Here is a 72,089-nt window from a genome sequence, read left to right on the forward strand (position 1 = left end):
TAGGTATTCTAAGATGTTCTTTGTCTTGAAAGTGTGCGAGTGAGCACAAATATGTACATTTGAGGGCATTTCTAAGCTATCTGTCTCCGTCCCCTTTCTGCCCTGGAAGAGTTCTAAATATACTTCAGCAGAGGATTAGCATAACTCTGTTCCAAGGTGGGAAAGGGAAGAGCTAATTTCCAGATTTGGTGACGGTCTTAGTGAAGGACATTTTTAACAGGGGAAAATAAAGGGGATCCTAGTCCCCCATGAGAAGATTTATTGTTATGGAGAACTCCACACAGTGGAAAAAGAATCCCATAGGAAGTGTCTATTGACCTGACTGTCTCAGGAGTGTGCCTGGAAACTTACACCTGGCTTAATATTCCAGGAATAATCCTGGTAATGTTGGTGAATGGAAGAAAGTAGGAAATGTGTGTTAAGGCCTAGGCAGAGATATCTACTGTATGGTTTATACTTTTGCATGAAGCACGCCCTGTGGAGTGTGTAGGGGTGTCGATTTATTTCTAGGGTAAGTGAGGATGGGAGACACTTAGGCCCATATTTATTTATTTTTCAGCGCTGCATTTGCGCCACTTTTTGATGCAAAAGTGGTGCAAACTTACAAAATATAATTGTATTTTGTACGTTTGCGCCGCTGTTGCATAAAAAAATGACGCAAATACGGTGCTAAAAAAGCATAAATATGGGCCTTAGGGCCTCATTATGACTTCGGTGGATGGAAAAGCCTGTCTGCTGAAGTTCCGATGGGTAGGTTGCCGCTAGTGTTGCAGCCTCCCCACCTAGCCCATTATGAGTTTCCTGCTGGGATAACGGGCAGAACCTCGGTTTCTGCCCGATAGCCCAGCGGAAAACGGCCTACAGCAATGTTTAAATATGTCCTAGATGTATTTAAAAATTGCAGTTAAGTACTGTTACCTTTTTTTGTTTTCACTAGCATTATTTGCAAGATTATATGAAATTGAAAACCCCAAAACAGGATTTAAACAAGATTTAAGCAGTTCACAATTCAAGTTTGTAACGCAGAATATCCTTATCACTACAATAATTTCACCCATCAAAGCTCCATGATTTATACAGTGCACAATAGCGGGCGATACGCTCTTAAAACTGCTTTCCTTTAACTTGAAAAGTTTTAGAGCCAACACTATTTCATTTGTCCTACGAATACAAATCAGAGCTCTTCTGTAAAAGGTCTCCATTTGCGCCCATGGACGAATACTGTCGGCTTTCAAACTCAGACATGAGGAGCAAGTGATAATGAATCCATAATGATGTGGCGCCATGTGACACTTCAATGAGCTTTGAAGTTTTGGGATGGAGGTAGAAGTACCCTTTCTTTTATGTTTGTTTTTCTGGAACAAGCATTGTTTTTTAAAACATTAGCTTTACTATTGTATGACAACACCGGAGCTTGAGCTATTTGCACTTCAGCAGATCACAAGAGTTACATTATTTTGATCAGATGAAGAGAGTAAGGTAAGAGCACCCCAGAGGCCTCGCTCTGAATACGAGTCATGGACAACCAACTTAGAAGTGAACAAACATGGAAAGTTCAGCTTTCACATTTTTATTTTCAAACAATAAATCAAAGAATGTCTCAAAAGCAAACCCTATTAGAGTGGGGAAGTGGGAAGGTCCTATAGCTTTTTTTTTTTTTACTGACTGTCACAACCAGGAATATACTTGAAATGGGGATCTGTAATAATTTTTTAAAAAATGACTATTACTACCGTGGGAATCAGCCACGTTATGGGGTTTACATGAAAGAAAACTATATTCTTTGGCAGACTATAAGAGTATACACATATTTATACATTCTTTGCAAATTCTTATAATATAAACGGTTCTTTGCTTAATGTGTTTGCTGAATTCATGCCCTAGGTAATTTATCTGTCACACAATGTTTTTCCATTTGTCTATTCTTTTTTCTGCAGTAATGACTAAAACTGTGTGAAGGTCTTACAGCTAAAAAGGGGGAGTCTCATTCTGATGCAGCCATTTTTACCTGAAAATGTTTTAAATATACATCGACGATGAAAAGAAAAAAACAACTAATTTTCGTTATGGCCTCCAAGAATTAAAAAAACAGCTGGTACAATGTTAACGTAACATCCTTGCATGAACTAAAAAAAGAATTATAGGTGACTATGGGAGTCATTATGACCCCTGCGGTCAGTGTTATAGTTGAGGTATCACCGCCAACAGGCTGGCGGTACCTCCCTCCATTATTATGACATTGGCAACACACCGACCGCCACGGCGGTAACGACTGCCGGGCTGGAGACTACTGTCTCCAGCATGGCGGCCGTCACTAGGATGCCCATTGTGTTTTGACCCTGCCCACCGCCATGCTTTCCATGGTTTCTGTACTGCCACGGAAACCATGGCGGTAGGCACTTTCAGTGCCAGGGAATTCCTCCTCCACCCTCCCCTCCCCCTCTCACTCCTCCAACATACACACACCTACATGCACATACATACACACTCATACACACACGCATATACACATTCACCCACGCATGCATACATACATACATACCCACTGCAAAACTCCCAAACATACATCCAGGCACACATGCAAGCAGATGACACAACATGCATGTACACACACACTCACTCAGGTACACACGCATTACACACGCATGTACCCATTCACACACAGTCACACACACCCGCAAACACGCACACAACACCCCCGCACAATTCTCCTGTCAGAGGACCCGACTTACCTGCGTGCAGGGGGTCCTCCGACAGGAGACGGGATGCGGCGCTGCTGCTAGCAGCAGCGTGCGCCAGAAAAAAACCGCCAGGCCGTATCATGGAACATGATACGGTAGGCAGTGTTTTGCTGGTGTGGCGCTGCTGCTGGCTGCAGCGCCACCTTACTGCCGTCCGCTACCATGACCGCCGCCGGAATTCTGCCAGTCTTCTGATGGAATTCTGGTTACGGTCATAATGGCATGGATGGTCGGTAGCCACAGCAACGGTATGTTGGCGGCCGTCGCGGTAGGCGGCATTTGCCACCAATCTCATAATGAGGACCTATGTGTTATCTTATTACCAGTTGTAACACAACTTGGACTAGTGAAAAGATGCCTTGCACTGTTGATCCAAAAATTACATGAGTGAAGGGAAATTAAGCAGTTACTGTCAAAGCCAATACTCCTTTATTTAATGTAGTAATCATGCACGCACAACTATACATGAATAATGCTTCCACATGATAGCACATTAAAGTTAGACCTATTGGATTACCCAATGCATGTACTGAAATAAACTGCAGTAATAAAGTGTCTATACATTAAGATTTACTACACCCTGCTTTACGGTTATAGTGCATTACTTAGCATCAAACATTTCAAACATGTGGTATGAAACTGTGGAACTTTCCACAACTTAAATCAGAATTTAAACGAGACTTAGACAAATGTTCCACTACATTGCTGGTATATTAGCACCACATAAGAGATCTGGCCATCCTTTTACACTAATGTGAATTAAAGAGGAAGCAATTTCCCTGCTATGACCCTCTCAAAATAATGATTACAGGCAGAATGCACTGCAAATTAATATTCAAGTTGTACCAGCATTTTAATATCATTAAAACTTTGAAGAGTTGAGCAGTAGGAAAGTATTTACAATCTTCATTGAAGCAAATGTCAGTGGAATCAGCAAGTAGAGCACCTGGCAGGTCTCTTAGTACGGATGTCTGACACGTTGAGTGAGTAAGCAACTACAACATGTGAATGTAGATAATTCAGTAATGCGATCAGTGTGTGAGCACAGTCGCGACGATCAACTTCAACTGTTGCATTCCAACTGTTAAACTACTAAACATTCCAAAAAAACATAGAGTCTCCCAGCCTTCCATGCACAGTGGAGGAAAAAAAGAGACAAGAAATAAATGAACATTAAATGAACATTATGTAAATTCCTCGTCACGAAATAAAAGCATAACACGCCAAAGAAAATACAAAAGAAAAAAAAGAATTGCAAGCCCCACAGTGGCAGTGTAAAAGAATAATGCCACTGGAAGGGAATAAATGAAGATCTTAAGGGCTTGATGTACTGACATAAGGAATTGAGATTTTCAAATTGTGATTCTTACCGAAACGCAATAGGGAAATCACACTTCCGAATGTATTAAAGTGTTAAATATAATTAGTGATTCACAGTGGGTCACAAATTGATCAACCTCATGAATATTAATTAAGTAGGTTGCAATTTGCTGCAGACAAGACATGTGCTGCATTTGGGTGTGTCGGTGGTTGTGGTGAGTGCGGATGTGGTGAGTGGGGTGGATGTCTGAGGGTCTGATATTGTGGTGACTGTGGGTAAGATGGTACTGGTGGCTGGATCTGCAAATGATGATGTGCTGCCTGCAGGAGTATGAGGTGTAGTGTCTGCGATGGAGGGGTTGGTGGGGAAATCTGTGCAGGGAGTGGATGTTGTTGTGTCTGCAGGTGGGTGCTGTCTGTGTGCATGCTGGTGGTGGGTCTTGTGGTGCGTGTGTTTGTCAGTGCCTACCGCGTCTGTTGAGGTGGATGCATGCCTCTGTGAATGTGTGCTCTGGATGGGTGTGGAGAGAGGGGTTTGGGAAGAAGTAGGTGGAGGTGGATGGTAGACAAAGGGACACTGGCTGCCGCCAGTGAGGAGGCCAGAGGCTGAAAGGATCTCTGGAGGCCAGCCAGGACACCGTGAATGCCTTCCAGCATTGCACTGTTGGGAATGATCTGCCAGTCCCTGGATGGCGTTCACGATGGTCAACTGACCCACAGAGATGGACCCCAGGAGGTCAATAGCCTCCTCACCGTGGGCATCAGGGCTGACTGGTACAGGGGCAGACGTGCCTGCGGAGAAGGAGATGCCCACCCTCCTGGGTGAGAGGTCGGGAGCTAAAGGGAGGGCAGTGCTAGTAAGGGAGGTGGCAGACAATAATGGTGCAGGGGTGCTCCCAGATGGGTCCGCAACTGCCTGAGAGTGTCCATCAGAGGAAGATTCCGAAGATGAGCTGGTAGATCCAGACTCCCCCTTCACACTCCCCTCACCCTCTGTCCCACTGGGTGCCTCAGCCTCACTAGTACCAGCATCCTCGTCCCGTGGGCTGCTGCTTTCCCTCTCCACTCACAGACCACACAGCATCTAGCTGTCATATTATCTGCCTGCCCGCTCAGTGAAGTGATGACAAAATGGAGTACTACTTGGATCCTGCAAAAAGAAGTCACACACCCAAGCAGTTCAAATCTGAGGTGTACCATGTGAATCTTTGGCATACCCATTTCACCAGTCAGACCCTATCACATAGTCAGAGCAGCTGACCCCCAAAACATCCATTACTACTCAGCATGCCGCTCACTGCATCAACCATGGGCCATGTGCCACATATCACACTTCCACTGGGTGGAGTGTGGCAACATATGCACAGCATGTGTACCCCTGGAACACACACACCTCATCATGGGCCAATTCCAATGCCACCACACATGCACGAACAGTAGTTGGACTACGCACCATGACAACTACAGCCACACACGAACACCATTCGGTAAATGGCAAACCCAGTCACTGAGCCCAGACAACATACATCTTAGAGGGCAATAATGTGTTTCATGTGACACATGAACAAATACCACAGCTTGTACTACAACTACACATCCCACTACCATATAAGACAGCCTGAGGAGCCTGGATTGGAAATGATCATCACATGAACACACAATGGGGGTCATTCTGACCTCGGCGGTAAAAGCCGCTTACCGCCGGTCAGAAGGCCGCCACAATACCGCTGCGGCCGCGGTCAGCCGCCACGGACATTCTGACCCACAACTGCAAAACCTCTGAAAATCCGCCCTCCACTGCAGTCCGCCACATCAGCGGCCAGCGGTAAACTGGAGAAGACCAAACCTCCACCGCCACGCCAACAGAAATACGCCCATCCCATTATGACCCGCAAATCCACGCGGCGGTCATTCAACCGCGGTATTCCATTGGCGGTAGACCCCACCGCGGTCAAAATACACACACCTTTACAAACCCCTACCACATTGGACAATTTGAAAGGCACACACCTGAAACCCATACACACACCACTCCCACACATCCAATACCATATAAAACACACACCCACATCACCCACAAACCCCTACCAACAAAAACCAGAGACGAAGGAGAGAGAGACACACATCAGAGAATAGATAGCCAGACACACAGAGGCACACCGCAACATCACACACACCACATAGAAGCACAAAGCACCACACACCAACACACACATCATCACATACACCACCCCACACCTCATACACCCCACCCCATGGCACCATAAAGGCACCCACACTTTTCGGACCAAGAACTCCGGGTCATGGTGGAGGAGATCATAAGAGTGGAACCCCAGCTCTTCGGCTCACAGGTCCAGCACACCACCATAGCGAGGAAGGCGGAGCTCTGGCAGCGGATCGTGGACAGGGTCAACGCGGTGGGACAGCATCCCAGAAATAGAGAGGACATCCGCAAACGATGGAACGACCTACGGGGGAAGGTGCGCTCGATGGTCTCGCGACACAACATCGCAGTGCAGAAGACTGGCGGGGGACCCCCACCCACTCCACCCGAATTCACAACATGGGAGCAGGAGGTACTCAACATCCTGCATCCTGATGGCCTCGCTGGAGTACACGGAGGAATGGACTCTGGTAAGTACAAGGCCAACCACTTCACCCCACCCCCAGCATGCTAACCACCACCCTCACCGCCAACCCCCCAGCACACATCCTCCCTGAGAATGTCTCCCCAGCACAACCCACCCAACACCAACCCCTGCATGCCACCCCCAAACTATGGACACCCATCACCTAAGCATGACCACTGCACATACCCATCACCCCCCCCCCCACAAAACACCCTCACAACACCTCCCCCAAGGGAATGCCAGCACTGGGGGACAAGGGCACCTATAAAACACAAGCTAATGCACACACAGAAACAATAACCATACCCTCTTACCCCATGCAGGACCCGAACGACAACACACCGGTCAGGAGGGACCAGAAATGTCCATCCCACCCCCGGAACAGGCCACTAGTGATGACAGCAGCTCTGTCGACCTGGAACCTGACGACCAGCCCGGACCATCGGGGACCTCTGAGCAGTCGGTTCCCCTCACCCAGACACAGGCCACTGCAGACCCAACCCCCTCTGGGAACAACCGCACAGCTCCCACCCAGCGGGCCCATGCCTCTGTCTCTAGGACAGGTCAAGCAGCGGTGTGTCTACCACTACAGGGCCCCCAGGGTAACCCACCAACCCAACAACAAGAGGGACCTGGGGGCAGTGGGAGTGGGCACACCATCCAGGGGACAGAGGCCCAGGGAAACAGGGCAACTCGGAGGGCTGCTGTGCAACAGGGGGGGAGGAGAGGCCCAGGGAATCCACTATCCAAGAGGCCCTCACCACCATCATGGCTGCCTACCACCACTCACAAGAGACGATGGCGACGGTACTGGCCAGGTACCAGGAGATCCAGGCACAGCAGGAGCAACGCTACATGGGGTTCAGCGACCAACTAACCAACATCTCAACCGCTATGGGGAGCATAGTCCAGGCCCTGAACCGCATAGAGGACACGTTTTGGGACCATGTGGCATCACACAGGGCCCCTGTCACTAGCCAGGAACAGGAACAGCCTACCACCTCCGCCGGCGCTAGTGGACAGGAGGCCCCACCACAACGACAGCCCCCCAGAACCCCACCTCCTGCTGAACAACAACCGCCCCGCAAAAGGAGCCTGAGATCAAAAAAACCAACAGAGTAGGATGTCAAGTCCCCCGCCAGCATCACATACCCCCTGAAGTCCTCCCACTGTCCCACATGGCCACCCTGTCAAACCTTGAACTGCCCCTGCTCCATCCTGCCACAGGCGTAAGGACAATGCACCTGTGAGACTGAGAACTGGACTCCGCCATGGACATTACTCCACCCCCACCCATCACTGTTTCACCATCATGTACCAATATCTATGCACTAATAATAAATCACACATTGCACTGAAATCAATCAGGACTCAGGCTGTCTTATTTACAAATGTATGACACATTACATATCAATTACGTATTGTGAACATTGTGAATTACACATACCGAGGTAACTTAGCATTAGTCCATGGGCCAACCAAGCCGAAGTCACGCAGTGGCTCATACAGCACAGAAAAGGGAAGGGAAATTCAAACATCATGTCCATAGGTCTGGGGGGAAACCGACAAAGTTGAGATGCAGGAGGCTTTCAGGAAATGTAAAATGGCATGGGTGATCATTACCTGTGTGCTACTGGAAATACTGTGCTATTACTCTGTCCCTGTTGTCTGTGTCGTCCTCTGAGTCTTCCTCCTCTTCACTCTCCGCAGGCTCCACAGCTACTTCAACACCACCATCTGCACCATCCTCCTGCAGGAAAGGGACCTGACGTCGCAATGCCAGATTGTGAAGCATACAGCAGGCCACGATGATGTGGCACACCTTCTTTGGTGAGTACATCAGGGATCCCCCAGTCATATGCAGGCACCTAAACCTGGCCTTCAGGAGGCCAAAGGTCCTTTCGATGATCCTCCTAGTTCGCCCATGGGCCTCATTGTACCGTTCCTCTGCCCTGGTCCGGGGATTCCTTACTGGGGTCAGTAGCCAAGGCAGGTTGGGGTAACCAGAGTCACCTATTAGCCACACACGTTGTCTCTGTAGCTGCTCCATCACATAGGGGATGCTGCTATTTCGCATCACATACGCGTCATGCACTGACCCTGGGAACTTGGCATTTACATGGGAGATGTACTGGTCAGCCAAACAGACCACCTGGACATTCATCGAATGATAACTTTTTCTGTTTCGGTACACCTGCTCATCGTCTTTTGGGGGTACCAAAGCCACATGGGTCCCATCAATGGCACCAATGATGTTGGGGATATGTCCAAGGGCATAGAAATCACCCTTCACTGTAGGCAAGTCACTCTCCTCTGGGAAAATGATGTAGCTTCGCATGAGTTTCATCAGGGCAGACAACACTCTACTCAAAATCTTTGAAAACATAGGCTGAGACATTCCAGATGACATGGCCACTGTGGTCTGGAATGACCCACTTGCCAAAAAATGGAGGACTGACAAAACCTGCACCAAAGGGGTAATCCCTGTGGGTTGGCGGATGGGGGACATCAGGGCTGGCTCCAGCTGGGCACACAGTTCATGGATAGTGGCTCGGTCAAGTCGGTATCGTAGTATGATGTGGCGTTCTTCCATTGTCGACAGGTCCACCAGCGGTCGGTACATGCGAGGATTCCTCCTTCTCATCGCAAGTCCCAGCGGACGGTGCCTAGGAAGGACAACATGGAGCACAGAGTCAGCCAAACCACAGGTATGTACAGACAGCTTGCACAGTTAAAGAATGGCAATGGGTTGAAAGGCGTGTATGTGTGGCAATGCAAGGCCTAGGCCTGTGTGTCGCATTCAAAATTAAGCCATGTAGGCCCTTGAAATGGCGGCTGCTTGACCTGTGAAGTGGGACAATGGGATGTGAGGTCAATGCGCTGGCGGGGCACACCGTGGCGGTAGGCGGTCGAAGACCGCGGCGCAAAGCCGCATTGGTTAACATTGAAGCCTATGGGTTTCAGGAGCCAATGACGAAGTGCGCCGGCGGTCGCGGTACCCACCGCCGCGGTACGCACCGCCATTTTCTATCTGCTTAATCACTCGAGACCTGATCATCCACAGGAGAGGACCTATACTGCAAGTGCTGCTGTGACCTCGGTCTGGAAGATACAATGGCTGCTGCGACTGGGGAAAGGGCCCCTGCCTTCACGTCTGAAGAGTTGGAGAAGCTTGTGGATGGGGTCCTCCCCCAGTATGCAGTACTCTACGGTCCTCCAGACCAACAAGTGAGTACACCGGGTGCACATGGAATGGGCTATGCCTGTGTGGATTGGGGTGGATGTAAGTTGGTGGGGTGGGGGGCGAATGAGGAGTGCAACGCCCGACACATGAGAGCATGTGCCATATGGCAAAGTTGGTGGGGGGGGCCAATCACATCTAACATGCAGGTCATTGATGAATTCCTCCTTTCCACCCTGTACATGTCAAATAGGTCAGCGCCCATCAGAAGATCGAGATTTGGCGTGCCATCGCCAAGGAAGTCCGGAACTTGGGGGTCCACAACAGACGGGGCACCCACTGCCGCAAGAGGTGGGAGGACATCCGCCGCGGAACAAGGAAGACCGCAGAAACACTGCTGGGGATGGCCTCCCAACCTAGGAGGGGTGCCAGTCGCACCATGACCCCCCTGATGTCCCGGATCCTGGCGGTGGCTTACCCAGAATTGGATGGGCGCTTTAAGACATCACAGCAGACACAAGGGGGTGAGTATCAGCACATTCTCCTATCTTTCTGCGCAGTGGAGGCGTCTGGGTGGGGGAGGAGGGCTGTGGGTGACATTAGGCCAGGGCGCTTTCTGTAGTGTAGTCCTCTCCCTTAGGCATGGCCCTGTGCCCCCGGCCCCCACCTCGGTAGGGTGACAAGTACAGCCATTGAAGGTCCAGCATCTCCCATGTGCGCGTTTGACGTCTCTTGGCCTGTTGTCCTAGTCAGTAGTACTGAGTAGTGTAACCCGAATGCGCGGCTTAGTGCATTAGGCTCCTGTGTCTGTCCTCTCCGCCAACGGTGTTGACATTGCATGCACTCAACCTGGTCTTCTTTTTTCTCCCCCCACCCTTTCTCTTCATCTTCTTGTGCATGTGTGCATTAGCATCATCAGGCAGAGGAGATTTGGCATCGGAGCACGAGGGAGCTGCAGGACACAAGGCCCCGGTGGGCCCAGGAACAGACACCGAGGGCACCAGTGATCCGGAGGGCGAGGGGAGCACCACGACGGGGACCGCTGGTGAGAGCAGCGAAAGCGACACGTCCTCGGACGGGAGCTCCCTAGTGGTGGCGGCAACATCCATGCCCCCCGCCTCTACAGGTACAGCCGCCACCCAGCGCACCAGCCCCGCCCTCCCAGCAGCCCCTCAGTCTTCGCTCCGTGCCGGTTCGCCCAGGAAGGCGCGCGTCTCCTTCGCCCCAGGCACCTCAGCCCCTGCCCCTGTTGCCCCTGCTGCCCTCAGTGCGGAGCTCATTGACCTGGTAAGGACGCTCATTGTTGGGCAGACGACCCTTTTGAATGCCATCCAGGGTGTGCAAAGGGAGGTGCAACAGAGCAATGCGTACCTGGAGGGCATTCATTCGGGTCAGGCTGCCCATCAACGAGCGTTCACTGCTCTGGCCTCAGCACTGACGGCAGCCATTGTCCCTGTTTCCAGCCTCCCTCTTCTTACTGCCTCCAGCCTTTCTCTGTCTCCTGTCCCTCAGCCTATCCCATCCACACCATCAGACCAGCCTGCACACACCTCAACACCCAAGAGCAGCTCATCCAAACACAAGCACCACAGATCCCACAAACACTCACCCAAGCAACACCCAGATGCAGACATGCCAACAGCCACTGTCACCCCTGTGTCCCCCTCCTCCTCGTCTCCCTCCTCCCTCCCTGTGACGTCTACACTCACACCTGCATGCACCCCAACATCAGCCAGTGCTTCCATCACCACCTCACCCTCCAATACAGTCCACACTCGTGCAGTCACCACCCCCACTGCCATTTACACGTCCCCTGTGTCCTCTCCCACTGTGTCTGTCACCCCCTCTTCCAAGACACACAAACGCAGGCAGCCACCCACCCAACAGCCATCCACCTCACGACAGCCTACAGCACCAGCACCTTCACCCAATGACAGCACACCTGACTCTCCTACAACCACCTCCTCTACCTCCACTTCCATCTCCACTTCTCCTACCTTTTACCTTGGCCCTAAAAAACTTTTCCTGGCTAACCTTGACCTCTTTCCCCCCGATGAGCTCCCCCATCCATCTTCAAAGAGTCCCAAGAGCACCGCAGCCACCACCAGCCCAGCTTCGGGTGTCACTGTTGTGCATGGGCTCTGGAGCCCACCCTTTGCCAGCAGTGACACATCCATCAGCAGCAAGGACATGTCCAGCCCCCCCCCCGGCAAGAGGACCCGCAAAAACAAGGGCCGCCGTGCGAGGACCGACAGGGCTGCCCCCAAGGAGCAATGTGCGGCCACTTCACCACCCACACCATCTAGGGGAGGCAAAGGAGCGGAAGGGCAGCAGGAGCGCGGAGAAGGTGGACCCCACATGCCACATCCTAGCTGGGAAGGAGGACACTAAGGAGGCCAGGAGTCCGTCCCCGAAGGGTCCAGAAACGTCACGGTCCGAGGGCGACTGAGCCGGGAGTCCAGGCCAGGTCTGGCTCCCTTGACCTGCTGGATGAGCACCGCTGAACCGGGCCCGTGGGGCAGAAGAGCACCGCTGAACCGGGCCCGCGGGGCAGAAGAACACTGCTGAACAGGGCCCCGCCGTGGAGATAGGCACCGCTGAACAGGGCCCGCGGTGCAGAAGAGCACCGCTGAACAGGGCCCGCGGGGCAGAAGAGCACCGCTGAACAGGGCCCCGCCGTGGAGATAGGCACCGCTGAACAGGGCCCGCGGTGCAGAAGAGCACCGCTGAACAGTGCCCGCGGTGCAGAAGAGCACCGCTGAACAGGGCCCGCGGGGCAGAAGAGCACCGCTGAACAGGGCCCCGCCGTGGAGATAGGCACCGCTGAACAGGGCCCGCGGTGCAGAAGAGCACCGCTGAACAGGGCCCCGCCGTGGAGATAGGCACCGCTGAACAGGGCCCGCAGTGCAGAAGAGCACCGCTGAACAGGGCCCCGCCGTGGAGATAGGCACCGCTGAACAGGGCCCGCGGTGCAGAGGAGCACCGCTGAACAGGGCCCCGCCGTCTCAAGCACCGCTCCGCTGGGCCCTTCATCTCAAGCACCGCTCCGCTGGGCACCGCTGTCTCTCCACCTCTCCGCTGGGCCCTTCTTCTCAAGCACCGCTCCGCTAGGCACCGCCGTCTCAAGCACCGCTCCGCTGGGCCCTTCTTCTCAAGCACCGCTCCGCTGGGCCCTTCATCTCAAGCACCGCTCCGCTGGGCCCTTCCTGTCATGCACCGCTCTGCTGGGCACCGCCGTCTCAAGCACCGCTCCGCTGGGCCCTTCTTCTCAAGCACCGCTCCGCTGGGCCCTTCATCTCAAGCACCGCTCCGCTGGGCACCGCCGTCTCAAGCACCGCTCCGCTGGGCACCGCCGTCTCAAGCACCGCTCCGCTGGGCACCGCCGTCTCAAGCACCGCTCCGCTGGGCCCTTCTTCTCAAGCTCCGCTGGGCACCGCTGTCTCTCCACCTCTCCGCTGGGCCCTTCTTCTCAAGCACCGCTCCGCTGGGCACCGCCGTCTCAAGCACCGCTCCGCTGGGCCCTTCATCTCAAGCACCGCTCCGCTGGGCCCTTCCTGTCATGCACCGCTCCGCTGGGCACCGCCGTCTCAAGCACCGCTCCGCTGGGCCCTTCTTCTCAAGCACCGCTCTGCTGGGCCCTTCATCTCAAGCACCGCTCCGCTGGGCCCTTCCTGTCATGCACCGCTCCGCTGGGCACCGCCGTCTCAAGCACCGCTCCGCTGGGCCCTTCTTCTCAAGCACCGCTCCGCTGGGCCCTTCATCTCAAGCACCGCTCCGCTGGGCCCTTCCTGTCATGCACCGCTCCGCTGGGCACCGCCGTCTCAAGCACCGCTCCGCTGGGCCCTTCTTCTCAAGCACCGCTCCACTGGGCCCTTCATCTCAAGCACCGCTCCGCTGGGCACCGCCGTCTCAAGCACCGCTCCGCTGGGCACCGCCGTCTCAAGCACCGCTCCGCTGGGCACCGCCGTCTTAAGTACCGCTCCACTGGGCCCTTCTTCTCAAGCACCGCTCCGCTGGGCACCGCTGTCTCTCCACCTCTCCGCTGGGCCCTTCTTCTCAAGCACCGCTCCGCTGGGCACCGCCGTCTCAAGCACCGCTCCGCTGGGCCCTTCATCTCAAGCACCGCTCCGCTGGGCCCTTCATCTCAAGCACCGCTCCGCTGGGCCCTTCCTGTCATGCACCGCTCCGCTGGGCACCGCCGTCTCAAGCACCGCTCTGCTGGGCCCTTCTTCTCAAGCACCGCTCCGCTGGGCCCTTCATCTCAAGCACCGCTCCGCTGGGCCCTTCCTGTCATGCACCGCTCCGCTGGGCACCGCCGTCTCAAGCACCGCTCCGCTGGGCCCTTCTTCTCAAGCACCGCTCCGCTGGGCACCGCCGTCTCAAGCACCGCTCCGCTGGGCCCTTCATCTCAAGCACCGCTCCGCTGGGCCCTTCATCTCAAGCACCGCTCCGCTGGGCCCTTCCTGTCATGCACCGCTCCGCTGGGCACCGCCGTCTCAACCACCGCTCCGCTGGGCCCTTTTTCTCAAGCACCGCTCCGCTGGGCCCTTCATCTCAAGCACCGCTGCGCTGGGCCCTTCCTGTCATGCACCGCTCCGCTGGGCACCACCGTCTGAAGCACCGCTCCGCTGGCCCCTTCATCTCAAGCACCGCTCCGCTGGGCCCTTCATCTCAAGCACCGCTCCGCTGGGCCCTTCCTGTCATGCACCGCTCCGCTGGGCACCGCCGTCTCAAGCACCCCTCCGCTGGGCCCTTCTTCTCAAGCACCGCTCCGCTGGGCACCGCTGTCTCAATCACTGTTTATGGTTCACTGTGCCCACCATGCCTCCTCCTTGACCAGTGGAGACTGTCATCCACCTGATGGACTGTGGCTTTGCACTCCCCAGGATGGTCCAGTGGGCAGCCCACCCACTGTAGAGACATTGAGAGACTGTGGCTTTGCACTCCCCAGGATGGTACAGTGGGCAGCCCACCCACTGTAGAGACATTGAGAGACTGTGGCTTTGCACTCCCCAGGATGGTACAGTGGGCAGCCCACCCACTGTAGAGACATTGAGAGACTGTGGCTTTGCACTCCCCAGGATGGTACAGTGGGCATGGTGGCTCCTCGTGGATCTGGCGTCGTGGACTCATGTGGCTGTGGTGCCCCCCCCTTCCCTTCCCCCTGAGGTGCCTGTAGTTTTTACATCTGATGCCCCTGCAGTGTTCTCTCCAAAGGACTCAGGTCTCCTGTGTGGGCTTTGCCCTTATTTCTCAAGACTTTGGCCCACGGACATGATGAATTCGTAGGATGTGCAGGACTTGGTACTTCAGTTATACACTGATGTGTATGTCATTAGTTTTGTTGTGAATATCTTTCATGGTTGTACGATAATTTTCTGGAGCTTTTTGGTACATAAATATTTATTCCAAATTTGATTATGTCCTAGCATTTTTCAGGGGTGTTTGGGTGGTGTCACTGTGACTTGTTGCTCTGCATTGGTGTGTACATAGTTGGGGGGGGGGTCGCATATGTGTGTGCCCGTAACCTTTCGTCCTCCCCCTCCCGTGTGTCGTAGGTGCAGTACTCACCGTTGTCGTCTGCGCCGGACTTCGTACTCGTGGTAGATGAGAAGGTAGACGAGAGCAGGTAGGATGTTTAATTCGGGTTCCATGCTGTCCTCCTTCCTCCTGGAGTGCGTAGTGGTGAGCGTTTTCCCGTCCGTAGTCTGTTTCCGCCGTGTTTTTATCGGCGGTGCTCCCGCCCCGGAAAAGGTGGCGGATTGGTGAGTTGGAATAGTGTGGGCGGTACATTGGCTGCCGCCTGGCTGTTGACGGTGACCGCCGCGCTGTTTGTTTGTACCGCCGTGTTGGTCGGAGTGTTAAAGTGGCTGTCTGTGTTGGCGGTTCCCGCCAGGGTCAGAATCCCATATTTTTTACCGCCAGCCTGTTGGCGGGTTGGCCGCCGCTTTAACACCGACCGCCAGGGTTAGAATCACCCCCAATGTGTCATACAATTTGAATAACACTCCAATTCTGACACTACCTATTGCCCAAGCCAAGCTGTAATAGTCATAGAACATCAGATGTGCACCCAAATTCAACATATTGACATGGTGAAGGCTGTTACTCTGCATTTCAGCATAGGAATTGCTAGGGCTTTGTCATACATGACATGAACACACTATGGTGAAAAATCAGGGACCCCACAGAGTACTTACCACATGTCGTACCATCCCGTTGTTGGAAGGCCAAATCCCCACAATAATAGCTCCAAGGACTGCATTATATTTGCAGTCTGCCCTCATAAAATTTAATTTATTAGTATCCCATAGTTGTTTCACAATAGATACCTTTCACTCTGTAGATTACCTATATATGCATCGTCAGCCATCAAGGCAATACTCCTGTCCCATTGAGACCCTTCATGCGGTGGAACTGTAATGACAGCGCCACAATCAGTCTATGCCTGCTATAGTACAAGATGTGTATTGACTCAGTAATTATAGGAGAGTAACACAGTAGCACATACAGGATGGCTACATAGGTGGGATTGGACTTACACCCCAGGTACACTAGTGCAGATGGATGGAGCTGGTCATACACAAGGCTTAGGGTGATTCAAACATTCACAACCATCGTATGGCCAGGATGGAGTCCGTGTCATTGGTGCATCTTCACATTAAAGACATGGAGAGGAATGGAAATGGGAAATGTATATCCACTGACAGCATAGTATGATCACACATCTACAAAAGATACCCACCGAGGGTGACTGATACCTATTACCCATTGTCGATGTGCATGTAGCATTGACCACAATCACATGTACCCAACAGTAAACCACCCAATCCCATTTAAGGCCTAACAAGTCAGAGGATACTGTCAGTACTCACCCCCTTGTGGCTGTTGTGGTGCTTCAAATGCCCATCCACCTCAGGGTAGGCCACTGCCAAAATGCGGGCCATTAGGTGGGTCAGGGTCTGATGGGCACCCCTCCCTCAGTGGGAGGACATCCCCAGCTGGGTCTCTGCTGTCTTCTGGGCCCAGCATCTCAGGTCCTCCCACCGTTTTCTGCAATGGGTGCTCCATCGGCTATGGATCCCCAGGGTGCGCACTTGGTTGGCGATGGCACACCAAATCTCTTTCCTCTGATTGGCGCTCGCCTGGATGGGTGACACAAAGAGAAGGAGAAAGTAATGAAGACTGGCACTACATCAACAGCAGTGGATTACACATATCAGACACACCAACGGCCCACACAAATCCATTGTAGTGGCTCACACGCCTTAACTCTATGCCCCGTGTATGAAGGTACTCCCTGGTCGGTATGCCTACCCCAGTCACCCTGACACAAACCTCTATCATACAGGTCAATGGCATTGGGCTCACCTGCTTCACTGGTGCCTCATACCGCTGTCCATACAGGGGTAGGACCCCTTCCACCAGGTTCTCCAGCTCTTCTTGGGTGAAGGCTGGGGCCATTTCACCTGCAGGATGTGGCATGATGGCTCGTAGAGACAGTACACAGCAGCTCACGTTGTGGAGGTCTTGCTTGCAAGAATGTCAGGAGTCAAGTGAGCTAGGCAGCAGAAAATGGCAGTCATGGCTGCAACGTACATGACCGCCACCGCCGGCGGTTATCATCATTGGCCCCAACCCCCCATTGGCACCAAATTAGACTAATGTGAAGTTGCACAGTGGTTGAGACGGCCATGACGACTTTTGTAGGCAACTTAGGTCACTTCCATCTGTCCAGAGCAAGCAGGACAGGTGGCTGACATTTTATGAACTGTTATTAGCTTGTTGCAGAAAAATAAGTGTGTCATGGTAGTTAAATGTCTAGAATGCTGAGCAGGTCTATATTCTGCCATCATGATTAGACTCATACATGTGACATTCATGGCACAGTGTTGTTGTATGGGCAGATGTCCCATGAAGTGCATGTCCAGCTATGCGGTCCCTCATGGGAGGTATAACTCACCATATAGGTCATTGGCATTAGTACATACATGGTCCATGCAGGACCCATCTGTGCACACCACATGGAACATTACACATGTATTGTGTGCCACTAACGATTGCACAGGGCCAGCAATGGGCAGCATGGATGGTTAATATGGTGTTTCTGCATGCCCAACATAGTATGTGTCAACTGTTCAGGCATGTCTACAGTGTTAGGTGTGTGTCACAAAAAATTGTTCTGATAACATGTGTGGAGTGCTTATCACATTGTACATTCTCTCTTCTCTATCGTAGATACCCTGTCATGGGGAGATTGAGAAATGCATCAGTGCACTGTCCGCTAGTCGACCTGGAAGAGAGGGACATCATCCAGACCTATAGTCTGACCATGATGGATCTATGTACCCAGTTGATGCCAGCTATATTGCCTGCCATACGTAATCCCTATGCCATCCCTCCCACAGTACAAGTCCTGTCAGTGCTACACTTTCTTGCCACAGAGTCCTTTCAGGTTACAGTGGGCTTGGCAGCAAGGATGTCACAGCCCGTGTTCAGTCTTGTGTTGAAGGATGTACTGTGTGCTTTTCTGAAACACCTAGACAGCTACATCAGGTTCCCCCAACCTGCAGATTTGCCTACTGTGCAGGCGGACTTCTATGATATTGGACACATCCCTCATGTGTTAGGGGCCATTGATGGCACCCATATTGCTTTGGTCGCTCCCATTGCACATTAACAAGTCTATAGGAACAAGAAGTACTATCTCTCTATAAATGTTCAGGTGGTGTATCTGGTGGACCAGTACATTTCCAAGGTGACAGCCAAGTTTCCAGGATCTGTCCATGTCTCCTACATTCTGAAGGACAGCAATGTCCCACACCTGATGGCACAACTGCAGAGAGAGAGGGCTTGGCTCATTTTGGATGTGTGTCTCTGTTGTGGTACCTGTCATCACAATCTTCCCTGTGGCTGTACCTGCATTGCAACAGGTCCTACCTTTATTCACACAGGTGACTCAGGCTATCCTAACCTTCCCTGGCTCTTAGAACCTGTGAGGTATGCTGCCACGGATGGGAACACCATTTCAATGAGGCCCATGACTGGATGAGGCATGTAATAAAACGACATTTGGTCTACTGAAGGCAAGATTCAGGTGTCTGTGTGTCTCTGGAGATGAGGTGCCCTCCTCTACACTCAACAAAAGGTATGCCAGATCATAGTTGCCTGCTGGATGCCCCACAATCTAGCCCTGAGATGTCAGATGCCATTACTGGCTGATGATGATGAGGCAGCTCGACCAGTGGCTAGTGATAGTGACATGCAAAGTGATGAGGAGGTAGATGAGGATGCTGCAACTGACTCTACAACTGAGCTGATCAATCAGTACTTCCAGTGACATACAGGTATGTTGTGTGTGTAGTGGCAGGTATTTTGTTTCCACTTTGATTGATGACAATGCTCCTCCAGGCCAGGTCCATCAGTAGAGATGTCCAGTGTACGTATTCCTATGTGTGGATTGTGGTGGAAGACAGATTGCATGCCAGGAGCAGTGTTACTGGTCTCAACTCTGACGTGTTCTCAATGCAGGTTGCTAGGTTAACATATGTGTCCTACAATCTCCTATCCGGGTGACAGTCCAGCAATTATTAACTGTGTACTGTGAATCTTTTCCTCTCCTACCCGTTGCTTGTGCCATTCATGTACATTAGACTTTGTAAACAGTTGAAAGTGTAGTGGTTAGCCCAGTACAGCTGTCAGCTACAGCGTATCAGTCATTTATTTCCAGAGATTGTTAATGTAGAAGTGTCATATGTTTTGTTCTTTTTCTTTGCCAATACAGACTGGGCACGACTACAATGAACTGCATATATGCTTTGAGTGCCACCAATACTAACATCCTGATGTGTCTATTTGCAGATTGGATAAGTGGATCTACTCTGGTGTGTAGCTGGACTTGTGTCTCCGATAGAACTGTATTTTGGGACATGTCTGATGTATTGTGTACCCTGCAGAGGATGCCTCCCTCTCCTGTCCATTTCACTGGCTGTTGGCTAAGGGGAATATCCACAAATACCATATTGCTGACCACACATTTGTACATCTAAAAATAAAAACATGGATGCTGTTGCTATGATCTACAGTGGTTATTGTGCGTGTATTGTCCAAAGATTGATGAGTGGGGTCATGGTAGATGAAATCATCAAAGTAGATGGCCTAGCTGTAGGTCTTACATGTCCAGTGTCCAAGGACCAAGACAATGTGGAGACATGATATTGGACAGTCTACAGGGTGTCTCAGTGGCACACAAGGGAACATGTTCAGGAGACGGTCACTTTCTGACAGTGGGTTTTGTCTTGGCATCCACTCCAGCCGGATGTCTGGGTAGATGACCACATTTGTGGGGGGAGGTTCCTCAGCTACACAGGGAGGGGTGCCAATGGCCTGTGGTTCCCCAGGCAGTGCCTCCATTCCACTGACTGCCGCAGATGTGGATGGCTCAGTTGATATGTGGCTATTGGAAGGGGCGTGCTGGTGGGTGGAGGAAGCATGGAGGATGTTTGTGAGGTCCCTGAGCAACCCCGCAATGGAAGACATGGTGGCACTGTGGGCCTGCCACAGCTGCATGGCCTCCTTGTGTTATTCCCTCTGCAGCCTTTGGTTTTCCCCCAAGATGGTGAGAATTTGGTCCATCTTGTCCTGGTATTGCTGGCATGCTCCCAGCACTTGGAAGATGGCCTCCTGGTCAGTTGACTCTTCTGGCTGCCCCGTCCTCTGGCCCACATGTGCCCTTTCACACCCTTTGCCCCCTGTGCCCCTGTCACAGTGTGCCCACTCCTAGTATCACCAGAACCTTCATTGTCTTGGGGGTGAGGGGTCGACTGTGGTCCCTGTACTGTGGGGCACACTATTGATTGTACAGTCCTTGGACACAGGTTTCGGGACAAGGGGTTTGCTGTGCTATTGATGCCACAGGGTGTGGGGGGTTGGATGTGGGCAGGGTGACGCTGGGAGTGGTAGACTGACCAGGTGTTCCCTATGTGCCAGGTAAGGCGTCACTGTCGAGACATCCACAGACGTTGTCCTCACTGGGCCTTCATCCTGGGGAGGGCTGTCTGTCTTTGGCATCCTGTCCATGGTGGCAGGGTTACCTGTGGATGGAGAGAAAGACAGTTACATGGTGGAGGTGTAATTGGCTGTCTCTTTGTTTGATGCAGACAGTGGCTTGAATTGATTCTCAGTTATGGCAATGACAGATGCAACACTGCAGGCATTGTTTGTGGGTAGTGGATTGTGACATAGGTACCATGTTCCATTGAGGGTTGAGGAATGAGAATTGTAATCCTGAGTCAAAGCATCCAGTTGGTGTAGCAGGTACAAACGTTTTACGTGCAGGAGTTCCACTGTGAAAGTGGACATAGCAGGTTTTGATATTGTGCGTTGGGGGAGTTGTATTGATTGTTATTGGCAGTGCTATCTGTGCACTTGGCAGGGACTGTGTGGGCATTGTGGCTGGGTGGTGGTGTGGCATGCAGGTGAGGGGCATTAGGTTATTGGATGGGAGGTGGAGTGAAAGATAGGGTGATTTGGGGAGTGATAGGGTGGTGGAAAAGCATGATGGACAGGAGCACTTAGTGCCAGGAGAGTGATAATTACTTGCCAGAGTCCAGTCCTCTGGGTATTCTAGCCAGGCCCTCAGGATGCAGGATGTCCAAGACCTTCTCCTCCCACATTGTGACTCTGTGGGAGGAGGTGGGGGCCCACCGCCAGTCTTCATCACAGCAATTTGGTGTCTGGATGCCATGGAACAGACCTTCCCCAGCAGGTCGTTCCACCTCTTCCTTGTGTCCTCACTTGTGCATGGATGGTTGCCCCCCGAGTTCACCTGTAGACAATTCTCTGCCACAACTCCATCTTCCTGGCTATGGAAGTTTGCTAGATCTGTGCTCCAAAGTGTTGTGGCTCCACCCTGAGGATTTGATCGACTTTGACCCTCAAATCGCCTGTGAAGCGTGGGTGCTTTGACAGGAAATTGTGGTTGTGTTGTGTGTGGTGTTGTGTGTTGCGTGCAAGGGTGCAGTGTGGGGTCCTTGATAGGGTGGGGGTTGTTTTGGATGTGTGTGTTGGTTGGAGGGGGTGTTTGTATGCAGTAGCGATGTGTGTATTATGTTGATGGTGCAGTTGTGTAGTGTGTGCTGAGTGTTGAGTGTGATAGTGCCTAAGGTGGACAAGTGTAGAGTCTTCAGTTTGTGTGCTCCCTGTGTTAGTAGTTGTGGTTGCAAAGGATTGTGGGTTGTGTGGGGGTGTGTTATATAGTGCAGAGAGCAGGTGTGTGTGGTGTGTATGTGTCTCGGGTGTGGGGTATTCGAACTGTCCAATGTCGTTATATGTTCTGGCTGAGGTGGGTTTTTGTCCACGGAGGTTTGCACCACCAATGGTTTTCCACCATGCAATAACCACCATGCTGATTTGTGGGTCATAATCTGGAGGGTGCAATGTAGTCAGTGTGGCAGTGCTGGTGGTGGAACTGCATCTTTTACGCCTGTCAGTGTCCTGGCGGTATCAGATTTGTGGCTGTCTTTTGGTGGTCTTCATTGTGGCTCTTAATACAGCAGGTAGGATTCCGCCAACACTGGCGGCCTTTTAGTGGCCGCCACAACGCCGGTCTTGCAAAAAGACCACCAAAATCATAATGAGGGCCTAAGTTACAAAAAATGAAGAGTAACAAACTGCTGTAAAGAGGCTAACCTATTATTCAAACCCTTATGAATTAAATGCAGAATAACAATGTCATCCACTTCCATCAGGCATGGAAAAGGACGACCACCAATTCTAGGAGCATACCCCTTACTGTTTGCTAAACATAGAGTGAAAAAAGAGGAGGAGCCAACAAGTAACCCTGTTTCAATCCTTTTTGAGTTGTAACTATGAAAGGCAGGCTCCAAACCCACTCAATAGCACCTGAAACCAAGTGGAAGAGAGGATGGAAATAACTAATGTAATTTGCGCATAATTCATTTCTTCAGTTTTTTTCCATAGAGTTGGGCGATCCAATATATCAAAATCTGTGGAGAAGTCTATCAATGTCACACATATATTGAGGCCATGAATAGAGACATACATTTCTAATACAAGCTTCAGAATGAAAATACTGTCAAGCATTGATGTCCTAAAGCCCGCTTGTTCTATGTGCAGAATATTTTCCTCTTCAACCCACCCAGAAAGGTTTTTCCAAAATGCTCTTATGCAAATACCTTCCTACCAAGCAAGGCAAAGGATATTTGCAGGCGAGATTCCTAGGGCCCATTTTGTGTAAAGGTATTAGGATAATCCCAGACCTGAAAGGAAGTGTTACTCTATTTTAACAACAAAATGTTAAAAAGAGGAGTGAGAAAGGTGGCCCATAGGGATACCTCCCTCTTAATAATGGTGATGGGAATCTCATTGGGCCCCATTGCACTGGAAGATCTCATTCCCTTAGTTATTACCTTAATCTCTTTTGTAGAAGGAGCACCGTATACTGAAGGTAAACAATTAAACAATCTTCCAGATCATCATCTTCTTTGTCATTTTCAATCCCATGACTATGTAATTCACTTTGGGACAGAAACGTGAAATGTTTATCTGCTCTAGATTTTCTCTCACCAGGGATGTGAACAACATCAAATAGGTAATGAAGCAGTCCATTAGAAAATCTAGTAAATCCTAGAGTACTGAGCTTCACATTTACACTGCTAAAAATGTATACCACTGGCTTGTGATCAGTCTGAAAATGAATAATTTCCCCCAAACATAACTACAAAACTTTTCTTTGGTCCGCCTACAGGCAAAAAGCTCTTTTTCAACTACAGAGAAAGGAATGTCAGTATTTTTTAGGACATGTGATGCAAAACCAATAGTCATTTCATCGTTACCAGTATTCTGAGTAAGAACATCAGCCAAATTATAACTACTCCTATCAACAGTCAAAAAATATGTGAGTGAATTATTAAAAGGTTTTAAGGCTTTCACACTAACTGTGACTTGATCTACTGGAAAGCATTTTGACAATTGTCATCCCACTCACAAACCACATCTTTCTTCAGAACATTACTGATAGGTCTTAGATTAGAAGCATAATCCAGAATTAAACTGGAGGAAAATTCACTCAACCCATGAAAAGACTTAACTGCTTTCTTATCAGATGGTGGGGATGCCTTAAGGATGGAACTCACCAATCCAGGTTAAGATTGCATGCCCTCACAAGAAATTATATGGCCCAGATATTCTGAACTGTTTCTTAAATATTCACATTTTTACCCTTTCAGAAGTATACCAGGAACTCTGAAGATGGTAAAAACCTCCAAAATAGTATTATGAGAACTACAAATAGATGCAAAAATGCAGTCTTCATCCTGAACATACCCGTGGCATCTCTAACCTTATCATATAAGATGCTTTAAAAGCTGCAGAGGCTAAGCCAAAAGGCATGCAACAATACTGAAATGAAACAGGTGATACAAAATCACTGCAGTGTCTTGAATCGGGATGAGGTTTGCCCTGATGACAGAACGAGGCCAAGTCAAGCTTGGTGAACCACTTAGCTCCCACTGTTAAAGCTTGGTGATGAGAATCTATCCAAATCACTTTGTTACAGCTTCTAGGAACTGCACAGATGCTTAAAGCATTCTGTTTACGTGCACCCACCAGAACAACAACCTAAGTGACAATTCAACACATTGTATAATACCTTTGTCACACATTGCTAGCAACTCTTTCTTAAGGTCTTCTCTTACACTGAAAGGGACACCTCTCAACTTATTCTTGATAGAAATTGCTCCTGATTTGATTTTGATCTCTGTTTAAATCCTTTAATTTTACTAAATGTCTTCAAGAACACCGTTGAAACTGTTTGTGCCCACTTTTGAGCAGTTTCCTGATTTCTGACTACTAGTACTTGTTCCTCTGCTCCAGGTTTCAGGATCATTCTAAATAAACCTTGATGAAACCAATCAATAATATCTAAACATTTTACGGCAACCTAATTTTTCCCTTCAATACCTCTCCCATAAATTCCAAAGCATTTTCAATGTAGCACTCAAGTTCAATCTTGCTGCCCACATTTGACACTGTTGAGCATCAGGCAGAAATAAATGCATATTTCTCCATGTAACCTGAAATAATTCTTGAGTGATCATCATAATTCTGGTACCAAAATCTACCAAAAAGTTGAAAACCTTGTCACCCATCTTATTGTCAACTTAAGGGGCAATGCATTCAAAGCAATCTCCTCTCACAATTGACTCATCACTTTCACCAACAACATAAGCCACACTGTCATTTTCTTTGTGCTCTGACACCACTTTATCATCATCATCATTACTCTAACAAACACTTGTAAATTTAGAACCAATGACTTATAATGTTGACAAACTTTGGCAAAAGTGTCTAAGTTTCTTCCAGACTGCTGTACAAGTTGTACCACCAGGCCAGAAACAAATGTTACTTTCTTTGAAAAGCAATTAAAATCCAGTTTGTGATCATCGTTGTCTGACTTTTTACTTTGATCTGAACGGGAACGGACAGAGCTCACAGTTTCACCAGGTTTGACTTCCAGTTCTTTAACAGAAATCGGAGAAATATCTATACATTTTGCTGTGTTAATAATTTCTTCAAAGATGGATTGCCCACAGGCAGACATTTCTGTCAAATGCATTTGTCACTGCTTTGACTAACTAAACTGGTCACAAACTCGTTGATTACTAAAATTCTCAAATTGGTATTTAGAAATTAGTTTGCACAGAGAAGTAATAGAAGAGGCAACATCTTTGGTCACCTTCTGCCTCCATTTAAAAAAAATGAGTGTCTTTAAGCAAACTTACAATGTTGAATGTCTTATATAATTTGAAACTTTTTAACTGCTACTGGATACTCATCAATGGCTTCGCCTTCCGCAGGAGGCATCTAAAACAAATGTTTGAACATAGTGCTTCCCTCAAAGCTAGTGAGTGTACCAAAAGGTACTTTTTTTCTTTCAGCTCTAAACCTTGACCCACCAATAGCCCCAATGTAAGTCTCAAAATAACTATTTTCTCCAAGAAACTGAAGGATCCCATGGTGTTTCTACAAATGGAGTTGGTGTGTTGACAGCATGTATACTGGAAGCAAAAAAAAATAGTATATAACATAATCTGTGTAGAATTCAAAATACAATTCAAAGATATAACAACCCAAGAAATATAGGTGCAAAATGCACTGCACTTGAGGATCCAGGAGAAAATTACAATAGTAGGTTTATTAACAACAACAAATAATTTGAATTGTGTACAAAGGGACCCGCCACAAATGCTCTTATGGGCTGCTAAGAAAAAGATACAAGAGAATCCAAAAATGTGTGTAAACACAAATGTTGAAATGTTTGAGGAAAATCACTTTTGATCTACAGAGAAAAAAGGAAGGTGTGTGTATCATCACACTGCAAAAAAGTAGAGGTCAGTGGGTCTGCATGTTGTCGCTTTAATAACAGTGCCTGAATAAAACACCAACATACTGACCTCGTATTAATCCTAGATAACTGGTGTGAATATCACTGTAAAATATGCACATGTAATCCACAGGTGATCATATGAACATTGAGGAACCAGTGTGCACATCGCCAGGACATACTCACATGCAAATAGAAACAGCTGTGTATATCACCGCTAAAGAATACTTGTTCATTGAAGAGCAGATGAATAGTAAAGACTTTAGGCCGCATTACAACCCTGGCGGTCAGGGACCGCCAGGGTTGAAGTGGTGATCGTACCACCAACAGGCTGGTGGTACAAATCACCATATTTTGACTGCAGCACCGCCGGGACTGGCGGTTTACCACCATGGTTGTCCCGGCGGTCAGAATCCGCCAGGGCAGCACTGCTTGCAGCGCTGCCCTGGGGATTTTGACTCCCCTTCCTGCCAGCCTGTCCATGGCGGTTGACACTGCCATGGAAAGGCTGGCGGGAAGGGGAGTTGCGGGGCACCTGGGGGACCCTCCACTGCCCATGCACTTGGCATGGGCAGTGCAGGGGCCCCCAGGCACAGCCTCGTCACGATTTTCACTGTCTGCCTGGCAGACGGCTGCTGCACCCACCGCCTCATCACATTGCCGCCAGATCCATTAGGAGTTACGTTACGTCCGGCATCCCTGTCCGACCAGCAAGGTTGTAATGCGGGCCATTGTTTCCTTTACAGACATTAACAGGATATGCCTGAATTAGAGATGGCATCACATGCATTTCCTGTGTGGGTGTGATGCATTTTCACAAAACTGACCCTGCATGACAGATGCAAACATATAAGACTCCTTCTCCAGATGGATGATAACAACATCAACAGGGTCTTCATGGGGCGGTCATTTCATCCCACCAAGCCACAGGCACTGATGAGGAATTTGCACACACCGAGTAAACTGAATGATGGTAAACCTCACAGCTGAAGTCCGCAAAGACAGGAGAATCTCCACCCTGCAGGACTCCCACCAGGAAGAATAATCACACTCCTGAGTCGTGGTGAAGAGATGTTCAGATAAGTTGACTGCAGCATGAGTGCTGCAGAAGGCTGAGGTCCTCATTGTCACAATAAGCCATATAGTAGGACATCTGACATGTGAGTAAGTAAGAAACTAAAACCTTTTATGGTAGATAAATTAGCAAAGCCTTCAATGTGTGCGCAGAGCCAGAAGAGTCAACTCCGACTGTTGCATTCCAACTGTCAAACCAGAAAGCATTCCCCTAGAACATAGAGGGCCTCATTATGACATTGGAGGCAAATGCCGCCTACTGCCACAGTGACAGGCGCCAACATACCATCACCGTGGCTACCGACCGTCCATGGAATTGTGACCTTAGCCAGAATTCTGCCAGAAGGCTGGCGGAATTCCAGCGATGGTCATGGCGGCGGATGGCGGTGAGGTGGTGCTGCTGCCAGCAGCAGCACCACGCCAGCAAAACACTGCCTACCGTATCATGTTCCATGATACAGCCTGGTGGTGTTTTGCTGGTGGACGGTGCTGCTGGCAGCAGCGCCGCGTCCCGTCTCCAGCTGGAGGACCTCCTGCAAGCAGGTAATTTGGGTTCTCCGACAGGAGATGGTGTGGGGGGTGTTGTGTGCATGTGTGGGGGTGTGTGTCACTGTGTTTTAATGCGTGCATGCGTGTGTAATGCATGTGTGCATGAGTGGGTGTGTGTACCTGCATGTTGTGTCATGTGATTGCGTGTGTGCCTGGATGTATGTTCGTGAGTGTTGCTGTGAGTGTGTATGAATGTATGCATGCATGGGTGAATGTGTGTATGCATGTGTGTACTGATGTGTATGCCTGTGCGTGTATGTGTGTTTATGAGGGGTGGCGGGCGGGAGGGGGAGGGTTGGGAAGAACTCTGGGGAGAGGTAGGGGGGCAGGGGAGACCCCTATCAGTGCCAGGGAAGAAATTCCCTGGCACTGATAGTGCCTACCGCCATGGTTTCCATGGCAGTACAGAAATCACGGAAACCATGACGGTGGGAGGGTCAAAATGCCATGGGCGGCCTAGTGACAGCCGCTGGGCTGGAGAATGTAGTCTCCAGCCCGGCAGTCATTACCACTGTGGTGGTCGGTGTGCTAACTTGTCGGTTTGGCTGTGGCCAAACTGCCAATGTCATAATAGTAGAGGTATGTACTGCCAGCCTGTTGGCGAAAATACCTCCACTATTACACCGACCGCCGGGGTCGTAAAGACTCAGAGAGTCTCTTAGCCTTATGTGCATAGTGGAGGCAAAGGAGAGCCAATAAATGAATGAACAGTAGACTGTTTAAATTTGATTAGACAGTCTGGTGAAATATATGCACCTTTAACAATAAAACAGGACCCAAAATATCTATCAGTTTGTGACATTTAATCCTGGCTAATTCTTTAGTAGGCGAGACTCAGAGGAAACATTACAGAGGCAGTTCATATGTAAAGAGCAGTGCACTTTTTTTATTGCTGGTGCTGAAGTCCTCTTTCATCCCTTGGGACTGGGTTCAAGCTAGGCCTGCAAGATATGATGCAGCTGCAAAAGATTACTCAGCCTATTTACAGTGTCAAGTATCTCTAGTGGTAGTTATTCTGTTCCAGGGCTGGGATAGACAAGGATCCTTGAGTATCTGTCACCATAACTGGGGATATCCAGGAATGAGTCAATACACAAAGCCACAAATGCCATGCGTCTGGGAGAATAGGTGGGACTTAGGTGCACAAAACATTTGGCATTTCCCCCTCCCTTCACACGAACCCTGGAAATAGCAGGAGCAACAGTTGGCAAGGGATTTAACATCCTGACCCCAAAATAGCCATCCAACGTGGTGCAAAATTGAGGCTTTTGCTGTTAATGGTGCAAGGCTTATTGGCTGCCATCTTAGGTATAGGTTGTTCCAATCTACAACTGCACTCTAGTCGGGACAATGGCATTAAAAAGACTCTGGAGGGAAAAAATACCTGAAGGGACGAAAAATTTGATGATTAAGTGTACTTTTCAGATAAAATAGTACTTTATTCATTGCAATGGAAGCACTTTCTAGGAGGTGAAATAATGAACCAAACACGCAATAACTTGATGGGGATATTAATATACTCTTCTGGGTTGATTCAAACTATGATCAGCACTGTCACAAATTAATTACTGAAGGGGACTAACTGTAACAAGTCAATTATTGAAGGAGGCAAAACTAACTCTATTAATATTGCACAAAACCCTGCTATTAAATAGGACCTAAAAAGGTTATTTCCAATTTTTAGCAATTTGTTGGCAAGAACAGCAGCAGAAGCCGAGTGTCTAACAAATGAAGACATGACCACTATTTTATGCACAATTATTATGTTTGGAATACAAGTATGTTATGATTTAAAATATATATGGCCAACTTGAGGGGTTTGAGTTATGAGCAGCATGAGTGAGGGTGAGCTTAGCAATGACTGAGTGAGAGGGAAGAAGGTGGTTTCTCAGAAAATGTTGCCAAATGGTAGAATGCAAAGAAAGGGGCTAAAGGGGCACCAGTAACCATTTTTTTAATTTTGTGATGGGCTGCAGGGAATGCAGCATATCCCCAGCAACATTAAAAAGAACTATGGCCCTCATTATGACATTGACAATCACGGTTCTGCCACGCCGGTGATGGCGGTCGGACCGCCATATTACGACCACAGCAGTCTACCCACTAAAACATAGCCAGTTTGCTTACAGTGCCACCAGTGCGGTCTGACTGCCGCCGACGGCGGTTGCCATCTCCAGCCCGGTGGTAGCCACTGCATCGCCCACCCTATTACGACACTGTAGACTGCCACAATTTCCAAGGTTGTACAACTGCCACCCAAAGCTTGGAGAAAACAAGTATAAAAGGACCCACTCACCTCCTGGGACACAGACGACTCAGCGGAAGCCATGGAACTCCACCTTGAAGTGTTTTCAAGGCTCTTCCTCGCCTTCCTCCTCTATGACCACCAACGCCGATGAAGAGGCCATCAGTGAGTACACCTGCAGAGCACACAAGGGTGGAAATGGAGAGTGACACACCCACACACAACATACACACCATGCATAGACTCCAAGGTGCAGACATGCCCACACACGCTACGCAACACGCGTACTGAGACACACACACACACACACACACAAACCACAGCCACGCCAAACACACATATCCATACACACACCACAGATCAAAACTACACAACCACATCAATATCACTAACAAGCAGAGACACACAAACCAATACAAGTACACAACAATACATGCAATAGCCAAATACAAGAAATAACAGTGAACCTGAATAAAAAAATTCCTAGAAATGCACACTGTACAGCACATGATAGATGAATGGAAACTTACCTGTAAACAAAAAGACTCGACAAATGTACAGTAAGTGAACCAACAGTAATCCTGTTGTCTAAATTTATATAAATTTAGATAAAATGCAAATGTGCAACAAAAACAGGCCCTTAGGTCAGTCCAATGTCCAAAAGCTTTTAGTTTGGCTGGCAAAGGCCCCAACTTGACTCCTGACCGACTCATGGCCTCCACAACGTAGGGGCATCAATGGGGCAGGCAGGCACCTCAAGGGTCTGTGGGTGGGGGTGGTGTGGGGGTTTGGGTTTGAGAGGGGGTCCTTGGACCTTGGCTTGGGAGGGGGGTGCTTTGGCTTTGGTCTGGGAGGGGGTGAGGGTTTCATCTTTTCTTTGGACGGAGGGGCAGGGGCTTTGAACCTATGTTTTGGGGCAGATGATATTTTGGGGGGAAGGGGGAGACTTTTTGGCAGGTAGAGGTGCAGCAGAGGTAGAAGGGAGGTATTGAGAGGACTTGGAGGTGGAGGGACCTGGCCTGGGGAAGTAATCATGATGTCGAGGGGCAACACAGGGTGGGACAGGCTCAGGGAACAAATCAAGGTGGACAAGCAAAAGCTTCTTAGGAACATGGGGGATGGATTTGGAAACAGGTGGGGGAGGTAGAGGGAGTGATTGTAGGACATGTAGGTGTGCTGGATATAGGTGAAGATGTACGCAGAGTATGTTTGTGTGAGGTGGAGGAATGTTGAGTGTCTGATTGCAGGCGTTTATGTGTTCTGGGAGGAGTGGGGAGGAGTGGGGAAGAGAGGCTGAGAGAGGACAGAGGTCGTGTGGATGTATGTTGGGGTGGTGTCTGCATGTAAGGTGGGTGTGCTGCATATGTCAGTGATGGTGGTTGTGGTGAGTGTGGATGTGGTACATGGGCTGCATGTAGGAGAGTCTGCTGTTGTGGTGACTGAGGGCAACACAGAAGTGGTGACAGGAACTTGGAGTGAGGATGCAGTGTTGGCAGGTGTGAGTGGTGATGGGACTGTAAGGGAGGAGGTACTAGGGGAGACAGGGGAGGTAGTGGTTAATGTTGTGTCTGCTTTTGTGTTTTGAGTGTGTGCATGCTTGTTATGTGATTTGTGTTGCCTTTGTTTGTCTTTGTATACCTTATCTATTGATTAGGGTGAGTGTTTGTCTGTATGTGTGGCTTGGCTGGGAGAGGGGAGACAGGTCTGGGATGGGACAAAGGTAGCAGGAGGGAGGACGGAAGTGCTAGGGACACTAGCTGCCATCAATGAAGAGGCCAGAGCTTGAAATGATATCTGTACACCAGCCAAGGCACTGTGAAGGCCCTTCAGGTAGGCATTACTCTGCTGCATCTAGGATGCCAGGCCCTGAATGGCATTCACAATGGTTGACTTCCCTACAGAGATGGACCTCAGGAAGTCACTAGCCCTAACATTGATGGCAGCATGGCATACTGGGGCAGGGGCTGAGGTGCCTGAGGTGAAGGAGACGGCCACCCTCCGGAATGAGCAGGCACAAGAAACTGGGTGGCGAGGGATATGTTGGTAAGGGGGAGTGGCGGACGAGGATGGTGTTGGGATTGTCCCACAAAGTTCCGCCACTGCCAGGGAGCTTCTATCGGAGGAGAGGAGGAATCTGTATCTGTTGTATCTGTTCCAGACTCCCCGGGGTGCCCCCCTCGCCCTCCAACCCACTGTTCTCCTTGGCTTCGCTGGTCTCTGCCTCCTGGGTCCCGTGTGCTGAGCCTCTCCACTCGCCTGTGCCCCTACTCCTTCGCCGGCTGATGCTAATGCACAGAAGGATGGGATAGTACAAAAAGGAGGGAAGGGGTGAAAAAGATGGGAGCATAGCGTCAATACAAATACCCTTTGCACATTTGTACAATTCAACAACTTGACTCTGGTGAAATTCTTGAATCCACCCTCTGCAGCGTCAATAGACATATCTGCACACCTACTGTGCATACACTCTGATGTGTATACTCAATGAAACCTCTACAATAACACTCAGGTACTACTCTACACTGTCATGGCTCTTGTATACACGATTATTACTGTGAGAAGTCAGTCCATAAGTGACATTTGTACATTGTCACATCTACCTGTGTCACCAATAATGGATATGAATAGATAGGTATTAGAACCAACTTAAGATCCTGTATGTCCCCGTCATATCCTACAATTTGGCACAGTACAAATGCCATGACAACTTGTTGCACAGATACTTACCTATCACGGCAACTAATATTTACAGCACAACTGTATCCTCCCTACATTAACTGTCATAGCTACACTAGACATCCTTAATCCTATGGCTAACACACCCTTTCCATTCTAAAGTAAACAGTACAAGAAATTAACTCCGTAACTCATCCCCTTGTGGCTGCTGTGTTGCCCTCAAGCGCCCATCCAACTCTGGATAGGCCACCGCCAGTATGCGGGTCTTTGGGGGGTCAGGGTCCGACAGGCACCCCTTCCTGTTAGGAGGATGTCCTTAACTGGGCCTCTGCGGCCTCTCAGGTCCTCCCATCGCTTCCTGTGCTGTGCCGGATATGGACTGCCAGGGTCTGCACTTCCTTGGCGATGGCTTTCCACAATCCTTTCTTTTGATGGTCACTGACTTGCATGGGAGACACAGAAGTAAAGGCACATTTATGTAGAACTAACAACCTACTACATTCATAGGCCTACAAACAGTACACATATCAGCATTGTGCACGACTTCCCACTTGCACAACATTCCTAGCAGTCATATCCGAAGCTACGCCCTCTACTGGAATGTCCTGCATACACAAACTAACAAACTGACATAACCATGTAGCAACAAAAATACCTTAATGCGACCTACCTGCTGTTCTGGAGCCCCATACAGCTTTGTGTACAAAGGTAGGACCCCATCCACAAGTTTCTACAGTTCTTCCATAGTGAAGGTGGGGGCCCCATTCCCTGTAACACGCGCCATCGTGGCTCCCAGGAACACGACACAGCAGCACACTCAGTTCAGGTCTTCATGGCTGGTTAGTCAGTAGTCAAGTGAGACACGCTGTAGAAAATGGCAGTCACGGCCCCAGCGGTCTGCACCGTCACCACCGGCAGTAATCGTCATTGGTTCCTGTATGCCATAGACATCAATGTTAACCAATGAGGAGTTACACAGTAGTTCCGACTGCCTACCGCCATAATGGCATACGCCGGCGTAATGAGCTCACTGACATCTGTCCCTTGCATGCAGGACAGGCAGCAGCCATTTTGCACTGTTACAGTCACGAAAACATGATTTAAAAGCGTTAGTAAACATTTACATCATTGACTTGATAAGTTACGGTCTAGGTCTATGTACAATACAATCAGGCAGTATAACATTTGAGTGTGCTCCGAATCAGAAACAAGACCTTATGAAAGACTGGGAAAAAAACAAACATATTGATGGAGACTGTACACTAGCAGTGACAGGCAACCATCTTTCTGATGTCATCCAGTGCAAAACCCAGATGAATGTATAATTAACATAAGTATTACAACAGCTCTGCAATTTGAATTCTGCTTTGTATGCAAAAAGGGGTAGCAGATGTGATGTTGATCCTCCATTTGTGACCATGTAGTAGGATGCATGAAGTGTAATCATTGACACTCGTGTTATATGTCATGTGTAGATACTGACCATTGTGGAGGGTGAGGCATGCACCTGTGTATCGGCCCCTGGTTGACTTAGCAACTGTGGAAGAATGCCACATCCTCTCCAACTATCAACTAAACTATGCTACAATCAGGTACCTGTGTACCCAGTTGGAGTGTGATCTGATGCCAGCAATTCAACAACCTACAGCCATTCCTCCAACTATGGAGGTGCTATCCATCCTCCACTTCTTGGCCACTGGCTCATTCCAGTGGGAATGGCAAAGGCATGTCTCAACCAATGTTCAGCAATATGTTGAGGAATGTCTTGTCTTCCTTAGTAAAACATACAGAAGCTACATTCAATTTCCCCATACTGTAGATTTGGCCAGTGTGAAGGCTGGATTCTATGCAATGGGACATATCTCTCATGTGATTGGGGCCATAGACGGCATCCACACGGCATTAATACCACCCAGGGCTGATGAGCAAGTGTACAGAAACCGTAAGAGCTTTCACTCTATTAATGTGCAGGTGGTCTGCTTAGCAGACCAGTACATCTCCCAGGTGGGTCTCTACATGATTCGTACATCCTCAGGAATAGCAGTGTCACAAGGTTTATGGCGCTTCTACAAAGAGTGAGGGCCTACCTCATTGGCGAGAATGATGAGTAGATATGAAATTACTGTTACCCCAGCCTTCCTACTTAGTCTGTATGTAACATAGTGGATTGTAAATGTTAGTTTTCTGTATCCACAGGTGATTCAGGTTATCCCAATCTCTCCTGGCTACTTACACCAGTGAGGAATCCAAGGACCAGGGCTGAAGAACAGTAAAATAAGGCTCATGGGAGGACAAGAAGGGTGATCAAAAGGACATTTGGTCTGTTGAAGGCAAAGTCCAGATGTCTGCACATCTCTGGTGGTTTCCTGCAGTACTCACCACAGACGGTATGCCAGATTGTGTTGGCCTGTTGCATTCTCCACAATCTGGCGCTAAGGAGGAATATCCCATTGCTGGAGGACGAAGAAGCTAGGGACAATCCGGTGGCAGAGGAGGGAGGAAATATGAGTGACGAAGAAGGGGGATTAGGAAGATGTAGCCACAAGGACAGAGCTCATCCCGTAGTACTTCAGCTAACATTCTGGTAGGTACATCTCTACATTTACCATGTCTCATTTTGGAGTACAGGCTGGGTGTACAAACTTATCCATTCCTGATATGAGTAGGTGTTGATCTCATTTGGGTTCCAGATGAGTGTATACAAGAGTGGTCTGACAAGTAGGTCAACAGTTCCACTGTGATATTATCTAGTTCATCTATCTGTATTACATATAGTTCAGACATCCTATATACCTCTTCACACATTTGTGACTTCTACATACTGGTATCGTATGTTTATTAGCATAGTTTTCTGCTTCTAGTGACTTCAATTGATGTAAATACCTGGCATACAAGGGTGTGAGGTGTGCAGTACAACTACAATGAGTGTCTCTTACTCAGTTAATTACTGTGGGATGCAACTATTAATTTGTCTCATAGTACCTGAACAGGGTTGTGGTCATGTGTGCAATAGCATTGGATTATCTATCAATGTGTAAACCTACATTGTTATTTGTTTAAACACCATGTTGTGCAGGTACATACGGTTTCCAACTGTGCAATTTATATGTGATGTACCTTCTGCGCTATCAATTGCAGAAGTGCTGTGGATGATGTTTGACTACTCTTCCCTCTCTGCTACCTGAGGACCCAGGGATGTGTGGACACTGACTTTGCAGCAGGGAACTGGATGTCAGGATGATACATTCACATCTTCACTGTGTATTAATACTCAATTTCTGTAATATGTCACACTTTTGTTGCACTATTACAATGAGTAAACACAAAACACCATAACTTGTGTGTAAGTGTATTTAATGTGAATACCAAAGGGTGGCTAGGGTGCCAAGATGTGTGACTATGGTGTTCAAAAACATCAGTCTGTTAAGCCAAGCAGTTGGTAGAACAGGTCGAAAATCCATGTGGCATTTGAAAATGGGGCTATGGCAGTAGAAAGCCAACAAGGTGTCTCAGTGGCACACACTGGAGACAGTTCTGGAGAGGCTTATTTTTTGGCAGTGGGGTTGGTTTTGCCTTCAGTCCCTTCAGGATGTCTGGCTCTGTGACCAAGTTTGCGTGGGGATTCCTCAGCTACAGGGGGTGGCTCAGTAGTGGCTTGTGAGTCCTCAGGCATGGCCACCATCCCACTAGCTGCAGCAGATGTAGAGGGCTGGTCAGTAGTGTGGCTAGTGGAAGGGGCCTGGTGGTTGGAGGAGAACTTACGCAGGACTGTGATGAGCTCCTGCATCAAGCCTTTCATGGAGGGCATAGTGGCATTGAGGGCATGTCACTCCTGCATGGCCTCCTGTTGGTACTCCCTCTGTAACCTCAGGTTTTCCCCCAACATGTCTAAGATATGGCCCATCTTGTCCTGGGATAGGTTGTATGCTCCCAGGACTTGCGCTATTGCCTCAGGGGCAGGTGGCTCGGTGGTTGCCCTCTAACTGGCCTTAGCCTCCTGTGCCTGTGTCTCCGGCACAGTGTGCCCACCCCTACTTACACCAGGACCTTCATTGTCTTGTGTGGTGGGTGCTGACCTGTATAGGTGGACATACTATGGATTGACATGGCCTGGTGACATTGGTTTGGGTGGGCTGGGAGACAGATGTTATGGTGGCTGAGGTTGTGGGGGGCTCTATGGTGTCCTGAGTGAGGCTGGTGGAGGTGGACTGCACAGAGTGACCAGATGGGACAGGTAGGTCTTCCAATTCCAGACATCCTGTGTCGCTGTCATCTCTGGGGTATTCATCTGGTGGAGGACTGGCTCTATGTGCCACTGGTTGACTGGCGACATTCTCAGTGGCACCTGTGGATAACAGCGATTGTTATTCACATCTGTCTGATGTACTTTACAGGGGCTGCGAGGTGAGTGCTATATGTCATGCTTCAGTTCTGAGGTGTGGTTATAAGAGGAGCATGTGCATTGTTAGGTAGCTAAAGGTGATGCATTGTGGGAGTTGTAGTGCTTCATGTTGTACATGCATTGGGTGCATTGGGGGTGTGGACTTTGGGATTGGTATTAGTGGGGTAGGGTGGGCATGCATGGGATGGAGATGCATGCATTACAGGTTTACTCAAAACAGGGGAATTGTAGGTGACTTACCAGTTTCCAGTCCTCCGGGGATTCTACTGAGCCCCTCAGGGTGCAGGATCATCAAGACCTTCTCCTCCATTGTTGTGATCTCCAGGGGAGGAGGTGGGGGCCCACCGCCAATCTTCATGAGGACGATTTGGTGTCTGGATGCCATGGACCGGACCTTCTCCCTCAGTTTGTTCCACCTCTTCCGTATGTCCTCTTTTGTGCGTGGGTGGCTTTCCACTGAGTTCACCTTGTCGATGATCCTCCGCCATAACTCCATCTTCTTTTCCATGGACGTTTGCTAGACTTGTGCCACAAATAGCTGTGGCTCTAACCTGATGATTTCGTCCACCATGGTCCTTAACTCATCATCCATGAAAGAGGGGAGCTTTTGTCTGGACATGGTGAGTGTAATGTGTGTGTGTGTGAAAATTATTTTAAGTGAAGTGTGATGCATGAGAGGTGTGCAGGTGTCTGTGATGGCTGTGTGCAGTGCGATCTTCAGAGAGGTTGTGCAATGTATGGTAGTTGTTTGTTGTAGCAAAGGGGATGTGGTGTGTGTATGTGTTTCAGGTGTGAGGTGTTCAAATTGGCCAATGTGGTGGTGTGTTGTAGTGGAGGTTCCATTTTCGCCACCATGGTCCGGACCACCAATGGATTACTGCCCTTCTAACACCGCTGTGCTGATTTGTGGGTCGTATTGGGAAGCGCGGTCTTTTTCTCCCATGGCAGTGTGGGATGTGGCACGGCCTCTGTGACACCTTCGTTCAGCCTGGCGGTGTCAGATTTGTGGCTGTATTCTGGTGATTTTGTTTTTGTGTGTCTTATTTGGGCAGGCAGATTACCGCAGCCTCTGCGGTCTTCTGGTGGCTGCCAGCACGGGGGTCTTCGGGAAAGACCGCCAATGTCATAATCAGGGCCTATGTCTCCTGAGTAATTGAATCTATGATCCCAGGATAGATTGCCATCATTTTTTAAAGTACTTTGAGTTGGAGCTTTGTGCTTTTTTATCCAAGGTCCTCTTGTGGTTGGTTCTAAGGTTACAATTTGTAGCCTGAAAAAGGTTTAGAAAAAGACTCAAAGTTATATTGATTTTTTTTATAAATACAGCTTTATTAAAAATATTTTCACAATTACTTTAAACATTATGGCCCTCATTACAACCCTGGCGGTCGGTGTTAAAGCGGCGGTAACACCGCCAACAGGCCGGCGGTAAAAAAAATGGGATCACGACCACGGCAGAAACTGCCAACATAGGCAGCCACGTTAACACTCCGACCGCCAGGGCGGTAGCAACAAACACCACAGCGGTCACCGCCAACAGACAGGCAGAAGACAATGTTCCTCCCACTGTATCATGACAGGCCAATCTGCCAGCTTTTCCGGGGCAGTACCAACGACATCAAAAGCGCAGCGGAAACAGTACACTGAAGGGGAACCACTCACCTTTCGACACTCAACGAAGAACCAGCATGCCATTGTGCCTGAACATCAGGTCTTCCCCATGTTGTTGCATCTACTAATGCACCAGGAATTAGAAAGAAGGCGACAGCGACAATGGCGGTGAGTACTGCACCTAGCACACAGGGAAGGGGGAGGTAAAAGAGAGTGACACACATATGCGACATGCAAAACCCCCACCCCCACCCTCACTCACAACACCATACACACTAACACATCAAACAACATTACAGATACACCCCGTCACCCCCTGGAAGAACACAAGGACAAAAGGCATTGAGTTCAATCAGTGATGCAGATAGAGCAAATAATTTTTTAAAAAATCAGTATATACAAATATTTATATTATGTACAGAAGGCCGTACACTGTCCCTTGTAAATGTCCGTGGACCAGTGTGCCCAAAAACCATGGGCAAAGCCCACACTTGACTCCTGCCTCAAAACGCAGAGAACACTGCAGGGGCATCAGGTCGAAAAAACACAGGCACTTCAGGGGGAAGGGGAGAGGGGGCTTGTCAGCCGGAAGAGGGTACTACGCACAGCGATGTCCTGGGGAGTGCAAAGACACAGGGGGTGATTCTGAGGACCGCCGGGGCCAGGGTTGGCGGGAGCACCGCCAACAGGCTGGCGGTGCCCCGCAGGGCATTCTGACCGCGGCGGTTCGGCCGCGGTCAGAAGTGGAAAACCGGCGGTCTCCCGCCGGTTTTCCGCTGCCCTTTGGAATCCGCCATGGCGGCGCAGCTCGCTGCGCCGCCATGGGGATTCTGACACCCCTCACCGCCATCATGTGCCAGGAACAGGATGGTGGTGAGGGGTGTCTTGGGGCCCCTGGGGGCCCCTGCAGTGCCCATGCCAATGGCATGGGCACTGCAGGGGCCCCCATAAGAGGGCCCCAAAAAGAATTTCAGTGTCTGCCTAGCACCCGTCGCACTCCAGCAACTCCGCCGGCTCCATTCGGAGCCGGCTTCATCATTGCTGGGTCTTTCCCGCTGTGCTGGCGGGCGGCCTTTTGGCGGTCACCCGCCAGCACAGCGGGAAAGCCAGAATGGCCGCCGCGGTCTTATGACTGCGGTGCGGTCATTTGGCGGTAACCGCATGGCGGGCGGCGACCGCCGCCCGCCGCGGTTAGAATCACCGCCACAGTCTCTCAAGTGGGTGGTTTGGCCACTGCTTGGTCCAGGGGAGTGCAAGGCCACAGTCTCTCAAGTGGGTGGTTTCCCCACTGCTTGGTCCTGGGGAGTGCAAGGCCACAGTCTCTCAAGTGGGTGGTTTGCCCACTGCTTGCTCCTGGGGAAAGCAAAGCCAGTCTCTCAAGTCTCTCAAGTGGGTGGTTTGCCCACTTCTTGGTCCTGGGGAGTGGAAGGCTACAGTCTCTCAAGTGGATGGCTTCTCCACTGGTTCTGGAGTGGGCTTCGTGCCCAGTCTGCTTCATCCTGCCAAGGATTGAGTAAGTGGATGCCTTTCTCCACTCGTTCTGGAGGGGGCTTTGTGCCCAGTCTGCTTCATCCTGCCAAGGATTTGGTGAGTGGATGCATCTCTCCACTGGTTCTGGAGGGGGTTTTGTGTCCAGTCTGCTTCATCCTGCCAAGGATTGGGTGAGTGGATGCATCTCTCCACTGGTTCTGGAGGGGGCCTTATGCCCAGTGATGCTGCACCTGGGGTGCAGCAGTTAGCATTCCCTCACCTGGGTGTCTGAGGCACGAGATGTGCAGGGAACAGGTAGCATGAAACTCCATGGAGGCAGAGCCACACTCCAGCCTGCGGCGACTTAGGCTGCAAACTGCTGGTAGTGCCAGTGCTAGTGGTGGTGCCTCATGTGGTGTGTGCAGGGTCCGGGACGTCTCCTGCAGCCTCGGACGGCTGCCCACTGGGGATGCTGCTGATGTCCGATGTAGTGGCACTGGCTGGGCACATGGCGGTGCATATGGCAGTGCAGGTGGTGGTGACTGGGGCGGTGTCTGCGGCGGAGATGCTGCAGGTGTTGCCCATGGTGCAGGTGTCTGTTGCAGTGGAGGGAGACACCATGCCATCTCCAGCAGCCTCAGATGGCTGCCCACTGGGGATGATGCTGGTGACTGTCATTGTGGTAGTGGCAGTGCGGGGGTGGAGATGGCGGGGCAGGTGGCGGTCGAGGTGGCGGTCATTGCAACGGTGCGTACCGTGGTACAGGTTGCTGGCCTGTCAAGAGAAATGGTGGTCACCAGCCCCTCACCAGGAGGCTCCGTGCCCTGAGGTGACTTGCTCTTGCGTTTGTGTCCCTTCCCCACCTTGGTAGTTGCTGCTGGAACCTTGGCACTGTCCTCTTTGGTTTTGGATGAGGCCTTGCTGGGTGGGTGGTGCATCTTTTCCCTGCTGCATGCCGGCCCCTTCTTAACCTTGGCAGGTGGTGGAATCGGGTGGTCCTTAGCTTCGGTAGGTTGGACACTGGCAGCCCTGGAGCGTGCCCCCTTCGAACCTCTCAGTCTTGCAGGGACCACAGCGGACGCCGATTTGGTGGCTGAGGTGCTGGCCTGGGATCTAGACGTCCTCACTCTTGGGGAAGGACAGAGGGGGAGGTGTAGGGAAGAGGTCAATGTTAGCCAGGAAAAGTTTCTTTGACACAATGGGATGGGAAGATGGAGGGGTTGTGGGAGTGGAGGAAGAGGCAGTAGTTGTAGGAGGTGTACGTCTGCTGAGTTTGGGTGCAGGTGCATGGGCTGGAGGCTGTTGTGAGGTGGATGGCTGTTGAGTGGGTGTGTGCCTGTTGTGTACTTTGGGAGGAGGGCTCACAGACACACTGGGAGAGGACACAGGGGACATGTGCCTGGTTGTGGGGATGGTGATTGCTCGTGAGGGGTGTGTTGTGATGGGCGAGCTGGTGATGGAGGCAGTGGCTGATGATGTAGTGCATGTAGGTGTGAGTGGAGACGCTACTGGGAGGGAGGTGGAAGAAGAGGAGGAGGGGGACACAGTGGAGGAAGTTGATGTTGGTATGTGTGCATGGGTATGGTGCTTGTGTCAGTGCCTGTGTGATGATGTATGTAGCTTATGTTTTCCTAAGCCACTTTTGTGTGTTGATGTGTGTGCATGCTCGTCTGAAGGTGTGCTTGGGATAGGGTGAGGTAGTGGGTTTTGGGTCTGGGTAGTGGAAGTTGAAGAGGGGAGGCTGGACACAGGGACAATGGCTGCCATCAGTGCTGATGCCAGAGCCCGAAATGCTCTCTGTTGGGCTGCCATACCAGAATGAATGCCCTCCAGGTATGCATTTGTTTGTTGCAAATGCCTCTCAACACCCTGGATGGCATTCAGAATGGTTGACTGCCCAACAGTGAGGGATCTCAGGAGGTCAATAGCCTCCTCACTGAGGGCAGCAGGGCTGACTGGTGCAGGGCCTGAGGTGCCTGGGGCAAAGAAGATGCCTACCCTCCTGGGTGAGCGGGCACGGGAAACACGCCAAGGGGCAGCTGGGAGGGCGGTGCTGGTAGGGGCGGGTGGCAGCTGTACCTGTTGTTGGGGTGGGCACAGAGGTGTCTGCCACCCCCAGGGAGCTTCCATCAGAGGAGGAGTCGCTGTCACTGGTATCCCCTCCTGTCCCCGTTGTGGAGCTCCCCTCGCCCTCCGTCCCACTGGTGCTTTCACCCTCCGTGGATTCACCCTCATGGGCCATGTGGGATGCAGCTCCCTCCGTCGCCGGTGCCTCTGCTCCTCCGCCAGATGATGCTAATGCACACAAGGACAGGGTGAAAAAACAAGAAGGGGGGTAGACAGAGGATACACATGGTCAATGCCAGCAACACCACTACCATTGGCATACACAAAACACTGAGCTGCCCTATGCACTAGGCCATGCCCAACCACTCACTAAGGTAGTCACCAGGTCATGGGGTACCAATGCCTAACGCCAGCACCTGCACACCTGACACACACAGGACCCTGCCCAGTAGTAGTTGGCCACTTGTACCACTGGGGTAGGGGTGCTTCAGAGTCTGCAGAAAAGGGACCTACCCTGGCATGATCATCCTGGCCTAGGGGCACCCACAGCCCACATCCCCCACCCAGCTTTCCTAAAGCGCGCAAAGTCAGCTTTCTGAAACTGTACTCACCCCCTTGTGGCTGCTGTGATGCCCTCAAGCGCCCATCCAACTCCGGATAGGCCATCGCCAGGATGCAGAACATCAGGGGGGTCATGGTGCGACGGGCACCCCTTCCACATTGGGAGGCTAGCCCGAGCTGGGCCTCCGCCGTCTTCTTGGTCCAGCAGTGCAGGTCCTCCCATCTCTTGGGGCAGTGGGTGCTCCGCCTGTGAATGACCCCCAGGGCCTGCACCTTCTTGGCAATGGCACGCCAAACACCCTTCTTCTGGTGGGCATTGACCTAGAGGGAAAAGACAGCAGAAAATGTAATTACTCACCCGTCTGGACCGTCATACTCATGGCCCACCAGTTCCCACCCATGCCCTGACGCACATACACTGACCACCGCTCATGCAACATTCAGGCCAGGACGCCGAGCACCTCCCAACATGTGGTTTACATCCACACTGCTCCAAACAGGCATTGCCCACGCATCATGCTCACAGTGTACTTACCTGTTTGTCTGGAGGACTGTAGAGTAACGTGTACTTTGGGAGGACCCCATCCACCAGTTTCTCCAACTCCTCCGCAGTGAAAGCAGGGGTTCTTTCCCCAGACACTCTAGCCATTGTCGCTTCCAAACTCAGGTCACAGCAGCACTTGCAGTGTAGGTCCTCTCCTCTTGATGGTCTGGTAGCAAGTGAGTGAATAGGTAGAAAATGGCGGTGACGTCCGTGGTGATGCGTACTGTCACTGCTGGCGTACATCGCCATTGGCACCTGAAACCCATAGGGCCGAATGATAACCAATGCGGAGTTGCACGGCGGTCTTTGACCGCCTACCGCGACTCTGCACAATGCCAGCACAGTAACCTCATTTCCTCTTGTCCCTCCTCACAGGTGAGGCAGATGCCATTTCAGGGGGGCACATGGCATGGAACATAACTGAGTCACAGCACATATTGGCACATATACTGACTCTCGATTTCACACACTGCTTCCGGGACATTAATTCAAACACAGTTGTGCTATTTATGTGGTAAATTACCTTCTGCTCACGGTTCTCCTCCGTAGGCTACAACCGCTGAGGCAGCATATGAGATGGCGGCATCTTCTGGTGTACAGACCCCTGGTGGACCTGTCGACAATGGAGGACAGACACATTATAATCACATACAGACTTGATCATGCCACAATACAAGAACTGTGTGCCCAATTGGAGCCAGACCTGATGTCTGCTATCCACCAGCCCAGGAATACCCCCTCTAATGCAGGTTCTGTCAGTGCTCTATTTCCTGGCAAGTGGCTCCTCTCAAACTACAGTGGCCATGGCATCAGGGATGTCTCAGTCAATGTTCTCCAACGTGTTGACCAGAGTGTTGTCTGCCCTGCTGAAACACATGAGCAGCTACACTGTGTTCCCCCAGGTGGAGGATTTGGCCACAGTGAAAGCTGACTTCTATGCCCTGGGACATAACCCCAACATCATTGGTGCCATTGATGGTACACATGTGACATTTGTCCGCCCGCAGAAATGAACAGGTGTACAGGAATAGAAAAAGCTATCATTCGATGAATGTGCAAATGGTGTGTTTGGCGGACCAGTACATCTCCCATGTGAATGCCAAGTATCCTGGCTCTGTGCATGACGCCAATGTATTGAGAAATAGCAGCATCCCTTATGTGATGGGCCAACTCCAGAGGCACCGGGTGTGGCTAATAGATGAGCCCAAGATCCCTACACAGTATATATAGGTGTCTGGGTATGGGGTTGAACCTAAGGGTTAGTGTGTGTCTCACAATTGTCCCTCGATATTTACAGGTGATTCTGGTTACCCCAACCTGTCTTGGCTACTGACCCCATTGAGGAATCCAAGGAGAAGGGCAGAGGAACGTTACAATGAAGCACATGGGCGAACAAGGAGGATTATTGAGAGGACCTTCGGCCTCCTGAAGGCCAGGTCCTGGTGCCTCCATCTGACTGGTGGATCCCTGTACTACTCACCCAAGAAGGTGTGCCAGATCATCGTGGCATGCTGAATGTTACACAACCTGGCATTGAGACGCCAGGTGCCTTTTCTGCTGGAGGATGAGCCTGGTGAAGCCTGTGGACAGTGAGGAAGAGGAGGCAGATGAAGAAGATGTGGACAACATAACAAACATTATACAGCAGTCCTTCCAGTGACACACAGGTAAGAGACTGTAACTCCTCTTCACATTTCAGTATACTTTAGGACATTGTGCGTGGCAGCCTCTTACCCTCTGTGTATGGCCACTGACTGTTTCCTTTGGGTTTCCTTTTTTCAGATCTGTGTACCCCATTCTGGCTTCTGCTATGTGAACTGCTGCCCACCAACTGTCATACATTGGTATAATTCAATGAACATAGACGTTGCAATGCTTTGGGAATGTGGTAAGAATACATATTTCTAATCATTACACTGACTGCAGTATGGTTTATATATCAATGGTGTTTATTTTTTGTAGTAAATATTATGGGGGTACGTGCAAGGGGCTGGGGTGATGGTGGAGGATGGTTCATGGTAGAGTCCAGTCTCTTGATATCACAGGTGCGTTTTCCAATGGGGCATAGGAAGGGGAGTAATGGCAGTTCGAGGTGGACAGGGTGACAGAGTGGGACAGAAGGGTGACAATCAGGAGAGTCCAATTTCCTGGCGGGAGGCTTGACAATGTTCTCTGTCTTCTGCCTGGATCGCAGGGACCGTTTGCGGGGTGATTCTCCTTCTGCAGGGAGTGGGGTGCTGGTGGCCTGTTGGTCCTGTGGCGGGGCCTCCTGTCCACTAGCGCCGGCGGAGGTGAAAGGCTATTCATCGGTTTGGCTAGTGTCAGGGGCCCTTTGTTGTGCCACTGCCTCCCTCATGGTCTTGCCCATGTCAGCCAGCACCCCTGCTATGGTGACCAGGATGGTGTAGATTTTTGAGAGGTCCTCCCTGATCCCTAGGTACTGTCCCTCCTGCAGCCGCTGGGTCTCCTGTAACTTGGCCAGTACCGTGCCCCTGGTCTCCTGGGTATTGTGGTATGCTCCCATGATGTTTGAGAGTGCCTCGTGGAGGGTTGGTTCCCTTGGCCTGTCCTCCTCCTGGGGACAGTGGCATGGGCCATCTTGTGCACTGAGTGTGTTTCACTTACTTAATTGTGGTTTCCCTGTCGCATTGGCCTTGTGTGATTGCTGATTGTGTGGGCTGGGTGAGTCTCTCTACTTGCATGCTGTGGTGATGGGTGTCCATGCATTGTGTTTGCATGCAGGGCTTGGTATTGGGATGTGTGGGTTGTGATGGTGGGGTAGATGTGAGGTGATGGAGTGATGGGAGTGAGGGTATGGGTGGGGGTATGTGATAACATGCAGGTAGGGGGGATAGAGTAGTAAAAGATTTGACTTACCAGAGTCCAGTCCTCCTGCTACTCCTGCGAGGCCCTTAGAATTCATGATCGCCAAGACTTGTTCCTCCCATGTTGGTAGTTGTGGGGGAGGAGGTGGGGGTCCACTGCCAGTCCTCTGTACAGCAATCTGGTGTCTTAAAACCACAGACCCACGTAGGTCGTTCCACCTCTTCCTTATGTCATCCCTGCTTCTTGGATACTGTCCCACGGCATTGACCCTGTCGAAGATTCTCTGCCATAGCTCCATCTTCCTTGCAATGGACGTCTGCTGCACCTGTGATCCGAATAGCTGTGGCTCTACCCGGATGATTTCTTCCACCATGACCCTTAGCTCCTCCTCAGAAAACCCGGGGTGTCTTTGAGGCACCATGGATGTGCTGTGAGTGATATGTGTGAGGTGATGTGTGTGGTGATGAGTTGGGATGTATACTGTGATGTGCGTGGATGGTGTATGAGTGATGGTATTCTGTGCCTCTGATTGGGTGTGTGCTGTTTGCTTGTCTCTCTGGCTTGGTCTCTTTTTTTTGGTTGTAAGGGGTTGTGGGTAGTGTGGGTGTGTGTTTTATAGTGGTGTGAGTGTGTGGGTGTGGTCTGTGTATGTGTGTCAGGTGTGTGTATTTTGAATTGTCCAATGTGGTGTTGTTTTGTAAATGTGTGTGTATTTTGAGCGCAGCAGTGTGTACCGCCAATGGTTTACCACGGTTGAAGGACCGCCACGTTTTCGTGGGTCCTGATACTGTGGGCGTATTCCTGTTGGCGTGACGGTGTGGCTTTTGGTACCGCCAGTTTATCACTGACCTTTGGTGTGGCGGACTTGTGTGGGTGTCTATATTGTGGCGGTATTCTCTGTGTTGGTCATAATACCTGTGGCGGATTACCGCCACGGGCATGGTATCTTGGTGGCCGTCGACACGGCGGTAAGCGGGATTTACCACCAGGGTTGTAATGAGGGCCTATATGTGTGAATATATAACATATACACTTGATTATAGTTATTGGTACCTTTTTTGACAAAGACAATAGGTCTGCTTTACATATCTGCTGACCCCTTGATAAAGCCAGGAGGCCTACTTTGTATATTTTGGTGTTTTGACCCTTTGGCAAAATCAACAGATCTGCATTACTTAAAATTACGCCCTTTATATTGTTATATGAACTTTGGTAGCACCTACTTTGGGTACTCTATCCAATGATTACTATCCTCCAGTGATGAAAGAAGATCTCACTAGCTAAACTCGCTTTCCACAGGTCAGACATATAAATATAGTATATATAAAAGGCCTTTGTGTCAGCAATTCATCAATTAGTCACATCTGCTGTCATTCACATTTTCCTTCCATCCACTACAGCATATAACATGGGGAAATGAGTCAGCCTACTTGAGCCACCAGCTCTCTTGCACTGTGAGTAACTGCATTTCCCTCATGACATATGTACACCAGCCTTAAAAGATACTTCTTTCTGTACAAAGGCTAGCAGATTGATGTTTAATTTTACCAGTGACCTTTCTTTCCATTTGTTGGTCCTATTTTATTTTTTGGTGCCTAAATCCACACTACGCATGACTGAATGCTGTGTGCTGCCAGAGGGTATGGTGCCTACAGCCACCCCCCTGCACCCAACCATATGAAAGACCAGAGGCCGTGCACAGTGGGGGTTAAGGGGCCTCAGGCCTGGGCATCCGACCCCTTGTCACTTATGGCGATGGACATCTTACTTTTTAAGAATAGAAATTCACTGATAAAAACTAAGGTCAAAGTAATATTATAGTTAGAAACTGTAATAATATCAAAGTTTAAACTGAAAACCCTTGGAAATTGACTGAAAAAGCCAAAGTAGCATGCCTTAAAGTAATTACAACTCGCACATTTGCCATCCACTGCTAATTACCTCATATATTACATCACTCATGACATGTTCTATTACATAAATGATAAAATCCCTGCAACATCTTATATGGCATTGTTAATGACAACACTGTTCATGGCATAGGCGAGAGTTATAGTTACTTTAGAGGAAGCTGCTGCAAGAGGCCTGTAGTGTAGACAAGAGAAAAAACAAAAATGAAGACCAGTTTTAAAGCATGATTGGGGTACGCAGAACAAGATGGGCACACCTTTTATCACATGTAGGTTTGCTTTGTGCTCAGTGTAACTTGACATGTTTTACAAATATTCCCTTCATCTAGCAAATCTAAGGGAAAATAATAAAGTGGGGTACTTGTGCTTCCATGCATGACAGAATAATTATTTATTCTCAGACATAATTTACAATAGGATCTAACAACTTTGTGTTTTGCATATATTTTGCATCCCATTTGGATCCTTGTATTAAAATCCTTGTGTTAAAGTTACCAAACAGAAAAGTAATCCTGTCAAACAACTTGCTGCATAACTTTGCTTTTCTTGCTACATACAAAATGTAACATGGCTGAATTATTGGTTCCTCTCCTGGCATAATTGCAGTGGCCATGAATAATATACATAGAGTAACCCAGGATCAACAGAAGCAACCCCACGGATTTATTGTTAAGCAACCAGTGAATTTACTATAACAATTAGATCAAGAACGACCAAAATAAACCCAATGGAAGCACTGGAAAGCAGCCAGTGACTAAACGACAAAGCTGCAATGGGATTGTTTTGGGGTTTTACATTTTTTTCAGTATTTACAAATAAAAAATGATCTTTCCAAAAAATGTGCTGATCTACAAATTCTCTGACACAAGGTCCAAATTTCTAGTCTGTCAATGATAAGTGAAAGGAGGGTTTATTTTCACTTTTGTGGGTAGTATCGGTGGCCTACTGGGAACCACCCTCCTACAACCACCATGTGGGTTGAGAAATATTTCCTAGTGACATTATACCCCCTGTGTCATCCTACATTTTATTTAGGTGGGCACTAAACTCCACTTCGATGGTGGAGTTTGAGGAGTTTTCAGCACTTTGCCTAGAACAGAGAGTTGGACAAAAATTCTGCCTTTGCCACATGTGAATATTTACCAGCACCCACCCCATAGGAGTCATTCATTATTTCCAAAATGAACAGAACACAAGCCCAGCTAACGCTAGTCACTTGGCAACTTTGCTGCTGCCAATGTCATTTGTCGTCGGTGGTGCGTTTCTTAGTGGTGGCGGGGAAATCACGTGACCATAATCAAACTCTCTTCATTGTTCACTATGAGGACTGGTGGGTGCAAAAGGCAGATGAGTAGCGCAGCCCCCACCAGCAGAGCAGCCCAGATGAGGACAAGGGCTCTAAGGGTAGTGGGGAGCCTGGACTAAGAGGCCCCGAGCAGATCTAGTGCCGAGTAATCGGCAAGAGGTATAGGATGGTGAATTAACAGGGAACTATAGGATAAGGCCGACAAGGCCCCCTGAGCAGAGAGTTAGCAAGACAGTGCGACACACCGGAGGCCCAGACTCTATCCACTGAGAGCACATGGAAGCCCAGCCCTGTACTGCATCTGGCACTTCAAGGGGAAAGGAAACTGGAGCAGGAGGGCTGCCGCCCCAAACGAAAGCAGCAGCTGAGAGAGAGTTCTATCAAATCAATCGTTGGCTTTCCTTCCTACTAAGCAGCAGCAGCGCAGCCTCTGATCGCATCAGTAAGGATGCTTTCCGTGTTAATTAAGACTCATTTTCACATTTAGTTCTTATTAAATATTAATGCAGATAGAAAACTTTGGCCGAGATTTAAGAAAGCTCCACTTGTCTTGTGCCCCATTGCGCCCTGCCAAAGCCACCATGCTTGTGTCATATTAATGATACAGCCCACGGTGACACACATTAGGATCAATTGCAGCATAATGTTTGATGCTATTGGGGTACTTTGCAGAATTAGTGCCGAAATAACCTCGATGGTGATCCTCCAGCGTTTCGATGAAGATGAGAATGTCATCACTGAGATTAAGAACACCTACTAAGTCTGACACCATCTCCCGTTTAGCATTTTGGAACACTTCAGCAGCTGAGGAGATCCACCTAGCTGATCCACTTGAATGGCCGAAGCCCCACTTGTGTAGAGAACGTGGTTGTAGGAAAGTCCTCCTTTTTGCCTTGGTCACCCCACCACGTTTTGGACAGGTACTGGTGGTTACTGACTCTTGGCTGTGCCCTGGGTACTGCTTACCAGTCCCAGGGCCAGTGCTCTGTGTAAAATGGATATGCAAATTAGGCTAATTATAATTGGCTAAGTTAACCTACCTATAAGTCCCTAGTATATGGTAGGGCATGTAGGTTTAGGGACCACAGCATAGGTAGTGCACCCATAGGGGCACTGCTGAGGTGCCCAGTGTCATTTTAAAGGCAGGCCTGCCTTGCTGGCCGCTTTTAAATTAAAGTTATATGCAAATTCGACTTTGGAATTAAAAGTAGTTCCAAAGTCTTAAACTACCTTATTTTTACATATAAGTCACCCCTAAGGTGTGCCCTATGTGCCCGTAGGGCTGGGTGCCATGTAACTATAAGCAGGGACTTTATAAAAATAGTTTTATAAGCCCTGGTGAGGTAAAAACAGCCAAATTCGTTTTTCCCTCATTGTAGTAAATGGCCTTCATGGGCTAGAATGGGGAGACTTTATTTTAATTTTTAAAGTCTCCTTAAATGATGCATACCAAGAATTTGGTATCAAATTAATTGTTGTAATAAATCCCACAACTTTCAGTTGTGGGATTTAATATAACTTGTTCAGGTAAAGAGTTTTAAACTTTACCTGAAAAGTTGCCAATTTCAGCCCTGCATTGTTTTTGCTGCTGTGCTCTGATTGGCCCGTCTCTAGCAGTTTGGCCAAGCTGCCTTGATGGGGTGTGAAGTGGCCTGGCTTCACACAAAGGAATGTGCCTGTGGGAAGGAATCTCCCATCAGCAGATGGTGAGGCAGGAAGGGGGAGGGCTGCCAAACTGGTCTTCAAAGGCAGAGAAGGACATTTGGAGCAACCAGCAACACCCCCACATCCTGCAACCCCAGACAACTAGGTGCCCCCTTGATTAGATTAGGAGAGGGCAGGAGAGGGGTGTGTTTATGACTTTTACCCACAACAGTGGGTGGGTTCAGCCAGATGTAACCTCCAAAAATCAGATTCAGCCATGATGGATTTTTTGAGAATGTTGCCTCCTGGGATTGATTTTTGCCACACTTCCCAGGAAGTGGATCACAGGGACCGTTTGCGGGGTGGTTCTCCTTCTGTAGGGAGTGGGGTGCTGGTGGCCTGTCGGTCCTGTGGCGGGGCCTCCTGTCCAATTAGCGCCGGCGGAGGTGAAAGGCTATTCATCAGTTTGGCCAGTGTCAGGGGCCCTTTGTTGTGCCACTGCCTCCCTCATGGTCTTGCCCATGTCAGCCAGCACCCCTGCTATGGTGACCAGGATGGTGTAGATTTTTGAGAGGTCCTCCCTGATCCCTAGGTACTGTCCCTCCTGCAGCCGCTGGGTCTCCTGTAACTTGGCCAGTACAGTGCCCCTGGTCTCCTGGGTATTGTGGTATGCTCCCATGATGTTTGAGAGTGCCTCGTGGAGGGTTGGTTCCCTTGGCCTGTCCTCCTCCTGGGGACAGTGGCATGGGCCATCTTGTGCACTGGGTGTGTTTCCCTTACTTAATTGTGGTTTCCCTGTCGCATTGGCCTTGTGTGATTGCTGATTGTGTGGGCTGGGTGAGTCTCTCTACTGTGCATGCTGTGGTGATGGGTGTCCATGCATTGTGTTTGCATGCAGGGCTTGGTATTGGGATGTGTGGGTTGTGATGGTGGGGTAGATGTGAGGTGATGGAGTGATGGGAGTGAGGGTATGGGTGGGGGTATGTGATAACATGCAGGTAGGGGGGATAGAGTAGTAAAAGATTTGACTTACCAGAGTCCAGTCCTCCTGCTATTCCTGCGAGGCCCTTAGAATTCATGATCGCCAAGACTTGTTCCTCCCATGTTGGTAGTTGTGGGGGAGGAGGTGGGGGTCCACTGCCAGTCCTCTGTACAGCAATCTGGTGTCTTAAAACCACAGACCCACGTAGGTCGTTCCACCTCTTCCTTATGTCATCCCTGCTTCTTGGATACTGTCCCACGGCATTGACCCTGTCGAAGATTCTCTGCCATAGCTCCATCTTCCTTGCAATGGACGTCTGCTGCACCTGTGATCCGAATAGCTGTGGCTCTACCCGGATGATTTCCTCCACCATGACCCTTAGCTCCTCCTCAGAAAACCCGGGGTGTCTTTGAGGCACCATGGATGTGCTGTGAGTGATATGTGTGAGGTGATGTGTGTGGTGATGAGTTGGGATGTTTACTGTGATGTGCGTGGATGGTGTATGAGTGATGGTATTCTGTGCCTCTGATTGGGTGTGTGCTGTTTGCTTGTCTCTCTGGCTTGGTCTCTTTTTTTTGGTTGTAAGGGGTTGTGGGTAGTGTGGGTGTGTGTTTTATAGTGGTGTGAGTGTGTGGGTGTGGTGTGTGTATGTGTGTCAGGTGTGTGTATTTTGAATTGTCCAATGTGGTGTTGTTTTGTAAATGTGTGTGCATTTTGAGCGCAGCGGTGTGTACCGCCAATGGTTTACCACAGTTGAAAGACCACCACGTTTTCGTGGGTCCTGATACTGTGGGCGAATTCCTGTTGGCGTGACGGTGTGGGTTTTGGTACCGCCAGTTTATCACTGACCTTTGGTATGGCGGACTTGTGTGGGTGTCTGTATTGTGGCGGTATTCTCTGTGTTGGTCATAATACCCGTGGTGGATTACCGCCGCGGGCACGGTATCTTGGTGGCCGTCGACACGGCGGTAAGCGGGATTTACCGCCAGGGTTGTAATGAGGGCCTATATGTGTGAATATATAACATATACACTTGATTATAGTTATTGTTACCTTTTTTGACAAAGACAATAGGTCTGCTTTACATATGTGCTGACCCCTTGATAAAGCCAGGAGGCCTACTTCGTATATTTTGGTGTTTTGACCCTTTGGCAAAATCAACAGATCTGCATTACTTAAAATGACGCCCTTTATATTGTTATATGAACTTTGGTAGCACCTACTTTGGATACTCTATCAAATGATTACTATCCTCCAGTGATGAAAGAAGATCTCACTAGCTAAACTCGCTTTCCACAGGTCAGACATATAAATATAGTATATATAAAAGGCCTTTGTGTCAGCAATTCATCAATTAGTCACATCTGCTGTCATTCACATTTTCCTTCCATCCACTACAGCATATAACATGGGGAAATGAGTCAGCCTACTTGAGCCACCAGCTCTTTTGCACTGTGAGTAACTGCATTTCCCTGATGACATATGTACACCAGCCTTAAAAGATACTTCTTTCTGTACAAAGGCTAGCAGATTGATGTTTAATTTTACCAGTGACCTTTCTTTCCATTTGTTGGTCCTATTTTATTTTTTGGTGCCTAAATCCACACTGCGCATGACTGAATGCTGTGTGCTGCCAGAGGGTATGGTGCCTACAGCCACCCCCTGCACCCAATCATATGAAAGACCAGAGGCCGTGCACAGTGGGGTTTAAGGGGCCTCAGGCCTGGGCATCCGACCCCTTGTCACTTATGGCGATGGACATCTTACTTTTTAAGAATAGAAATTCACTGATAAAAACTAAGGTCAAAGTAATATTATAGTTAGAAACTGTAATATTATCAAGGTTTAAACTGAAAACCCTTGGAAATTCACTGAAAAAGCCAAAGTAGCATGCCTTAAAGTAATTACAACTCGCACATTTGCCATCCACTGCTAATTACCTCATATATTACAACACTCATGACATGTTCTATTACATAAATGATAAAATCCCTGCAACGTCTTATATGGCATTGTTAATGACAACACTGTTCATGGCATAGGCGAGAGTTATAGTTACTTTAGAGAAAGCTGCTGCAAGAGGCCTGTAGTGTAGACAAGAGAAAAAACTAAAATGAAGACCAGTTTTAAAGCATGATTGGGGTACGCAGAACAAGATGGGCACACCTTTTATCACATGTAGGTTTGCTTTGTGCTCAGTGTAACTTGACATGTTTTACACAAATTCCCTTCATCTAGCAAATCTAAGGGAAAATAATAAAGTGGGGTACTTGTGCTTCCATGCATGACAGAATAATTATTTATTCTCAGACATAATTTACAATAGGATCTAACAACTTTGTGTTTTGCATATATTTTGCATCCCATTTGGATCCTTGTATTAAAATCTTTGTGTTAAAGTTACCAAACAGAAAAGTAATCCTGTCAAAGAACTTGCTGCATAACTTTGCTTTTCTTGCTACATACAAAATGTAACATGGCTGAATTATTGGTTCCTCTCCTGGCATAATTGCAGTGACCATGAATAAGATACATAGAGTAACCCAGGATCAACAGAAGCAACCCCACGGATTTATTGTTAAGCAACCAGTGAATTTACTATAACAATTAGATCAAGAACGACCAAAATAAACCCAATGGAAGCACTGGAAAGCAGCCAGTGACTAAACTATAAAACTGCAATGGGATTGTTTTGGGGTTTTACATTTTTTTCAGTATTTGCAAATAAAAAAATGATCTTTCCAAAAAATGTGCTGATCTACAAATTCTCTGACACAAGGTCCAAATTTCTAGTCTGTCAATGATAAGTGAAAGGAGGGTATATTTTCACTTTTGTGGGTAGTATCGGTGGCCTACTGGGAACCACCCTCCTACAACCACCATGTGGGTTGAGAAATATTTCCTAGTGACATTATACCCCCTGTGTCATCCTACATTTTGTTTAGGTGGGCACTAAACTCCACTTCGATGGTGGAGTTTGAGGAGTTTTCAGCACTTTGCCTAGAACAGAGAGTTGGACAAAAATTCTGCCTTTGCCACATGTGAATATTTACCAGCACCCACCCCATAGGAGTCATTCATTATTTCCAAAATGAACAGAACACAAGCCCAGCTAACGCTAGTCACTTGGCAACTTTACTGCTGCTGCCAATGTCACTTGTCGCCGGTGGTGCGTTTCTTAGTGGTGGCAGGGAAATCACGTGACCATAATCAAACTCTCTTCATGGTTCACTATGAGGACTGGTGGGTGCAAAAGGCAGATGAGTAGCGCAGCCCCCACCAGCAGAGCAGCCCGGATGAGGACAAGGGCTCTAAGGGTAGTGGGGAGCCTGGGCTAAGAGGCCCCGAGCAGATCTAGTGCCGAGTAATCGGCAAGAGGTATAGGATGGTGAATTAACAGTGAACTATAGGATAAGGCCGACAAGGCCCCCTGAGCAGAGAGTTAACAAGACAGTGCGACACACCGGAGGCCCAGACTCTATCCACTGAGAGCACATGGAAGCCCAGCCCTGTACTGCATCTGGCACTTCAAGGGGAAAGGAAACTGGAGCAGGAGGGCTGCCGCCCCAAACGAAAGCAGCAGCTGAGAGAGAGTTCTATCAAATCAATCGTTGGCCTTCCTTCCTACTAAGCAGCAGCAGCACAGCCTCTGATCGCATCAGTAAGGATGCTTTCCGTGTTAATTAAGACTCATTTTCACATTTAGTTCTTATTAAATATTAATGCAGATAGAAAACTTTGGCCCAGATTTAAGCAAGCGCCACTTGTCTTGTGCCCCATTGCGCCCTCCCAAAGCCACCATGCTTGTGTCATATTAATGATACAGCCCACGGTGACACACATTAGGATCAATTGCAGCATAATGTTTGATGCTATTGGGGTACTTTGCAGGATTAGTCCCGAAATAACCTCGATGGTGATCCTCCAGCGTTTCGATGAAGATGAGAATGTCATCACTGAGATTAAGAACACCTACTAAGTCTGACACCATCTCCCGTTTAGCATTTTGGAACACTTCAGCAGCTGAGGAGATCCACCTAGCTGATCCACTTGAATGGCCGAAGCCCCACTTGTGTAGAGAACGTGGTTGTAGGAAAGTCCTCCTTTTTGCCCTGGTCACCCCACCACGTTTTAGACAGGTACTGGTGGTTACTGACTCTTGGCTGTGCCCTGGGTACTGCTTACCATACCCAGGGCCAGTGCTCTATGTAAAATGGATATGCAAATTAGGCTAATTATAATTGGCTAAGTTAACCTACCTATAAGTCCCTAGTATATGGTAGGGCATGTAGGTTTAGGGACCACAGCATAGGTAGTGCACCCATAGGGGCACTGCTGAGGTGCCCAGTGTCATTTTAAAGGCAGGCCTGCCTTGCTGGCCGCTTTTAAATTAAAGTTATATGCAAATTCGACTTTGGAATTAAAAGTAGTTCCAAAGTCTTAAACTACCTTATTTTTACATATAAGTCACCCCTAAGGTGTGCCCTATGTGCCCCTAGGGCTGGGTGCCATGTAACTATAAGCAGGGACTTTATAAAAATAGTTTTATAAGCCCTGGTGAGGTAAAAACAGCCACATTCGTTTTTCCCTCATTGTAGTAAATGGCCTTCATGGGCTAGAATGGGGAGACTTTATTTTAATTTTTAAAGTCTCCTTAAATGATGCATACCAAGAATTTGGTATCAAATTAATTGTTGTAAGAAATCCCACAACTTCCAGTTGTGGGATTTAATATAACTTGTTCAGGTAAAGAGTTTTAAACTTTACATGAAAAGTTGCCAATTTCAGCCCTGCATTGTTTTTGCTGCTGTGCTCTGATTGGCCCGCCTCTAGCAGCTTGGCCAAGCTGCCTTGATGGGGTGTGAAGTGGCCTGGCTTCACACAAAGGAATGTGCCTGTGGGAAGGAATCTCCCCTCAGCAGATGGTGAGGCAGGAAGGGGGAGGGCTGCCAAACTGGTCTTCAAAGGCAGAGAAGGACATTTGGAGCAACCAGCAACACCCCCACATCCTGCAACCCCAGACAACTAGGTGCCCCCTAGATTAGATTAGGATAGGGCAGGAGAGGGGTGTGTTTATGATTTTTACCCACACCAGTGGGTGGGTTCAGCCAGATGTAACCTCCAAAAATCAGATTCAGCCATGATGGATTTTTAGAGAATGTTGCCTCCTGGGATTGATTTTTGCCACACTTCCCAGGAAGTGGATCGCAGGGACCGTTTGCGGGGTGGTTCTCCTTCTGCAGGGAGTGGGGTGCTGGTGGCCTGTCGGTGCTGTGGCGGGGCCTCCTGTCCACTAGCGCCGGCGGAGGTGAAAGGCTGTTCATCGGTTTGGCCAGTGTCAGGGGCCCTTTGTTGTGCCACTGCCTCCCTCATGGTCTTGCCCATGTCAGCCAGCACCCCTGCTATGGTGACCAGGATGGTGTAGATTTTTGAGAGGTCCTCCCTGATCCCTAGGTACTGTCCCTCCTGCAGCCGCTGGGTCTCCTGTAACTTGGCCAGTACAGTGCCCCTGGTCTCCTGGGTATTGTGGTATGCTCCCATGATGTTTGAGAGTGCCTCGTGGAGGGTTGGTTCCCTTGGCCTGTCCTCCTCCTGGGGACAGTGGCATGGGCCATCTTGTGCACTGGGTGTGTTTCCCTTACTTAATTGTGGTTTCCCTGTCGCATTGGCCTTGTGTGATTGCTGATTGTGTGGGCTGGGTGAGTCTCTCTACTGTGCATGCTGTGGTGATGGGTGTCCATGCATTGTGTTTGCATGCAGGGCTTGGTATTGGGATGTGTGGGTTGTGATGGTGGGGTAGATGTGAGGTGATGGAGTGATGGGAGTGAGGGTATGGGTGGGGGTATGTGATAACATGCAGGTAGGGGGGATAGAGTAGTAAAAGATTTGACTTACCAGAGTCCAGTCCTCCTGCTACTCCTGCGAGGCCCTTAGAATTCATGATTGCCAAGACCTGTTCCTCCCATATTGGTAGTTGTGGGGGAGGAGGTGGGGGTCCACTGCCAGTCCTCTGTACAGCAATCTGGTGTCTTAAAACCACAGACCCACGTAGGTCATTCCACCTCTTCCTTATGTCATCCCTGCTTCTTGGGTACTGTCCCAGGGCATTGACCCTGTCGACGATTCTCCAGCAACACCCCCACATCCTGCAACCCCAGAAAACTAGGTGCCCCCTTGCTTAGATTAGGAGAGGGCAGGAGAGGAGTGTGTTTATGATTTTTACCCACACCAGTGGGTGGGCTCAGCCAGATGTAACCTCCAAAAATCAGATTCAACCATGATGGATTTTTAGAGAATGTTGCTTCCTGGGATTGATTTTTGCCACACTTCCCAGGAAGTGGTCATCACAGGGGGAAGGACCCTGCACCTGATTGGCGAACCAGGACCCCCCTGCTTTTCACCCAGGAGCAAAGATACAACTGGCAGACCTGCACCCACAACTCAGATCGCCATCAGATTCCAGCAAGGAAGAACCAAAGGAGAAGAAGGACTGCCCTGCTGGACCCCTGGCCTGCACCTTGAACCTGCACTCAGAAGGACTGCACCAGCTACACACTTGGGCTTCACCACAAGAAGGACTTTGACTGGCTTCAACTGGTTCAAGGAGGGACTCCCTGTTTGCAACAGGTGACAAATTGCTATCCAGAGTCCCCTGCACCAACTCCTGAAGAAATCAACCAGCTGGCCACTGCCCAGTGGCCAAAAAGGAGTTTGCGCCAGGTGCATTCTGGGAGTTGTAGTCCGCACCCCCCAAGGACCATATCACAACTTCTGGACCCTTGGGGTGAGCTGTGGACACCAAAAGAACCTTAAAAGGACATCTGGGAAGGAGAAGTTAGAACAACTTTTGTAAAAAAAGCTTCATAGAGGGACCGACCCGCCGCGGCAACTCTAGCCGGCTTGCCTCATCCGCGACCCGGCCTGATTTACTGGTTCGTCCCGGTAAAGAAAATCTCAGAAAAAGAGACTAAGTCCGAAGGTATAAAGTTGACTGGGACCTCCCAGCCAGTGTATCCGAGGAGGGCTCCATGGACGTTGGATCAAGACCAGGTTTACCCCGGTCAAAGGATTTTCACATCGAAAAAACGACTAAGTCCGAAGGTAAAAATCTCCACAGAGGATTCCAGCATTGAGTATCCGGAGAAGGGCTCCAGGAGGTCGTATTGGACTGGCAGGTTCGTCCCGCTGAAGAAACTCTTCGAAAAAGAGATTAAGGGGGTCATTACGACCTCGGCGGTCTTTTTGCAAGACCGCCGAGGGACCGCCATGCGGAAGACTGCCGCTCGGCGTATTATGACTGTTGGCAGCTCTCCGTCGTTATTCTGACGGAGAGCCGCCAACAGCCATACTTGCAGGCAGCGGGGAAGTGGAGGTTGCTCCACCTCCACCGCCACGCCAACAGAACACCGCCCAGCGAATCACGTCCTGTGATTCGCCGTGGCGGTGTTCTGTTGGCGGTGTGATGTCGGCGGAGCTGCCCCCATGGCTCCCGTCCCCTCCCGGAGGATCGACGGACCAGGTAAGTCGACCGTCCATTAGGGGAGGGGGTGGGGGGTGTTGTGTGCGTGAATGGGGGTGTGTGTGTGTGTATGTAGGGGTGTGTGTGGGTGCGTGTATGCTTGTGGGGTGTTGTGTGTATGGGAATGAGTGCATGTATGTCAGTGGGTATGTCTGTACGGATGTGTGCATGTATGTTTGAATGTGGGTGTGCGTGTCTGACTGTGTGTGTGGATGTAGGCATGTATGTTGGGTGTGCGTTTGTGTGTTGGTGGTGCCTGCATGCGTGTCGGGTGTGTGTGAGTGATGTTATGTTGGGGGTCGGGGTGGGGAGGGGGGCCCTGCCACCTTTGGGGGGTGGCAGGGGTGGTGGGGGGTGTAGGGGAGGGAGTCGGGGTGGGGGGTGGGGGACACCCCTATCAGTGCCAGGGAAGGAATTCCCTGGCACTGATAATGCTTACCGCTATGGATTTCATGGCGGTTCAAACCGCTGGAAATCCACGACGGTAAGCCGGGTCCAAATACCGCCGGCGGTATACTGACGGCCGTCGGGCTGGAGACCCAGCTCTCCAGCCCGGCGGTCGTCTCTGCCCTGGCGGGCGGGACGGAGAACCAGCAGATGACCATGGCGGTGACCGCCATGGTCATAATTCACCAAGGTGAGACAGCCAGCCTGTTGGCGGTCTTACCGCCGGTTCTCCGCCATCCGCCAGGGTTGTAATGACCACATAGTGTGAAGATAAACTTTTAACCGAGGCCTCCCGCGGCCTGTAGTCGAGCAGGGCTCCATCGCGGTGGGCCTGAAACTTTGACTTTGCCCCGGTCGAGGTGGAACCAGATGACCCGATCAGCGCTTTTTGTTTCTAGGCGCAAAAAAAAATAAATTCTTTACAAATTCATATCTCTGGTTCCCTTTTTCTGATTTTATTCGTTTTGGTGTCATTTTAAAGATAAAAATATAATCTATTGTTATAAATTGGTTTTGGATTTTTAAACTGTTTCCTGTGTTTTATTTAATTACTGTTTTGTGTTATTTGAATGCTTTACATTCTGTCTCCTAAGTTAAGCCTTGACGCTCGTTGCCAAGCTACCAAGGGTTGAGCTGGGTTTAATTTACTGAGACCTAACTGGACCTTAGTGGAGGTTAGTGGCCTATTGCTAAGTGTAGGTACCTACCTGCCCTTACGAATAACCCATTTTCCAACATTTTTGGGTGAGCAGTGGTGGGATCCTGTACTTGTGTTCAGTATCACGTTACAGTTTTCAGTAAAACAAATTAAAAATCCTTTAAATTGTCCTAATGCAAAAATTGTTTTTAATTTTTAATTTGGATTAATTTCAATTATTGAATTTTTGTGATTTTTCTAAATTCTTGTTTCTAATTTTTGCAAATAGTTTTTGTTGACACAAAACCAGGGAACCATGGAGCTTGATCTGGCTAGCCTACCCACACTGACAGTAGTCCATCTTAGGGGGCTGTGTATTGAAAGAGGGTTGCCTGCAACTACTGACCTCTGGTAGCATGTCATGATCAAATCCCTGACAGCATGGGCTGAAGCCCAAGAGGTAGACTCAGAAGAAGTTCCAGAGGAGGGAGAAGTAGGGGAGGATGCTAGCTCCAACCACTCAGGGGAGGGAGGGCATCTGAACCTAGGTGAGGATGAGGAAGACCGGTCCTCATTCCATACAGTCACAAGGGGTAGGCCCAAAGCTAGTTGGGGGAAGGGGGTCCCTTCAGAGGAAAGAACCTGTCCCTCAGGGAAAGAGAGCTGGAGGCACAGCTAGCATTCATAGCTTTGGAGGCAGGGAAGCTGGCAATAGAAAAGAAAAAGTGGGCAAGGGAAGAGAAAAGAGATGGTGGCAGCGACAAAGAAGCTGAGGTGTCCCTGGGTGGGGGTTTTTGCCCCAGATTACCCAAAGGGGTGGTTCCTGCCTATGACGAGGGGGATGATGTAGATAAATGGCTGGGGGCCTTTGAGAGGGCCCTCCAGATGAGGAGAGTCAAGCCTCATTACTGGGGTTCACTTCTTTGGGAGTTGGTTCCCAACTCTGGAAGGGATAGGCTCCTAACCTTGAGGGGGGAGGAGGCAGACTCATATCCCAGTATGAAGAGATGTTTGACTAAAACGTTTGGTCTGACCCCAGAGCAGTATAAGTTCAAGTTTAGGGACACCCAAAAGACAAGCACCCAGTACTGGGTGGACTTTGTGGACATTTCAGTAAAAGCACTAGAGGGTTGGATACAGAGCAACAAGGTAAGTACCTTTGAGGGGCTGTACAATTTGATTATGAGGGAGCACCTTCTAACCAATTGTGTCCAAGAGAAGCTCCGCCAGTATCTAGTTGACTCTAAGTTGACCAACCCCAGAGAGCTGGGGGAGGCAGCAGATGACTGGTTAAGAACTAGGGTTAACCAGAAACCCCCAGGGGGTGATCAGAAAAAGGGAGGACATGGTTCTTCTCAGGGGAAGAACCAAGGGAAAGATGATAAAAAGCCCAAGGAGTCCTCACAAGAGTCCCAAAGAACTTCTCAGGGAGGGGGAGTCCCGAGACATTCCACTTCTAAGGGGAAAGGGTATCAGGGAAAGAATTGTGATCCTGCTAAAGCAGGAAAGTTTCAGGAGCTTGCTAAGGCCGGCAAGTGTTTTGAGTGTCATCAACCTGGACACAAAAGAGGAGATGCTATCTTCTCCAAGAAACCCCCCACTGGTGGGCAATCCCAGGGGATTGCTAGTGTAGGGTTGGGGGTAGGAGTTGGCCAAGGGCTGGGATCAGGGTACACAGAGGCCACCTTAGTATCCGTGGGTGGGGTGGACATTGCAACTATGGCCACCTTACCTCCCAGCATGGAGAGGTATAGGCAGAGGCCTAAAGTCAATGGGACTGAGGTGGAAGCTCTGAGAGATACAGGAGCCAGAGTGACAATGGTCACAGAGAAGCTGGTTTCTCCAGAACAGGTCTTACCTGGTATCTTCCACCAAGTGACTTATGCAGATAGCAGAACCAAACCCCATCCCATGGCCATGGTGAGTCTGGAATGGGGAGGTGTGACTGGCCCTAAGAAGGTAGCTATAGTCCCAGTAGAGTGTCTGCTGGGAAATGATCTTGAAGCATCTGAATGATCAGAGGTGGAGAGAAGGGTCCATGCACGGATGCTGGACCTCCCTGAATGGGTGTGTGCTGTGACCAGGTCACAGGCAGCACAACAGGGAAGTGCTGGACACTTGGACCCTGGAACAATGGGCCAAGCCTCCAAGAAGAAGAGAAAGGGCACTGGGTCTGGCTTGCCAGCCCCTACGAGTACAGAGGGTCAGGAGGAATAAAACCCTGAGGGGGAGGATCTGACCTCTGAGGGAGGGCCACTTCCCCTGCAAGCTCTGCCTAACTTGGCAGAACTGCAAGGGGCAGGTGGGCCCACCAGTGAAGAGTTGTGCAAGGGACAAAGAGAGTGTCCCACTCTTGAGGTCCTGAGGCAGACTGCTGCAGGCAAGAACAAGGGGATACCAGTGGGACCCACAAGGTTTACTGGGAGGATGGAGTTCTCTACACTGAGGCAAGGGCCCTTAAACCAGAGGCCACCAGGAGAGTAGTGGTCCCCCAGAAGTATAGAGAATTCCTCCTTACCTTAAGCCATGATAGCCCCTTAGCTGGACATTTGGGACAGACCAAGACCTGGAACAGGCCGGTCAACCATTTGTATTGGCCCCAAATGTCAGAAAAAGTCAAGGAGTTTTGAAGCTCCTGTGTCACCTGCCAAGCCAGTGGCAAGACAGGGGACAAGCCAAAGGCTCCCTTGATACCACTGCCAGTGGTTGGGACTCCCTTTTAGCGGGTGGGGATTGACATTGTTGGTCCCCTAGACCCACCAACTGCCTCAGGTAACAGGTACATTTTGGTGGTTGTGGACCATGCCACCAGGTACCCTGAGGCAATACCCCTCCGGACAGTCACTGCTCCCACAGTGGTTAGGGCCCTACTTGGTGTGTTCACCAGAGTGGGGTTCCCAAAGGAGGTGGTCTCAAATAGGGGCACAAACTTTATGTCAGCCTATCTGAAAGCCATGTGGGATGAGTGTGGTGTTACTTATAAGTTCACCACCCCCTATCATCCACAGACCAATGGTCTGGTGGAAAGATTTAATAAGACACTGAAGGGCATGATTATGGGTTTGTCTGATAAACTCAGGAGGAGATGAGATGTTCTCCGCCCATGCCTGCTGTTTGCCTACAGAGAGGTGCCACAGAAGGGGGTTGGATTCAGCTGCTTTGAGTTACTGTTTGGGCACGCTGTAAGAGGCCCATTGTGCTTGGTGAGAGAGTCTTGGGAAAAGCCTCTCAGAGAGTCCAAGGAGAATGTGCTAGATTATGTGCTGGGCCTGCGGTCACGCATGGCTGAGTACATGAAGAAGGCAAGCAGAAACCTGGAGGCCAGCCAGGAGCTCATGAAGCTCTGGCATGATCAGAAGGCTACCATGCCTGAGTATCACCCAGGACAGCTGGTGTGGGTTTTGAAGCCCATGGCTCCTAGGGCACTTCAGGCCAAATGGACTGGGCCCTATCCAATTCTGGAGAAAAAGGGTGAGGTCACCTACTTGGTGGACCGTGGCACCCCCAGGAATCCTCATAGGATCCTGCATGTTAACAGGCTGAAACCCCACCAGGACAGGGCAGACATGACAATGCTGATGGTCACTGATGAAGGGAAGGAGGAGGAGAGTGAACCTCTGCCAGACCTCCTGTCCTCAAATGCACAAGATGGGTCAGTGGAGGGAGTGGTACTCTCTCCCAAGTTGACAGACCAGCAACAAAAAGACTGCAAACAAGTTTTGGAACAGTTTGCTAGTCTGTTCTCCCTGACCCCTGGACTCACCAATTGGTGTGTCCATGACGTTGACACTGGTGACAGCTTGCCTGTCAAGAACAAGCTGTACAGGCTGTCTGACCAGGACAAGGCCAATATCAAAGCTCAAGTGGCTAAGATGTTGGAGCTCAAGGTAATTGAGCCCTCTGACAGTCCTTGGTCCAGTCCAGTGGTACTGGTGCCCAAACCTAATCCCCAAGGTGGGAAGAAAGAATTGAGATTTTGTGTGGACTACAGAGGTCTAAACGCAGTCACTAGGACTGATGCTCACCCCATACCTAGAGCTGATGAGCTCATTGATAGGTTGGGGGCTGTCAAATTCCTGAGCACATTTGATCTGACCTCAGGATACTGGCAGATTGCCTTAAGTGCAGGAGCTAAGGAGAGGTCAGCATTTTCCACACCAGAGGGCCACTTTCAGTTCAAGGTGATGCCCTTTGGCCTGAAAAAGGCTCCTGCCACTTTCCAGCGGTTGGTGAATAGAGTCCTGTCTGGGTTGGAATCTTTCAGTGCAGCTTATCTGGATGATATAGCTGTATTTAGTTCCACCTGGGAGGACCACCTGGTCCACCTGAAGGAAGTGCTTCAGGCCCTGCTTCAAGCAGGCCTGACTATCAAGGCAAGCAAGTGCCAGATAGGGCAAAGCTCAGTTGTGTACCTGGGCCACCTTGTTGGTGGAGGCCATGTACAACCTCTCCAGCCCAAGATCCAAACTATCTTGGATTGGGAGGCCCCTAAAACCCAGACTCAGGTCAGGGCCTTTCTTGGCCTGACTGGGTACTACAGGAGGTTTGTTCAGAATTATGGGACTATAGTGGCCCTTCTGACTGAGCTTACCTCCAAAAAACAGCCCAAGAAGGTCATTTGGACCCCAGAGTGTCAGAAAGCTTTTGACACCCTAAAACAGGTTATGTGTTCAGCACCAGTGTTACTGGCCCCTGACTATAGCAAGGAGTTTATAGTGCAAACAGATGCTTCAGAGGAAGGGATTGGGGCAGTGTTAGCACAAGTTAATGAAGAGGGCCAGGATCAACCAGTTGCCTTCATCAGCAGGCGAATACTCCCCAGAGAGAAAAGATGGAGTGCTATTGAGAGGGAGGCCTTTGATGTGGTCTGGTCCCTGAAGAAGTTGAGGCCTTACTTGTTTGGCACTCACTTCTGTGTACAAACTGACCACAGACCTCTCAGATGGTTGATGCAGATGAGGGGGTGAGAACTCAAAACTGTTAAGGTGGTCCATTTCCCTACAGGGGATGGACTTCACAGTGGAGCACAGACCTGGGACTGCCCATGCCAATGCAGATGGCCTTTCCAGATTTTTCCACTTAGCTGATGAGGACTACCAGGGTGTAGGTTAGTACCCATCACCTTTCATCTGGGAGGGGGTAGTGTAGGAAAGTCCTCCTTTTTGCCCTGGTTACCCCCACACTTTTTAGACAGGTACTGGTGGTTACTGACTCTTGGCTGTGCCCTGGATACTGCTTACCAGTCCCAGGGCCAGTGCTCTGTGTAAAATGGATATGCAAATTAGGCTAATTATAATTGGCTAAGTTAACTTACCTATAAGTCCCTAGTATATGGTAGGGAATGTAGGTTTAGGGACCACAGCATAGGTAGTGCACCCATAGGTGCACTGCTGAGGTGCCCAGTGTCATTTTAAAGGCAGGCCTGCCTTGCTGGCTGCTTTTAAATTAAAGTTATATGCAAATTCGACTTTGGAATTAAAAGTAGTTCCAAAGTCTTAAACTACCTTATTTTTACATATAAGTCACCCCTAAGGTGTGCCCTATGTGCCCCTAGGGCTGGGTGCCATGTAACTATAAGCAGGGACTTTATAAAAATAGTTTTATAAGCCGTGGTGAGGTAAAAACAGCCAAATTTGTTTATCCCTCATTGTAGTAAATGGCCTTCATAGGCTAGAATGGGGAGACTATTTTAATTTTTAAAGTCTCCTTAAATGATGCATACCAAGAATTTGGTATCAAATTAATTGTTGTAATAAATCCCACAACTTCCAGTTGTGGGATTTAATATAACTTTTTCAGGTAAAGAGTTTTAAACTTTACCTGAAAAGTTGCCAATTTCAGCCCTGCATTGTTTTTGCTTCTTTGCTCTGATTGGCCAGCCTCTAGCAGCTTGGCCAAGCTGCCTTGATGAGGTGTGAAGTGGCCTGGCTTCACACAAAGGAATGTGCCTGTGGGAAGGAATCTCCCCTCAGCAGATGGTGAGGCAGGAAGGGGGAGGGCTGACAAACTGGTCTTCAAAGGCAGAGAAGGACATTTGGAGCAACCAGCAACACCCCCACATCCTGCAACCCCAGACAACTAGGTGCCCCCTTGATTAGATTAGGAGAGGGCAGGAGAGGGGTGCGTTTATGATTTTTACCCACACAAGTGGGTGGGCTCAGCCAGATGTAACCTCCAAAAATCAGATTCAGCCATGATGGATTTTTAGAGAATGTTGCCTCCTGGGATTGATTTTTGCCACACTTCCCAGGAAGTGGTCATCACAGGGGGAAGTACCCTGCACATGATTGGAGAACCAGGACCCCCCTGCTTTTCACCCAGGAGCAAGGATACAACTGGCAGAGCTGCACCCACACCTCAGATCCCCATCAGATTCCAACAAGGAAGAACCAAAGGAGAAGAAGGACTGCCCTGCTGGACCCCTGGCCTGCACCTGGAACCTGCACTCAGAAGGACTGCACCAGCTGCACACTTGGGCTTCAGCACAAGAAGGACTTTGCCTGGCTTCAACTGGTTCAAGGAGGGACTCCCTGTTTGCGACAGGTGAAAAATTGCTATCCAGAGTCCCCTGCACCTACTCCTGAAGAAATCAACCAGCTGGCCACTGCCCAGTGCCCAAAAAGGAGTTTGCGCCAGGTGCATTCTGAGAGTTGTAGTCCCACCCCCCAAGGACCATCTCAGAACTTCTGGACCCTTGGGGTGAGCTGTGGACCCCAAAAGAACCTTAAAAGGACATCTGGGAGAAGCCCCAGAAGTTTTGGAGAAGTTTGGACAACTTTTGTAAAAAAGCTCCATAGAGGGACCGACCTGCCGCAGCAACTCTAGCCGGCCTGATTTGCTGGTTCGTCCCAGTAAAGAAAATCTCAGAAAAAGAGACTAAGTCCAAAGGTAAAAAGTTGACCGGGACCTCCCAGCCAGCGTATCCGAGGAGGGCTCCATGGACATCGGATCAAGATCAAGGTTTACCCCGGTCGAAGGAGTTTCACCTCGAAAAAACGACTAAATCCGAAGGCAAAAATCTTCACCGAGGATTCCAGCATCGCGTATCCGGAGAAGGGCTCCAGGAGGTCGGATTGGACTGGCAGGTTCGTCCCGCTGAAGAAAATCTTCGAAAAAAAGACTAAGGGGGTCATTCTGACCCTGGCGGTCATTGACCGCCAGGGCCAACGACCACGGAAGCACCGCCAACAGGCTGGCGGTGCTTCCAGGCCAATTCTGACCGCGGCGGTAAAGCCGCGGTCAGAAAAGGGAAACCGGCGGTTTCCCGCCGGTTTTCCCCTGGCCAAATGAATCCTCCATAGCGGCGCTGCAAGCAGCGCCGCCATGGGGATTCCGACCCCCTTTCCGCCAGCCTGTTTCTGGTGGTTTTCACCGCCAGAACCAGGCTGGCGGGAATGGGTGTCGTGGGGCCCCTGGGCGCCCCTGCAGTGCCCATGCCACTGTCATGGGCACTGCAGGGGCCCCCTAACAGGGCCCCATTGAGATTTTCAGTGTCTGCCAAGCAGAGACTGAAAATTGCGACTGGTGCCACTGCACCCATCGCACGCCTTCAACTCCGCCGGCTCCATTAGGAGCCGGCTTCCTCGTTGAAGGCGCTTTCCCGCTGGGCCGGCGGGCGGCCTTCTGGCGGTCGCCCGCCGGCCCAGCGGGAAAGCCAGAATGGCCGCCACGGTCATTTGACCGCGGTGCGGTCATTCGGCGGCTCCCGCCGGGCGTGCGGTTACCGCCGCCGGCGGGAGTCGGAATGACCCCCTAAGTGTGAAGGTAAACTTTTAACCGAGGCCTCCCGCGGCCTGTTGCTGAGCAGGGCTCCATCGCGGTCGGCCTGAAACTTTGACTTTGCCCCGGTCAAGGTGCAACCAGATGACCCGATTGGCTCATTTTGTTTCTAGGCACTAAAAAAAAAAAAAAAATTTAAAAAATCATATCTCCGGTTCCCCATATCTGATTTTATTCGTTTTGGTGTCATTTTAAAGATAGAAATATAATCTATGTTCATAAATTGGTTTTGGATTTTTAAACTGTTTCCTGTGTTTTATTTAATTACTGTTTTGTGATATTTGAATGCTTTACACTCTGTCTCCTAAGTTAAGCCTTGACGTTCGTTGCCAAGCTACCAAGGGTTGAGCTGGGTTTAATTTACTGAGACCTAACTGGACCTTAGTGGAGGTTAGTGGCCTATTGCTAAGTGCAGGTACCTACCTGCCCTTACCAATAACTCATTTTCCAACAGTGGTGATGTTACGGATTGCTGGTTCCAGCTCTAGCTGATGGTAGCTGGAATTTAGGTCCTGTTTAGAGAACCACTGGGATTCATTGAGATCTGCAATGATGTTATTCATTGTCGGGGTGACGTGCTGCTCCTTCTTGATGGTGCTGTTGGGTTACGGCATGTCCACACATGGGCGGATGGCACCTGGCAGCTTCGGTTTTGGAGCAATCCTGAGGGGTGATACCCAACGAGTGGGGCCCGTGACCTTCTCAATCACTTCCTGCTTTTGAGGGGCCTGCAACTCCTTTTCCGCCAGGGGCCTCAGGTGGAACAGCACTTGTCTGTGTTGCAAAGTGTTGGGCCTCACTGTTGGGTTGATGAGCAGTTGGAATTGTTTGCCTTTCAGTTTGCTCAGTCCTTGAAAGAGCAGCGGGAACTCTTACAGCAAGCCCTCGGCATGCAAGTCATGGATCTGTCGTGCAAAGAACATGAGCTCAAGGTCCTCTGCAGTGTGCCATCCTAGCAGAGTTCATCTGTTCCCTTCAACTACATGGAACTTCATTTTTGTTGAGAAATTTATGCTGGAGATGGGGAACTTGACCCCTTGCTCAGAAGGCAAGGGGTCAAGTCTTCCATAAGTATAGATTTAGGTACTGCAGGGCAGGAGGGGTGGTCGGGCGACAGCTGGTGGTACTGTTCAATGTCCATAATGTTAACAGAGGCCCTGGGGCATAGTTGATGTCCACCCTACACATGGGGGATGAACGCTGCTTCTGCTCAGGCCATCCATCAAATGAGATGAAGAAGATGCTTTCATCTTCTTTCTCCCCATACCGGATGCTTCCAGGGCAGGCCTCACCGGTCACCACTCCCACACCATCTTCAGATGTCAAGTGCCTCACAGCTACTGTTCTGGCCGTCTTAGGCCTGGTTCATCACCCTCAACAGACTTTGGCAAAATGGTTCAGCTTCTCACACTTTGAGCAGGTTTTTCCTTTCGCCGGGCAGACCCCAGACATCCTGTATTCAAGGCCTCAGATTCCGTACTCCTTGTCGTTCAGCTTCATGGAGTGTGTAGGATGTGGGGGATTCTTGCGCACTTGAAGGGTGCCGACCTGCTCCTCTTTCATTATGGCCTGATTTGCAGATCCTGGCACAGAGGAGGGCCAGCCGTGGGCGGCGGCCATGTAGTACATCCAGCTGGCGGAAAGCTCACGCGAACGGCTAGAATTAAGATTTAATCCAGGAAGATGCCTGGCTGGCTCACAATGAGCTTGCGCAGCATGTTGAAGCGGCACCCCTGGAGAATCTGTGCCCGTATTTCTTCATGCTGGCTAAGACCTATGCAGGTGCTTGCGAGCTTTCACAGTCTTGCGTAAAACATGTCCACAGACTTTGTGTCTGTCTGTTGTCCCTGGTGAAGATTGAACCACTCATAATCTGGGTTGAGCTGAGGATCAAAGTATTGGTTGAGGGCTGCCATAGCAGCCAGGAGGTCGTCTTCTCCGCCAGTGTTAAACAGCATCTCGAATAGCTCAAAGAGCTCGTCGCCTCCCATATGCATCATGAGGGACTTTCAAATTGTGCCATGCATTCCCTCTGTGGCACAAAAGTAGTGTGCAGCCAGCCAAGCCAGTGACACCATTGTGGCGGAAGCTGTGGTGGGATCGGCCAACTGACTGAATGGGAGCAGTGCAGAAACTGATGATTGAGCCTCTGTGTTGGGTGTAGGGAGTGGTTGATCATGTTGGGGTTAGTTGCTCATTGTACTGCATCCTCGTTAAAATGCTAGACTCAACTTGCTGCACTTGAAAGTGTGCTCTTACTGATTACCTCACCAGCTTTCTGCTTACTGGTCTTGAAAAGAAAGGTTCTTTTTTTCTTCTCATTAGCTCTACTCTAGCAATTAGTCCATCTACCTTCTGAGCAAACAGACAACCCTGGAGCAGCCCCTCCTGCAGGCACGATGGAGGACAGCTACTGAAGGGTCATTGGAGCAGGAAATAGGATCTGGGGAACACACATGGCATGCCAGCCGCTGATGCGTGGTACACAGCAGCACAGCATCAGGAGGAAAGAAAAGACACACCGGTGGGGCGCCAAAGCTGCAGCTGCCGCTAAGGTGAGCCCTTAGCCTCACACCATGCATTGGGGCTACAGCAAGGTTGCGCTGCAGGTGCAGCAGGCAAACAGGACCCTGTCTGCCACTCCACCGAGGATGGGGAAGCGGCTGTATGTGCAGCCCTCCTTATAGGCTCTAATGCTGCCTCAGCCCAGATGGTGGCAGGGCTGGCGGGAACAATGTGCTGCACCGTCATAAGTGCGGACGCAACACCACTGCGGGCCGGGTCGTGCAGGTGGTCCGGGACGGATGGGCGCTATGGCCGTCGAGCTGGGAAAAGGGCACCATGGGACTTTCTGTCCTTGTCGCCAGTGTGAAGACATGAGGGCCTCAGGGTTCACAAGCCACCCCCTGTAAACAAAAAGGACACCACACTATTCTGCTAGTTGAGCAGCGAGAGCCACAAGGCGACCACAAGCTCATTTATTTATAACCTGGGACTGGGCCCAGCCTCCATGCTGACAATAGGCAACATTGTAAGGAAGAGCCCGAGTGGCTCTATACAGGGTCCTTCATATCAATGTGATGTTTGTTATTGGCTTGTCATCGAGAAACAAGGTCAACTTAGTGCCCTGAGGCACAGGCCTGACAAAAGGGAGAGGCGCTCACACTGGAGAGGCTCTCACTTTTAAGAACCAAGGCGTTCTTGGGGGGGTAGGGGATGGTCTCATATAGTCGGGTGGAAATGTGCGGAATCACACAGAGTTTTTGGGCAACTCCGCAGAGTTCTGCATAGCAGAACTCTGCAAGTTCCGCCCACCACTGCATTTTAAGCTTCATTTTTATGTTATATCCCACATTTCTCAATACACTTTAATGTTGCCTTGTAGTCAACCTTTCATCCTTCTTCCTATAATCTTAACTTACTATTTGTCTGACAAGTGGCTCTTCCATATCTATTAGGTAATTTGATTCTGAATATTGTTATGTACTCAGTAATAAAAAATACTGCATAAAGATCACATATTCTTGGCCACTAGAATGCAAAGGCCATGACGCAGAGCTCCA

Source organism: Pleurodeles waltl, chromosome 2_1, assembly GCF_031143425.1.
Source record: "Pleurodeles waltl isolate 20211129_DDA chromosome 2_1, aPleWal1.hap1.20221129, whole genome shotgun sequence".
Taxonomy (NCBI): domain Eukaryota; kingdom Metazoa; phylum Chordata; class Amphibia; order Caudata; family Salamandridae; genus Pleurodeles; species Pleurodeles waltl.